Source organism: Monodelphis domestica, chromosome 1 (genome assembly GCF_027887165.1).
Source record: "Monodelphis domestica isolate mMonDom1 chromosome 1, mMonDom1.pri, whole genome shotgun sequence".
Taxonomy (NCBI): Eukaryota; Metazoa; Chordata; class Mammalia; order Didelphimorphia; family Didelphidae; genus Monodelphis; species Monodelphis domestica.
The window spans coordinates 107,462,997-107,535,085 of record NC_077227.1 but is presented as its reverse complement, the minus strand read 5'-3'; positions in this window follow the sequence as shown (position 1 = coordinate 107,535,085).

Below are 72,089 nucleotides of genomic sequence, written 5' to 3'. Positions count from 1 at the left end.
CAGCTAATATCATCTGCAATGGGGATAAACTAAATCCATTCCCATTAAGATCAGGAGTGAAACAAGGATGCCCATTATCACCTCTATTATTTGACATTGTATTAGAAACACTAGCAGTAGCATTTAGAGAAGAAAAAGAAATTGAAGGCATCAAAATAGGCAAGGAGGAGACCAAATTATCGCTCTTTGCAGATGACATGATGGTCTACTCAAAGAATCCTAGAGACTCAACCAAAAAGCTAATTGAAATAATCAACAACTTTAGCAAAGTTGCAGGATACAAAATAAACCCACATAAGTCATCAGCATTTCTATATAATTCCAACACAGCTCAGCAGCAAGAACTAGAAAGAGAAATCCCATTCAAAATTACCCAAGACAAAATAAAATACTTAGGAATCTATCTCCCGAGGCAAACACAGGATCTATATGAACACAACTACATAACACTCTCCACACAACTAAAACTAGACTTGAACAATTGGAAGAACATTAACTGCTCATGGGTAGGATGAGCCAATATAATAAAAATGACCATCCTACCCAAACTCATCTATCTATTTAGTGCCATACCCATGGAACTTCCAAAAAATTTTTTTACTGATTTAGAAAAAAACATAACAAAGTTCATTTGGAAGAACAAAAGTTCAAGGATATCCAGGGAATTAATGAAAAAAAAAAATACAATGGAAGGGGGTCTTGCAGTCCCAGATCTCAGACTATATTACAAAGCAGCGGTCATCAAAACAATTTGGTACTGGCTAAGAGACAGAAAGGAGGATCAGTGGAATAGACTGGGGGCAAGCAACCTCACCAAGACAGTATATGACAAACCCAGAGATCCCAGCTTTTGGGACAAAAATCCACTATTTCATAAAAACTGTTGGGAAAATTGGAGGACAGTATGGGAAAGATTAGGCTTAGATCAACACCTCACACCCTACACCAAGATAAATTCAAAATGGATGAATGACTTGAACATAAAGAAGGAAACTATAAGAAAATTAGGTGAACACAGAATAGTATACATGTCAGACCTTTGGGAAGGGAAATACTTCAAAACCAAGCAAGAATTAGAAAGAGTTACAAAATGCAAAATAAATAATCTGGATTACATCAAATTAAAAAGTTTTTGTACAAACAAAACCAATGTAACTAAAATCAGAGGGGTAGCAACAAATTGGGAAACAATCTTCATAAAAACCTCTGACAAAGGTTTAATTACTAAAATTTATAAAGAACTAAATCAATTGTACAAAAAATCAAGCCATTCTCCAATTGACAAATGGGCAAGGGACATGAACAGGCAATTCTCAGCCAAAGAAATCAAAACTATTAATAAGCACATGAAAAAGTGCTCTACATCTCTTATAATCAGAGAGATGCAAATCAAAACAACTCTGAGGTATCATCTAACACCTAGCAGATTGGCTAACATGACAGCTATGCAAAGTAATGAATGCTGGAGGGGATGTGGCAAAGTGGGGACATTAATTCATTGCTGGTGGAGTTGTGAATTGATCCAACCATTCTGGAGGGCAATTTGGAACTATGTCCAAAGGGCGATAAAAGACTGTCTGCCCTTTGATCCAGCCATAGCACTGCTGGGCTTGTACCCCAAAGAGATAATGGACAAAAAGGCTTGTACAAAAATATTCATAGCTGCGCTCTTTGTGGTGGCCAAAAATTGGAAAATGAGGGGATGCTCTTCAATTGGGGAATGGCTGAACAAATTGTGGTATATGTTGGTGATGGAATACTATTGTGCTAAAAGGAATAATAAAGTGGAGGAATTCCATGTGAACTGGAACAACCTCCAGGAAGTGATGCAGAGCGAAAGGAGCAGAACCAGGAAAACATTATACACAGAGACTGATACATTGTGGTACAATCGAAGGTGATGGACTTCTCCATTAGTATCAATGCAATTTCCCTGAACAATCTGCAGGGATCTAAAAAAAATACTACCCACAAGCAGAGGATAAACTGTGGGAGTAAAAACACCGCTGAAAAGCAACTGCTTGACTACAGGGTTGGAGGAGATAAGACTGAGGAGAGACTCTAAATGAACACTATAATGCAAACTCCAACAACAGGGAAATGGGTTCGAGTCAAGAACACATGTGATAACCAGTGGTATCATGCGTCGGCTATGGGAGAGGGAAAGGCGGGGGGGGGGGTGGGAAGGGGAGGGGAGGAAAAGAAAACGATCTTTGTTTCCAGTGAATAATGTATGAAAATGACCAAATAAAATAATATTAAAAAAATTAAAAAAAAAAGAAATCTAGATATCATTACAAGAACAGTGTCAGAGGAGTCTAGGAAAAACTCAAATCTCTGTAAAGTGAGCTGAAGTTATAAATGAGAGATGCTCCCTTTTTATTGGGGGGGGGGGTCTTCTAGGGGCACAATGCCCTGGGATTAACTTCCCAACTTCCATTCACATTTTTATAAATGTGGGAGTTGGGATGATAATTTTATTTCACTTTAGCTACTAAAATGGTCCTTACCTCATGTTAGAGATTGTTAAGAATAATTCTAAAAATCATGTCAAAAGAACCCTTAAAATCAATTTGAGATATTTAGCTTATGACATTTTCCAAAGGTTGTTACAGCAATTTTCTGATGTAGTCCATCTATCCTCTATGTGACAATTTACAAAGTCAAAAATAGAAAAATTGTTTTTATATGGGCCTACTCAATAATGTTTGTTCAGTATGGTTAAAGGTGAAAAGCAACAGAATATAACAGTAGTTAAAACCCAGTACATTAAACTGATTCAGTGTAACAGAATAGTATTGTATGCAGTAATATATGAACATAAAATCACAAAGTTAAACCTTAAACAAAACAATCAGCAAATGCAATAGAATACAGAGATTTTTATAAAACATGGAGTCTGAAATGCCTTAAAAATATAACCTCTAGTCTCTTTAAAGTTCCTTGGTTTTTTATCCATTTAGATGCCTATTGTCAGAAGGCAGAAGAGTGGTAAGGGGTAGGCAATGAGGGTTAAAAGACCTGCCCAGGGCCACACCTCCAGGAAGTGTCTGAGGCCAGATTTTAACCAAGGATCTCCCATCTCTAGGCCTGGCTCTCAATTCACAGAGCCACTGAGTTGCCTACCCATAGCAAGGGTGGATTTTGGGAATGTCAAAGTTTTTCAAAGAATTTCAGGGAGTTGATTTTTTTCACTGACCCTCAGGTAAAAATAAATCAAAGTATCAGTACAGTCAAAAGATATATTCTTAATGTAGTCATGCTTATCACATCAAAAATCTCTTCCTTCTCCTCTTTCTCCACCTCTGCTATCCCCTGGCCTTTGCCACATGGAGGCTAATCATAGCCTAAGGAGAATCACCCCCGTTTTTTACCAACTGGTGGAAGTGAGTCCTGGGCCTAGGGCGATAAGCTATCTGCTCCAAGGCTAGAGTTTGCTGGGGCTGGGCGGGCAGGTCACCAGGTGATCGAGATCTGGTTCAAACAGGTCCGTATGCTGGGACTAGGTGAGTTAGAGAGCCCAGGAGTAGCAGCCAGAGCAGGAGCAATTTGAATAATTATTAAGGGTACATGGAGAGGTAAATAAAAAATTAATTGGTAATTAAAAAATATGATTCTCCAAAAACACTTAGTTAAAAAACAAATCTTAGATACAATGATTTACTTCATTGAAGAAAATGACAATGATGAGACATCATTTCAAAATGATTACAGCCAAAATGGGTTGCAGCTAAAGCAGTACTCAGGGGGAAATTTATATCCTTGAGTTCATATGTTAACAGATTAAGAAGGGCAGAGGGCAATGAATTGGGTATGTAAATTAAAAAACTAGAAAGTGAACAAATTAAAAATCCTCATATGAAGACTAAATTAGAGATCCTAAAAATCAAAGGAGAAATTAATAAAATTGAAAGTCAAAGAACCATTGATTTAATAAATAAGACTAGAAGCTGGTACTTTGAAAAAACAAACAAAATAGACAAAGTACTAGTCAGTCTCATTTAAAAAAGGAAGGAAGAAAATCAAATTGAGAGTATCCAAGATGAAATGGGAGAACTCACCTCTAATGAAGAGGAAATTAAGGCAATCATTAAAAACTAGTATGCCTAATTATATGGCAATAAATATAGCAATATAGGTGATATGGATGAATACTTACAAAAATATAAACTAACTAGACCAACAGAAAAGAAATAAATTACCTAAACAACCCCATATCAGAAAAAGAAATTGAACAAGCCATCAAAGAACTCCCTAAGAAAAAATCCCCAGGTCCAGATGGATTCACAAATGAATTCTATCAAAAACTCAAAGAACAACTAATCCCAATATTATACAAATTATTTGACAGAATAAGCCAAGAAGGAGTTCTAACAAATTCCTTTTACAACAGAAATAGAATACTGATCCCAAATCCAGGCAGGTCAAAAATAGAGAAAGAAAACTATAGACCAATCTCCTTAATGAATATAGATGCAAAAATCTTAAACAGGGTACTAGCAAAAAGATTCCAGTAAGTCATCACAAGGGTTAATCACTATGACCAGGTAGGATTCATACCAGGAATGCAAGGATGGTTCAATATTAGGAAAACCATCCACATAATTGACCATATTAATAAGCAAACTGACAAAAATCCCATCATTATCTCAATAGATGCAGAAAAAGCCTTTGATGATATAGGAATAGAAGGGCCTTTCCTAAAAATAATAAACAGTATATATCTAAAACCATCAGCAAACATCATCTGCAATGGGGATAAACGAGAAGCCTTCCCAATAAGATCAGGAGTGAAACAAGGATGCCCATTATCACCCCTATTGTTTAACATTGTACTAGAAACACTAGCCCTAGCAATTAGAGAAGGAAAAGAAATTGAAAGTATTAAAATAGGCAATGAGGAGACCAAGCTATCACTCTTTGTGGATGATATGATGGTTTACTTAAAGAATCCTGGAGAATCAACCAAAAAGCAAGTTGAAACAATCAACAATCCAACCCATTTCAGCAGCAAGAATTAGAAAGAGAAATTCCATTCAAAATCTCCCTAGACAATATAAAATACTTAGGAATCTATCTGCCAAGAGAAACACAGGAACTATATGAATGCAACTACAAAACACTCTACCCAATTAAAAGTAGATCTAAACAAATGGAAAAACATTGATTGGTCATGAGTAGGATGAGCTAACATAATAAAAATGACAATCCTACCCAAATTATTTTACTTATTTAGTGCCATACCCATTGAACTACCAAAAAACTTTTTTACTGAATTAGAAAGAACTATAACAAAGTTCATTTGGAAGAACAAAAGATGAAGGATATCCAGAGAAATCATGTAAAAAAATGCAAAGGAAGGAGGATTTGCAGTCCCAGATCTCTATACTATAAAGCAGTGGTTATCAAAACAATTTGGTATTGACTAAGAGACAGAAGGGAGGATCAGTGCAATAGGCTTGGGGTAAATGATCTCAGCAAGACAGTCTATGATAAGCCCAAAGATCCCAGTTTGTGGGACCAAAACACAGTATTTGATAAAAAACGGCTGGGAAAATTGGAAGACAGTATGGGAGAGATTAGGTTTAGATCAGCACCCTACACCATGATAAACTCAGAATGGGTAAATGACCTGAATATAAAGAAGGAAACTATAAGTAAATTATGTCAATATAGAATCGTATACTTGTCAGATCTTTGGGAAAGGAAAGACTTTAAAACAAAGCAAGAGCTAGAAAATATCACAAAATGTAAAATCAATAATTTTGATTACATCAAATTAAAAGGTTTTATTACAAATAAAATTAATGCATTCAAAATTAGAATGAAAGCAACAAATTGGGAAACAATCTTCATTACCAAAACCTCTGACACAAATCTAATTACTCAAATTTATAAAGAGCTAAACCAATTGTACAAAAAATCAAGCCATTCTCCAATTGATAAATGGGCAAGGGACATGAATAGGCAATTTTCAGTTAAAGAAATCAAAACTATTAATAAGCACATGAAAAAGTGTTCTAAATCTCTTATAATCAGAGAAATTCAAATCAAAACAACTCTGAGGTATCACCTCACCTAGCAGATTGGCTACCATGACAGCAAAGGAAAGTAATGAATGTTGGAGGGGATATGGCAATAGTTGGTACATTAATGCATTGCTGGTGGAGTTGTGAATTGATCCAACAATTCTGGAGGGCAATTTGGAACTATGCCCAAAGGGCACTAAAAGACTGTCTGCCTTTTGATCCAGCTATAGCACTGCTGGGTTTGTACCCCAAAGAGATAATGAGGAAAAATACATGTACAAGAATATTCATAGCTGCACTCTTTGTGGTGGCCAAAAATTGGAAAATGAGGGGATGCCTTTCAATTGGGGAATGTCTGAACAAATTATGGTATATGTTGGTGATGGAATACTATTGTGCTCAAAGGAATAATAAAGTGAAGAAATGCCATGGGGACTGGAGCAACCTCCAGGAATTGATGCAGAGTGAGAGGAGCAGGCCTAGGAAAACGTTGTACACAGAGACTGATACACTATGATACAATCGAATGTAATGGACTTCTCCATTAGTGGTAATGCAATGACCCTGAACAACCTGGAGGAATATATGAGAAAAACCTCTATCCACATCCAGAGGAAACACTGTGGGAATAAAAACACCAAAGAAAAACAACTACTTGAATACATGGGTCGAAGGGATGTGTTTGAGGATGAACTTCTAGTTTCTAGTTTCTCTAAATGAACATCCTAGTGCAAACAACATAGAAATAGGTTCTGATCAAGGACACAGGTAATACCCGATGCAATTGCATGTTGGCTGTGCGAGGAGAGAGAGGGAAACAATGTGATTATTGTAACCAAGGAATAATGTTCTAAATTGACTAAATAAACTAATTCAAATGGGGAAAATAACTCATTCCACAATGCTACATAATTATAAGTCAGAGATAATGATATTAGAAAATCAATTATTCTCCTTGGAGAAGGGCTTACAATCAAAATTTTTTTTAAATTTGATAACTAATTTTTTAAATCCGTAAAATCCATATATTTTTCTTTTCATACTATCTTCTCAGTTGAAAATTAAGGCATGGGGATGACCAGGGTAACTATATTATGTTGGGAATGAAGGTGGCAGTGAGTTACTTATATGAGGAAGCATTTTTAATATTATACCTTTATGAATCAAGTATTATAGCATCCATATTTTTAAAAGGAAAATTAAATGAAATACACGTGTAAATAGATAACAAAGGAAGTCTTTGATTTTTTTTTCCCTCTCAGAATTAGATAAATCTAACCAAAAAATAAAGAAGAAGTTAAGGAGATGAGTAAAAATTTAGATAAGATAAATATCTGGAGAACCCCCAAATATCTGCAGGAGGCTAGGAGTAGATCTAAGTCTGAGAAGACATAAAACCCAAAAATAACAGCTTAGAGAATATAAATATTCTGTGAACGCCTTAGCTTAATAATCATCATACTATGGAGGCAATCCCACTTCAGGTTATAGCACTTGAACAAAAGTTCCACTAGTTATAATCAATATGGAAAGGCTCATTTTGGAAAGGGTATGGTCATGGCAATAGATCATGTATTGAGTTGTAAAGCTGTTCATGCTCATTGACCTAAAGATGCCATTAGTAGGGGTAAGCGCTCTCAACATTATTGAGAAGTTAAAAATCTTTTTAAGTATGAAAATATAAATGGAAATTTTCTTTATTATGGCAAAATAACTGGAAATAACAAAAATGCAATGAATGAGAGAAATGGCTGAATAGATTGCGGTATTTGAATGTAATAGATTATATTATGTTATTGAAAGGGCATATATAACAAATATTAAGAAAATAATGGAATTATATAGAGAGATGAAAAGAATAGTATATACTATGATTACATTAAAAAATAATAGCCACAGAATTAGGAGAAAAAATGTATCCAAGTAAAGCAAATCCAAAGGGAACTTGAGCAGAGGTTATTTATCTTAGCACACATATGTAATTTATATTTTTTAACAAATTGTAAACAATGTGGAGTTTGTGGTCTTGTATATAGTCTTTTTATGCATTTGCTTAGTCAAATGTTTTGTGCTGCTGCTGCTGCTTAATTAAAAAAGAAAAAAAAAACACAACAAAACCCTTGTTATATACATAGTCTAGCCAAATTTTAACATTAGCTTTATCCAAAGGAATTCCCACACACACATACAAACATTTAATGTACGTATTATGTGCATTTCTATTTTTATGTTTCTCTTAACTCCTCTCATTGAAATTAAAAGATTTTACATATGGATGCTTGGAAGTCTTCTATTTCATTAACGTTCATCCTCCATTTCCAGCCCAATACAATTATACTTATCTTTTCTGGTTAAGATATTCTTGAATGTAAGCCTATATATTCTTTGTCTTTTGGCATATCATATTCTAAGTCCTATTATCCTTTATAATGGTAGTTTGTAAATCATGTTAATCTTGACAGTAGATCCTCACTACTTGAATTCTTCCTTTCTGGATGCTTGTAATATTTCTTTTGTGATCTAGAAATGTGATCTAGAAAATCATGATTTTGATTACAACATTCCTAAGAGTTATCACTTTCTGATTTCTTTCAGGATTCTTACTATGTCTACTTTGCCCTCTAATTCTGAGTCCTGATATGTTTTAGGATTTCTTGAAATATAATGTCTAGATTCCTTTTGCTTATGGCTTTACAGTAGTCTTGTGGTTCTTAAGATTTAAAAAAAAATAGAGAGATATTTTATTTTACCAATTATACATAATAAATTTCCAAATAAGTTTCTGGATTTATATGATCCAAGTTGCCTACCTCTTTCCTTTCCTTCTCCCCTCCGAGAGACAGTAAGCAATTTGATCTGGGTTTTTATCATGCAAAACATACTTCCATAGTATTCATTTTTGTAAGAGGATAATCACATAAAACCCAAACCTCAAAATAAAAACTCAAATAAGCCTATGTAAAAAATAGTAAGTAAAGTTTGATCTTCATTCTGATTCCAACAATTCTTTGACTATAAAGGGTATGAATTTTAGATTTACTCCATCCTGCTTAGTCTTTAGAATTCTAGCAACCAGGAATGTATACACCCCCACCTAAGGATTAACTGTGAGCGGACATGTGCTAGCAAGTGACAAATCCATAAAAATTGACAGACCCTCTAGGCCAATCTTAAGCTACCATTGGTACATGTGAGTTGCAGGAAGTGATGTAAAGAACTGCCTGTTTTTTTCACGTCACTTCCTCTCTCTCTCTCTCTCTCTCTCTCTCTCTCTCTCTCTCTCTCTCTCTCTCTCTCTCTCTCTCTTTTAGACACTGGGCTCTTGCAGAGACATTGGGAGCTCGCTTGACGTTTTGGGGTGCTTGCGGATTTTGGTCCTGTACCATGGTTTAGGTGAGGCATCTTCCCTGAGTGACCTTGGTGAGTGGTTAGGCTGATTCCTCCTTTCCTTGACCTCCTGAAAGGCACTATCCTCTGAGGAAGCCCCTCCTCTTTGATGAGGTATTGTGGCTAGAAGCTGAGCTAGATTTAATCCTTTGAGAATGCCCCTTGGCTGAGGCCTCTGAACTTCCCTTGGCTTAGGCTAGGTTGGAGAAATCTTATACTCTTTCCTCTCTCTCTTCTTTTTAATTTCTTCCTACTATTTTAATTAAACCACCATAAAATCCCAAACTGACGTGAGTATTTTATTGGGATTGAATTTAAATCCCTGGCAACCACTAACATAATATATTCGGTCTCAACCCTATAATTTACCCATAACAGTCAACAGCATTCTTTGTGATAAGTCCTTCAGAAATGTCCTGGATTATTGTACTACTAAGAGTAGCTGTCTTTCACAGTTGATCATTTCACAATATTGCTTACAGTGTAATGTTCTCTTAGTTCTGCTTATTTCACTTTGCCATCAGTTCATGTAGGACCTTCTAACTCTTTCTGAAATCATCTTGTTCATCATTTTCTTACAGTACAATGGTATTTAATCACTATCATATACCACAATTTATTCCTTCATTTCACAATTTATGGACAGTCTCTTAATTTCTAATTCTTTGCCACCAGAAAAAAAAAATTAGTACAAGTAGATCCTTTCCCCTTCTTTTAAAACAATCTTTTTGGGATACAGAACTAATAGTAGTATTAAAGCATCAAAGGGTAGTCATTGTTTTATAGCCCTTATAGTTCCAAAATGTCCCCCAGAATGGTTCGATCATTGCACAATACTACGAACCATAGTGTCCCAATTGTTCCACATCTTCTCTGACAATTATCAGTTTCTTTACTGTCATTTTGACTAATCTGATGGATGTAAGGTGGTACCTCAAAAATGTTTTAGTTTGCATTTCTCTAATCAAGAGTGATTTGGAACATTTTTTTCATATGATTATTGATTAGGCTAGTGATTCTTATTTTTTTCCTCCTTGATGCAATTTCTAGATCAATACTTTTGTGAAAATGTACCTTATATCAGTCTTATACTTTTTTCTAATATGTCTTGGTTTCTCATGGAGTCATTGGCTTCTATTTGGACCATTCCAATTTTCACATTTTTTTCCTCATTAGGTATTTTTTATCCTTTGTGAAAAACTTTAATTCCACTTGCACATCTTTTTTTTTTAAATCCTTACCTTCTCTCTTGAAACCAATACTATTGGTTTCAAGGCAGATGAGTGGTAAGGGCTAGGCAATGGTGGTTAAGTGACTTGCCCATGGTCACACAACTAGGAAGTCTCTGAGGCCACTTTTGAACCTAGGACCTCCCATCTCTAGGCCTTGCTCTCAATCCACTGAGCCACTCAGCTGCCCCCTCTACTTCCTTTTTCAATAAATTTCATTTATTTTATTTTCTTGTTTTCAAAAACTCTTACATTCCATATTAGAATCAATACTGTGTATTGCTTCCAAGGGAATACAGTAGCATGGGTGAGGCAATGGGGGTTAAGTGACTTGCTCAGGATCACATAGTTAGGAAGCAGCTAAGGCCAGATTTGGCTCATTTGTTTTCTCATTCCTCTAGTGCTATTGTATTACTTATAAAAATATTTTTAAAGTCTTTTAAAAACTCTTGCTTAATTTATTTAAGGAATTTTAATTGAATTTATGTCCAAGATGTGTTTTTCTTTGTGTCTTTTCTCACAGATGTTTTAGAATCATTTCTCTGAGTTTGTCTTGAGGGTTACTGTCACCATGATAAAAATTTAATAGTAGGATCCTTTTTTGTTTGTTGTTTGCTTATTCTTCAGCCTGCTTCCTGACTTGTGATTTGATCTTAGAACCATGACCTATATGCTTCTTGAGGGAAAGTTCAATCTGGTTTTATTGCTCCTTCCTTGGAGTAATGAGTTTTTTAAAAAATTCTAATATTTTAAAGACAGCTCATCCTGGGGACCTATGTTCAGTCACACACACACACACACACACACACACACACACACACACACACACACACACACACACACAAACCCCTCCCAGTATGAAAGTTTCTGATCTGAGTTTGACTCTTAGCAATAATAGTTAGTAGTAGTCTCTCGGTAACTGAGGATGATGATTGTCTTTGTGTGTTTTCATCTATGATAGATGAGTGTGCACAAAAAACACTTATGCGTGAAGGAGATTTAAGTGGAAAAGTCAATGCACAGAGACAGTCCCCCTCTCTCGGCATTGGAAGCCTGGGTCCAGTGGCACGAAAGATCGTTACACCTGGAGACTTCCTCAGCTGCATTGGATGGCCGTGTTGTCCTTTGTGCTCCAACACGCCCTAAGCACTCCACAGTGCCTTGCTGCGTCGCCATCTCAGCCGTTGAACCTTCTTAGTGGTTTCTTCCATCTGTTCAGCCGAAGCAGTCTTCACATGCTGGGTGAGCAAAGCCCTGGTTCACCAGGGGTCGATGACCCAATGGCTACCCTCACAAGGTTTAGTTGGCCTATTGAAGCCATTGCCCGGGGTGTGGCCACTGCCGCATGCTAGCAGCTACTGGGAACCACAAGTGAGAGCTGGGTGTCAGGTGGGGGTCAGAGGCTGGAGAACTGCCCTAGGAGGGTGCGACAAGCCCTCCATACCAGAGATACTACCCCTCCCTGAATACCCCATACACCCCTTAGCAATAATATGATTTTGCTAAACTTACACACTATCAGTCAACTGAAAAGCTGTGCTGGTTTTAAGTAACTAAACTACAAAATATGGTAATTCCTCTGCTAGCTTCAGAGTGGGATAGAAATTGGATTTGAGATCCTATTCTGTTCCTGGATCTTGAGCCACACCTCTGCTGAGTACTTCTTAAGTTGCTTTTCTAGGCACAAAAACTAAAGCTTGTGATTACTCCCTATCCCAGAACAAAAGAAAAGGTGTTAGCATCCATTCCCATGCAGAACATGAGGCTGATATGCCCTGGATGTGTTTAGGACCAACTCTTTCCCTGGTGCATAGAATTGCTCTGCCTTGGGATAATCCTCTTGGAAATGGTCATTTACTTTTTTTTACTTTACTGATCTGGGATGGAAAAATGACTGTCATTTTTTTTCTTATATTTTTCCATCCAGATTCATCATGGTACTTTTTCTAGGTTTGTTTGGAAGAGTTTAAGGGGGGCTGCTTGCCATATTTCATTCTGCTACCCTGTCATCTTGACTCTACCCCAGCAGCATCTTAAAATAACTAAATTTCCCTGTGAACTTAAAATAGAATTGTATTTACTTGCTACTTTTCAACAACATATCTATTACATAAAGTGAATTAAGTCTGCTTGCAGGTGGGAAAAATAACTTAAGAGGTAGGAAATCAGATTACTTGTTTCAGTTCTGTAATTTGTGACCTGATAGTTTCTATACCTATACCACTGGGTACTTGACACCCAGTTTCTACCTTTAGTTTTAAAGTATGTATTTGGATATTACATTCACTTCCCCCTATACTAACTTCATCATTCTGGGCCTTATCTTTTTTTTCTTTTCTTTTTAAGTTTTTTCATTTTTTTCAAATACACATAAAAACAATTTTTAACAATTGTCTGATATTTTGCAGTTCAGATTCTCTCCTACATTCCCTCCATTCAACTCCCCCGCCAGGTGGTAAATAGTCATATATAAGTTATACCAGTACTGTCACGCAAAACTTATTTCCATATTCCTCATGCTGTGAAAGAAGGAACATATCACATATACAAGAAAAAATTAATGAAGGAAACAGTGAATAATGGAATATTTTGATTTGGAGTCAGACTCCAACAGTCACTTCTTTAACTGTGAATAATATTTTTCATCATGAGTTCTTTGGGGTTATCTCAGAACCTTGCATTGCTGATAATATTCAAGTCCTTCACAGTTGATCATTGTATATTGGTTACTGTATACACTCTTCTCCAGGTTCTGATCACTTCACTGTGCACTGGTTCACATGAGTCTTTTCAGGATTTTCTGTATTCATCCTGTTCATCATTTCTTATGGAACAATAGTATTCCATTATAACCATGAACCATAAATTGTTCAGCCATTCTCCAACTCATATACAAACCCTCAGTTTCCAATTCCTTGCCATCACAAAAAAGCTGCTATAAATATTTTGTACAAATATTTTTGTACAGGTTCTTTTTCCTTGTCCTTGAACTCTTTGGGATATGTATCCAATGGTGAAATTATTGGATAAAAAGGTATATATAATTTTATGGCCCTTTGGGTATAGTTCCTGATTTTTCTCCAGAATAGTGCTATTAGTCTACAATTCCAGCAAGTGTAATAGTGTCCAGTTTTCCCACATCCTTTCCAAAATTTATCACTTTCCTGTTGGGTAATATTAGCTAAATTGATAAGAATGACATGATATCCCAGAGTTCTATATTTATATTTTCCTAATAGTGATTTGCAATATTTTATATGACTATATAGTCTTAATTTTTTATCTGAGAAGTGGCTATTCATGTTATTTGACCATTTTTCATTTGGAGAATACTTTGCAATCTTATAAATTTGAGTTAGTTCTCTACATATTTAAGAAAGGAAGCCTTTATCAGAAACACATTATAAAATTGTTTTCCTGGTGTTTTGTTTCCCCTTTCTTGTTTTCCTTCTTTCTTGTTTACATTGGTTTTATTTGTAAAAAACCTTTTAAATTTAATATGATCAAAATTATCTATTTCACTGCTTTTTTTTTAGGTTTAATTAAAGAAAAAATTTAAACCCTTCCCTTTCATCTTAGAATCAGTACTGTGTATTGGTTCCAAGGCAGAAGAGTGGTAATGGCCAGGCAATGGGGATTAAGTATCTTGCCCAGGGGCACAGCTGAGAAATATCTGAGACCAGATTTTAATTTAGGACCTCTCATTTTGAATTTAGGACCTCTCATCTCTAGGCATAATTATCAATCCACTGAGCCACCAAGCTGCACCCCCATTCCACTGCTCTTAACATTCTCTATGTCATTTGTTCACAAATTCTTCCTTTATCTAACAATCTGACAGGTAAACTTATTCAATATTTCCATAATTTGTTTTTTATGGTATCACCTTCTGTATCTACATCAAGTACACATTTTGACTTTATTTTGGCATACGGTGTGAGATGTTGATCTATGCCTAGTTTTTGCCATACTCTTTTCCAGTTTTCTCAGGAGCTCTCTTTTTCTATGAATTCTATACAATTAATTTCTTTTCTTCAAAGTCGCCCAAGCCACTCACATGCTTTGGTCACATTCTCACTCCAGGGCTAGTCTTGGAAAAAATAGGCAGATGGGTTTTTCTTTGTAGAACATTTGGCCAAGGCATGAATCTAATCTCAATATTTCTCTCCAACTTCCTTCTTTTAAGCCCTGTGCCCTAGTTAACTAGGATTTCTCACTTTCTAGTGAATTTGCTCATTCTCATTTATTCATTTGTTCTTACTGTTCCTTACATCTGGAATATTCTTCTTCCATGTCAGTTGATTCTTATGACATTCTTCAAGATCTGTTCCAAAATTCTACCCCTTGATGTTTGCTCCAGTGTGTTCTATTACACAATACTGTAGCACTGCTGCCTTTTACCATATTTCTAGTATAGTTATTTATTTACATATGTTTTCACCCTTACCAGGTTTTTAATTCCTTGAGTCCAAAGACCAAGTCTTATTTAACTTTGTATCCCTAGAATGAGAGGCAGCATGTGGGAATTAACTTTTCTTCAGAAAACCCCAGGTGGAAATCTTGCCTCTTTTTTATAATAGTTGTATGATTCTACTCTTGTCACTTGTGCTCTGTTTATTTATTTATGTATGCCTTTACTATTTATTTACATTTCTCACCCCACTCCTTCCACAGTCATATAATTGTTAACTGGTAACTGTTGTTTATTCTCTATATTAAAATAGGATCAATGACATCACACAATGATATATATATTTTTAAAACCCTACCTTCCAGTTTAGAATTGATACATTATTGATTCCAAGACAGAAGAGTGATAAAGTCTAGTCAATGGGGATTGAATGACTTGCCCCTGGTCACACAGATAGTAAATATCAAAGGCCTGATTTGAACCCAGGACCTCCCATGTCTGGGCCTTGCTCTCAATCCACTGAGCCACCCAGTGGCCCCAGGTCCCACTTCCACAAGGTGATATCTTGACAAGCACATGAATTGGATTTAAGTGAGCCAAAGTTGTACAAAGTTGTCAACTTCACTCATTGAAGTCCAGTGGCAAGACAAAAGTCAAGGCAACTCATAATTAAGATGTCATTGAATAGTGGCTAATGGAGGTATTTGTGTTTTAAAGGGGAATCCTGAAAATATAACTTCATTAAGATTCAAAGAAGCTATAATAATAATAGAGCAAAAGTTATGAAGAGAAACATTTTGGAGGTTTGGGAGATCCTATTTGACATCTCCTCCAATTTTACTTTAATAATAATGGCTCATATTCATATAGTATAAAGTTTGTAATATAGCTTTACCATAATAATCCTATGAAATATAAGTAGTTTCCCTATTTTTTTCTTTGTATAGGACTTATGATTTCATTTGTTATGGGGGGAGGGGGACTTCCAAGGAGGAAATTCTCTCCATGTAAAACATATCCATGTATGTAAAACAGTCCATGCTCTGCAATTTATAGTCTAAGAGAACTGCCTGGGGCACCGAGAGGTTAAGCAATCTGCCCAGAGACACACAGACAGTATGTGTCAGAAATGTAACTTGAAGTCAAATCTCACTGATTCTAAGAGCAATTCTTTAATGACTGTGATTCTTATAAGTGATATAAGAATCAAGAAAAATATGATTATTTCCATTTAACAGATGAGAAAATTAGAGCTCAGGAAGGTCAAGTGAAATTCTCAAGATCATGGAACTATAGTCAGTACCAAAGACAGGGCTCATAATTAAACCTTGTAATGTTGGACTCATTGCTCCTCTACAAGCTGCCTCCATTGCAGCAGCCTACTAAGACTAAGGCAAGATTGATGGGTATTTGTTTGTTTGTTTTTCTGTAACATTGCCCAGCCCCTACCTAAATTCCTTTTTCTAGAAAAGACACAACCCCATTCTCATCAGAGAGTATGTTAAGTAGTCCTCTTAGGCAACATGTCATTTATGCCTTTATTCAAGTCTGATAAAAACGTTGAACATCATAGGGTATAGTGCAGATGCCTGGAGAACTTCACTGAAATCATCATTCCAAGTTGGCATGAATAATGGCCATTCTTTCAGTCTGGTCATTCAAACAGTTCTAAGCCCACTTATTTGTACATCATTTAGCAGAAGTTCTGAATTTCAATCCCTCACTTATTCCTTGTGTGACTTGGAGCAAGTCAGTTAACTTCTCTTGTTCTGAGTTTCCTGATCTATAAAATAAAGATATTGAACAGTTTTCTAACATCCCTTCTGGTTCTAAAGTTAGGTTACTATAATAGTATATGTTAGTCAGGTACTAATCCCTCTAATTGCATTACTATTTACTCTACATTTCTCCATCTTTTCCAAAAGAAGAGTATGAGACATTTTAACCAAACATCTTGTTAAAATCTATAGTAAACTGTATTTATAGCATTTCATTGATCTACTAGCTTAGTAGTCATGTCAAAAAATAAATAGTTAGTCTGGTATGATCTGTTCTTTATGAAGCCATGCTAATGTATTATATGCTGCTTTCCTTTTGAGATGTTTACCAACTATAGTTTTCAAACTGACTGGCTTACAGTTAGAAAACTATACTCTGTCTCATCAGCCCATTTTGAAAATCAGGACAATCTCTGTCCTTATCAAATGCTAAAGTAGTTCTTCCATTGTCCATGTCTTTCAAATATTATCAAGAGTACCTTAGCTATCATGGATATAAATTATTTCAGTACTTGAGGATGTAGTTCAGGGCAACAAAGTGATCACTTATTGTCCTCTTACTTCTCTTGGGCATCAATTCCCTGTTAGCCATTTTTATTCTATCATTTTCAGTGTAAAAGTCATTTGCCTTGAAAGAGAAAACAGAAATTAAAAAAAAGATTTAAGCAGCACTACCTTCTTTCTTTGTCATTAATTATGATGCTACTCTTTTCCTCCATATGGTTAATAAAAAACAAACAATAAAACTATTTTTGGTGTCCTTATGTTTCCTTGAAAGGCTTGGCATATTCTGAGCTTTAGCAATCCGGATATAATTACTATAGGACTATACTATCCTTCTTATGTTTATTCTTATGTCACCTCTCCTTATTTCCATTTTCCAGACTAATCTTAAAAAAAAATCCAAGTTGGTTAGTGAGTCCCCTGTGCAGCCCCATCATTCTTTTCAGATCATTCTATTTTTCTTTTTGTCAAGGTGGTTTGTTTCCTATTACATCTTCAGAATTTAATTCTTTAGAATCTTGGGTTGATTTCCCATATGGAATTGGGATCCTATCTAAATATATTTCCCTTCTAAATATTCCTCTGAATTCTTTGAAACCTGCTTTTTCAAAATCTATGTCATTGGTCTAAGCCTAGCTTTCTTCTTTTACTCTCTTTTGGCTCAAGTCAGAATTTGTTCCCTCAATTGATGGTATCATTTTGACCTCAAACTTTCATGTCAGAGAGAATCAAAGCCAATGCAGAATTTGGTCCTTGCATGTTCCTCCCTCAATTAAATGAGGATTAAAACAAGTCATTAATTTGTAGCTACTCTTTTTTTGGCAAATATCTTCAGCATATGTCTGTATAACTAAATTGTAAAATGTCTGGATAACTAAATCATTACTAAATCACAACCTATACACTACATCGAAAATATTTTTATTTCTTCTGCCTCTGATCCCCATCCTAATGCCCTCTACCAAAATAGAAGAGGAATAAAGGATGTTAATAAGGAATTCTATGACAAGAGAAAATGGACTAGTCATATGGAAAAAGCAATAGATGGGATGTGGATAGCTAAAATGCTCCACTGCTGTTAAAAGAAAGGCAGTGGCAATTTGGAACTATGCCCAAAGGGCAATAAAAGACTGTCTGCCCTTTGATCCAGCTATAGCACTGCTGGGTTTGTACCCCAAAGAGATAATAAGGAAAAAGACTTGTACAAGAATATTCATAGCTGCACTTTTTGTGGTGGCCAAAAATTGGAAAATGAAGGGATGCCCATCAATTGGGGAATGGCTGAACAAATTGTGGTATATGGTGGTGATGGAATACTATTGTGCTAAAAGGAATAATAAAGTGGAGGAATTCCATGGAGACTGGAACAACCTCCAGGAAGTGATGCAGAGCGAAAGGAGCAGAACCAGGAAAACATTATACACAGAGACTGATACATTGTGGTACAATCGAAGGTAATGGACTTCTCCACTAGGGTCAATGCAATGTCCCTGAACAACTTGCAGGGATCTAAAAAACACTATCCACTGGCAGAGGATAAACTGTGGGAGTAAAAACACCTAGGAAAAGCAACTGCTTGACTACAGGGGTTGAGGGGATATGACTGAGGAGAGACTCTAAATGAACACTCTAGTGCATATACCAACAACATGGAAATGGGTTCAAATCAAGAACACATGTGATACCCAATGGAACCATGCACTGGCTATGGGAGAGGTGGTGGGAGGGGGGCGGGGGGAGAAAAAGATGATGATCATTGTTTCCAATGAATAATATTTGTAAATGACCAAATAAAATAATGTTTAAAAAAAAGAAAAAAAAAGAAAGCCAGAAAGGCCTGTAGCATATTGGGTATCTCTCTCTCTATGGTGAACTTTGCAAAAACATAGATAGGAGTTTCATTTAATGGCATGCATGAATGGGCTAGAGTTGTCATAATTGGAAGGAATTGCCAAAACGATGAGATCATAAATCTATTTTAGATAATATATGAAAAGCTCTAGGTATTTGGTGTAGTAGGTGTGCTGGTGGATATAAATAGAGAAGGGAAAAATGTCATTAAGGAGTTTATATTTCATTGGGGAGGGGGGGAGGAAATAAGAATAAAACATTATATAAATGAATACAGATAAACACATACATGATAATTTGAGGAAGAGGGATCCTGTACAAAGTAATAAAGGGATTCACAATATCCTCCAGAAGAGATGACATAAGTTCAAACTTGAAGGAAACTGGGAATTCTAAGAGGAGGCATTGAAGAAGCATATTTCAGGCATATGGAGATTGTTTTGCAAAGACATAGAGGTGAGAGATGGAACCCCCTCTTCAGAAACCATTAACTAATTTGAGTCTCACAACTTGATGAGCTATATATAGGGTAGGTGGGTAGTGGTTATCTTTTTATAAGCAGCTTGATGTCATGGAAAGAAAACATTATTCACACCCAGAAGATCTCTGTTTGATTCATATTCTATTATGTAAACTTGAGCAATTGGCTTAACCTCTTTGGGTTTCACTTGTAAATAAAAATCACTCTATTACATAAGAGATTATTTCACATGGTCTCTAATGTCCCTTCCTGTTTTAAAACTATGATTCTATTATTTCTAAATTCTGTATTATTCGAAGAGAAATTAGGTGACTTCCCCAAAGTATTTATTCCCGAAGTTTCAGAAAATAGGTCTTGATCCATGTAACAGTACTTTCAGAGATCCAAATCAGAGTCCAGTAATGAGAGAGAACATTTGCCACCACAATGAAGGAGTTGAACTTCATGGAAGCAGAATATACACAACTTTGAATAGTTCATCTCCTGATTTTTATGCAGGTTTTAATGAATTAAAGCTTTCATTTTCATCCCTAATTTCCCTCTCCCAAATAAGTGTTTTGAATTAAAAGTCTTAGGAAACTCTGGATGCTGATCTCACCAACTTCTGATTTAGGTTTTAAGGTAAGGACTCCATCAATTTATCCCTAAAAGGGAAATTTTACCTCAGAGTTAGTGAATCTCTGAGCAACCAACTCTTCACGCCACCCTCCCACCCCCAACACCCAGAGTAAGACACTATACAAGATCACAAAGCCAAAAATGACAAGACTGAAAAGAGAACTCCAGTTTTCTGAATCCAACTCTAACACTTTTAACATCGCACTAGAATGACACTTAAGAAACAAATTTACCTTTTCACTGATGTTTTCCAGGCAATAATTATTGCTTAAAATTGTGTAACATGAGAATTCAGCCTTAATGATCACTTACTTCTCTGATATGTTTAATTTAATTCAACAAACATTAAGAACACAGAAAGGTAAAAGGTCAGAAGCAACATCTCTTTAGTGGATTGATAGATCTGGCCACAAGGTCAGAAATATTTAGATTCTAGATGAGATTCTGATGCATTCTGACCCTGGGCAAATCATTTAACCTCTTAGTGCCTCAAAAGACTCTCTAAGTGTATAATAGTTTTCAGAACATTTGTTTACATGTATTGATAGAGGCACAACATCCTGGCACTTCCTCCTGCTGATTAAATCATATTTCCAGCTTTTAAAAATGGATAAATCACTTTCCAAACACTCTGGACACAAAGGCAAATAAAACATAGTCCTTGCCCCCAAGAGGTTCATGCTCTATGAAAGGGTAGAGGTATAATATTTACACAGACATATATGTACATGATAATTTGAAGAGGAAAATAGCACTAATTATTAGAGGGATGAATCAAGATTTCCAAAAAAAAAAAATGTGACATGAATGGAGTCTTGAAAGAAGGTAAAGGATTTCAAGAGATAAAGGTGTAGAGGCAAAGATTTCCAGACCTGAGATTTAGATGATGCAACAGTTCAGAAGGAGAATATAGAAGAGTTTGATGAAATGTATCTTAACAAGATGTTTGACTTGATGGTCTCTAAGGTATCTTGTTTGACTCATATTCTATGATTCGTAGAAGTTAGGGCTCCCTGGTAGGATGAGAGTAGATAGGGAAAATGGAAAGGAATCTTTTGGGGCAGATGGTTTCTTTCCCTTAAGTTCCAAATATAGGATTCTCTCTCACTGATCAAGCCATCTTGAGAAGTTCCTTTGACAATTAAAATGGAAAACTTGAAAAGGTGGGGGCTAAACCCATTCAGTATATTCTACACCTCACATATGGCAACCCTCCTCCCCCCCCCCCAAATCTATAGCTTCTCTGGAGTGGAGAAAGCTGAGGATGGCTGGGTGATCAAGAGAAGCTAGAATTGCCTTTAACAAACTCACTGTCTGTATTACTGTCACAAATGACAAGTCAATTTTACACTGGAAAGAAGAAATGCATTTGGTTTTCAGGAATGAAAGTGAGAGAGATTAAAGCTTGAAGAGCCACTGGGGCCTGCTAGGGTACTTTGAAGACTAGTCTATCCTGAGACAATTCTGCTGATAAATCATAGATTTCTGGGGGGATCTCTTTGGCCTATTTTCTTGGCTTAATCTTTTCTGGTATTTATGAAAGGACTCTGTTTAGAGGGTATCACGAGGAAAGGATCACAATGAAATAAGGATTTAGAGACTTCAGTTCCTACTTATAATTAAAGGCCACAGAAGATCAAGGTTATAGGCAGCTTCTAGCTCATCTCAAACAAAAAAATTAAGAGGTGGTTGGTGACAAAATAGGTAAGAACACTAGACTTAGAGTGAGGAAGATTTGATTTCAAATACTGTCTCATACACCAACTGTGTGACCCTGAGAAAATCTCTTAAATTTTCTCAGCCTCAGTTTCTTCATCTGTAAAATGAAGAAAATATTATGACAGTTACTGTGAGCAGCCAATGAGATAGCATGTACAGCTCTTCACAGCCTTTAAAATGCTATATAATAGTGATTATCATTATTATCATTATTATTATATGCTAGTTATTATTATCACACATAGACTATCTGAGGAGATAACACACCAGCACAAAGAGTTTTGAAAAGGATCCTAGCCTGAGAGTTAGGAGGGCCTTTAGAGGTCTTCTTACTCCCCCTTTATTTTTCAGGTGAGAAAGCTGACATCACACAGACATCAAACAATCTGGCACAGGACAGCTAAGATGGAACTTGAACCCAGAAAGTGTCTCCAAATTCAGCACGTTCTACTACATCATATTATTGCTGCTAATGACATCAGAATATTACCAAAAAAAGTAGTGTGTGGCCTTAATTAGAAGGTTGTTACATACTAGGAATATTCTGGAAGGGAATCCCTTCATTTTCATATAGGACAGCTTAGAGGCCTAGAAAAATTGAATGACTTTCTCAAAGTCACACAGTGACTTGGCAACCAACTCATGACTTAAAGCAGCACTCCAGGGCTCTCTCCATAACAATGTAAAAAGACTATATCAAATACATTTCTAATCTCCATGTTTCATTGTTGGAATACAAGCCCTTTTCATTTTCTTCTGAGATGTCCAATTTTATTCCTTTGCCCTCTCCCAAATGCCAGTTCTCTGTGATGTTCCTATCACTGTGATTCTGAACCCTAGCATTCTGGAATGATTACTTCTTTCCAATGGGCTTGGATAGGTTGTAAGAATGTAATTCCTAGCTTGTCCTTGTTTTGTGACCTTGGACAAGTGGGTTAACCTCTCTGTGCCAACGTTTTTATCCATTAAACAGAGGCAAGTACATCGACTTGTCCCTCTGGGTGATTTTAAGGCTTAATTAATTAATACAAGTAAAGAACTATGACATCCTGGATCGAAGGAAATCAAGGAAATGCAATGCATTTTAAAATAGCAACATCAGTTGAGAATAAACCACGATTGCAGATAAACTTCCAAGTGATAAAAAAAATAATATCCTGATTTAGTACCCAGGGGTCTAGAAACCAAAGAATTCCCAGAGATAAAACATTAGTAAGGAGGGAGAGAAAAGCACCATGCATTCTAAAAGCAGAATTCACCCTAAATAGCATGTTTCTCAAATTTTCCCATGAAGCATCAACCAGCCTTTAAAGTAGGGCTGTGAGCTCTGTCTCCTGCTGCTTGAGAGGATAATAGGACAAACGGCTTTTCCATTACAGATAAGAAATATGTGTTTTAAGCATGCTCTGGGGAAATTTACCAGCTGGCCAATTATGGCTAGGAGGGAAGTGCCACTGAAAATGACATCCCACTCAGGCCGTCTGGGCACTGAGCATGTTTAGCAGGGAACCAGTGTGTATAATTATTGAGGGGGACTTTTGGTCAGAGCAGGGGGTGGGACAAGTTTGAAAAAAATGCATTTTTAAAAATGAGCCAACAGATGGCTGGGAGCCCGTTTCTAATTATCAGAAGAGTCTCTAGTGATTCCTTCTACCCTCTGCCGTTCCCTGGTAGATTTGATGGAATTTAAATGGGGCTATTTAAATGGCGAGAAGATCTGGAGAAGACAGAGATCCTTAGAATGTTTGACCAGAATAGTTTCTGATTCATATCTCAGTATTTCATCATTGCAACTTTCAAGTGAATATTAAGGACCTGGGTGCAAGGTGTCCTTCAGAGCCAAATATTCACGATCCCATTCTCTGGCATGTACTGGTGGTATGACCCCTAGACAAGTCATTGAACCTCTCAATGGTCTAGACAACTCTCTAAGATAATAAGTTTCAGAGAAGTGTTGGCTTATCTCATTAGAGGAAGTTTCTTACTCCAAAAGTTCTCAATTTTGATAAAATCACAAGTCTAATCCCCTTTTCTATATAGAGGCATAGGTATATATTTGTTGTTCACTCATTTTTTTTCAGTCTTCTCTGACTCTTCATGACCTCATTTGGGGTTTTCCTGCAAAGATATTGGGGTAGTTTACCATTGCCATCTCCAGCTCATTTTATAGATGAGGAAATTGAGGCAAATGGGGTTAAATGATTTGCCCAAGGCCACACAGTATCTAAAACCTTATTTGAACTCAGAAAGTTGAGTTTTCGCTACTCTTGGCCTAGCATTCTATCCATGGCTGCACCATCTGGCTGCTCTCTCTCTCTCTCTCTCTCTCTCTCGCTCTCTCTCTCTCTCTCTCTCTCTCTCTGTCTCTCTCTCAATATATGTATATACATATATATGTCTCTCTTTCTTCCTTTCTTCCTTCCTTTCTTCCTTCCTTTCTTCCTTCCTTCCTCCCTTCCTCCCTTCCTTCCTTCCTTCCTTCCTTCCTTCCTTCCTTCCATTCTTTCTTTCTTTCTTTCTTTCTTTCTTTCTTTCTTTCTTTCTTTCTTTCTTTCTTTCTTTCTTTCTTTCTTTCTTTCTTTCTTTCTTTCTTTCTTTCTTTCTTTCTTTCTTTCTTTCTTTCTTTCTTTCTTTCTTTCTTTCTTTCTTTCTTTCTTTCTCTTTTTTCCTTCTCTCTCTCTTTCTTTCTTTCTTTCTTTCTTTCTTTCTTTCTTTCTTTCTTTCTTTCTTTCTTTCTTTCTTTCTTTCTTTCTTTCTTTCTTTCTTTCTTTCTTTCTTTCTTTTTTCCTTCTCTCTTTCTCTCTGCCTCTTTATCTCTCCATATACACACACACACATACACACACACACACACACACACACACACACATAGATGAAGCCACATTTAATTTAGGACATGGTGGTGGGTACTAGAAATGAAAGGTAACTAAGACAGCTCCCTCTCCTTAAGGAGTTTACAAACTATTTGAGAAGATAAAAGAAAAGATATATAAAAAAATTAAGTAATAGTCAAAGAAAAGTATAAGACAGTTCTTGATGAGTGGTTAAATGGTGGTTAGAATGGCTCTCAAAAATTCAGAAGTAAAAAAGTTCACAATGCATAGGAGTGTACAGATAGAACTTCCTATATATAAAATGATGTGAGAAGGAAGGAAGGAAGGAAGGAAGGAAGGAAGGAAGGAAGGAAGGAAGGAAGGAAGGAAGGAAGGAAGGAAGGAAGGAAGGAAGGAAGGAAGGAAGGAAGAAGATATGGAGGGAGAGAAAGAAAGAAAGAGACAGAGAAGGAAAGAAAGAAGAGACAACTCTATCTCTTACTAAGCTATATGACCTTGGGCAAAGTCATTTGCTTTTCTGACTCATAGTTTCCATATTTGTAAAATGGGAATCACAAATGACAAGCCTTCCACTCATGTTTGTTTCAACATTTAAAAATGAAGATACTTTAAGAAGTATAAAGCAAAATATATGTTCAATATTATTCTTAGCAGCTAGGTCATACAGCAGTTAGAACACCAGTCCTATAGACTGAAACACATGAGCTCAAATCCAGATACAAACATTCATTAGTTGTATGACCTTGAGTAATCATTTAGCCTTTGTTTTCCTCAGTTTTCTCATCTGTAAAATGGGGATAATTATACCACTTACCTACCAGTTTTTTTTTTGAGGATCTTAAGAGATAATAATTATGAATATATGTATATACACTTACATACATGTATACATTTTTGAATTGAACATTTTTATTTAGAATATTTTTTCTATGGTTACATGATTCATGTTCTTTCCTTCCCCTTCCCCTAACCCCCTTCCCATAGTTGACATGCAATTCCCCTGGGTTTCACATGTGTCATTCATCAAGCCCTATTTCCATATTATTGATAATTGCACTAGGGTGATCATTTAGAGTCTACATCTTCAGTCATATCCCCATTGACTCATTTGCTCAAGCAGTTGATTTTCTTCTATTCCCACAATTCTTTCTCTGGATGTGGACAGTGTTTTTTCTCATAAGTCCCTCAGAATCATCCTGGGTTATTGCATTGCTGCTAGTAGAGAAGTCCATTACCTTCGATTGTACCACAGTGTATCAGTCTCTGTGTACAATGTTCTCCTGGTTCTGCTCCTTTCATTCTGCATCAATTCCTGGAGGTCATCCCAGTTCACATGGAATTCCTCCACTTTATTTTTCCTTTGAGCACAATAGTATTCCATCACCAACATATACCACAATTTGTCCAGCCATTCCCCAATTGAAGGGCATCCCCTCATTTTCCAAATTTTTGCCACCACAAAGAGCACAGCTCTGAATATTTTTGTACAAGTCTTTTTCCCTATGATAGGAGATAATTTTATAAAGTGTTTAGCACAGTGCCTGGCACATAATAAACAGTATGTTAATGTTAGTTATTATTATCATTGTTGTTGAAACTACTAGTACCCTAAGGTTAAAAAAGAGATGGGGGGGGGCAGAAGATACTTTGAACTTCCATCCTCTCTAAATTAAAGCATAGACACTTTTAGTTTACTCTGAAATGTGATAAAATTATCTGATTGAATTCTCTCTGGATATAGACTAAGGGCCTTCCTACTTATGAAATTAGAGTATTCTAACCTCTCAGCAGTGAAAAGGTTAACATGACTTTGTAGACAGAAAATGAAAAGACAAGGATGACAATAATAATAACTTCACCATTAATGTGCCTTGGGTCTGTGCTTCTCCAATTCCTGCTGTTCCCATCGGGGTAGAGAGAGCAAAGGACCGGAAAGTCTTGCCTTCATCGCTCATAGTCTATTCCCTTCATACTTGATGTAGCAGCTGTAGCAGCTTCATGCTGGGATTGATGGGAGTGGTCAGTATTGCTGGGCAAGGTCACAGGCCTTCTTGCCACCCCTGGAGTTCTTTCCCTTGATCTTTGGACAGCAAAAGGGCTTGCTCAGCATCTTTGACCCCAAACCCTGCAGGATGGCAAAAGGAGAAAGGAAGCTGGTTGGAATGGAAGAAAAGGTGAGGTCTTATATTCCTTCACTTGGTCCTAGACAGAGATTCCTGATATAATGATGGAGTGAACTGCTCTGCTCCAAGTGCTAAGGAGCAAAATTAGACATTAGGCAGTGAAGTCAGGATGATGTGCAAGGCTTGGCTTTCTTCTTTGTGGAGAACCAAGAGAGAAGCTCAACCCCAAAGCAGGTCCCTAGTGAATAGTCTTAAGTACCTAGTCCCTTGCTGGACTCTGTCGTGGATTCAAAGAAAATGTAAGATGCAAAGAATTACCTCAAGAAGCTCATTGTTCACAGTGGTTGGGGAGATAGGTAGTGGATACATTTGATAAAAACCTTGACATAAATATCAAATAAAGGCAGAAGTACTATGGCACTATACCAAGGAAGAAGTTACTTTTAGCAGGTTAGAGCAAATGGAAGAAGCGAGGCATAGAAAAGGTGGAAGATGAAGAAGCTTTTAAAATATTGACTGAAATTTGATGGATTGGGACAGCTGGTTGGCTCAGTGGATTGAGAGTAAAGCCTAGAGATGGGGGGGGGGGGCGGTTCTGGATTCAAATTTGTCCTCAAACACTTCCTAGCTGTGTGACTGTGGGCAAGTCACTTAACCTCTAGTGCCTAGTCCTTATTGTTCTTCTGCCTTGGAACAAATACAAAGTATTGATTCTAAGATGGAAAGTAAGGGTTTTTTTAAAAAAAGGAAAGAAAGAAAATAAATATGATGGGCAATAAAGAAGGACAGTATTTCAGGAATGGACAGGGTTAAAGGGGATTCCAGAGGCAACTCTGGAGAATGAATGCTTCTTAAAATCATGAACTATATGACATGTTTTGTGGCTTAAGTGCCGAACTCTGCACATAACAGGAATCTGAAGTTTCTTAAGCTCAATTGAAAAGAGAAAAGTTTCAGATTTCTAAATTAGAACCTGGTTTAACTTTCTACTGTTGTCTTTTGTCTGTTTCTTTGTCGGAGTGGCATGATACTCTCTAGTCTTTAATTACTTGAAGCTTTATTTTATCAAGTTCGTATGAACTGAACAATTTCAAATTTCTGAACTGTATGCCTGAATAAAATGGGTCCCATATCACTAATAAAGAATGATTGTTTAATGCTATGGTTTCACTTAGAAGTCTGTGAATGAGTAGAAATAAAGCTTTAAAGGAAATTGTAAATGTTGGAAGAATTTTGGAAAGAAAAGTAAATGAAAACACTGCAGATAGTGATGTGAATGTATTCAACCATTCTGGATGTCAATACAAAATTGTACAAGAAATATGACTTAACTGTCCATTCTCTTTGACAGAGTATTCCTACTATTGGACATAGAGCTCAAAGAAGAAAAAATGGAAATAAAGGCTTAATATAGGTACATGAATACACAATGCCTGAACCCATGTGCATTTTATACATATGAAAAGATGTATACCTATATTATAGATGTTTATATGCAAATTTATATTCACTGTACATATAAAGGTACAATATATAATATGCATAAACACAAGTATGTATATCTACAATATGTATATGTGCATATATACACATCTATGCATATGCATATATGCAGGTCTTTGTTCATACATTTATAGTTGTGCACTTATATGTGTGGTTGTGTATTATATACACAAACACACAAAAATATCAGAATATTCATGGTAGATAGCTTGCTTGTGGTAGCAAGGACCAGGAAGTCTAGAAACAAAATACGTACTCATATATTTGGGAAATGACTGAAAAAATATGGTATTTGGATGTAATGGAATATTATTATTCAGATAAAAGTTGCAAATACAGGGAATTAAAGAAAACATCTGGAAAATGTGTATGGACTGGTTAAGAGTGAAATAAATCGAAACCAAAGAAGACTACAAAAATTACAAGATCACACAGAATAGTTGAACTCTGAGCAGCTAACAAACCATTGATGTTTCAGAGAAGAGATTAAGAAAAAAATCTCCCTCCTTAGGACAGAGAGTAAGGGACTACCAGTGGGAAATGCTGTTTATCTTGTTAGATATAGTCACCATATCAAAAATCTTTGCCCGATTGTTTTTCTTTGACACAATTAAGAATGTTTCAATCTGGAAATAGGGAATTCCCCAGAAATAACTACTGGCATCAAGACAAAAATCATCAATAAAATATATGAGAACAAAACTTTATACCAGAATCCCATTTGATCTTCAATCAAATGTCTTTTCAAAGGATAGACAAAAAATTAAGTACATACTATGATACAAAGAATTGTCCTTATGAAGTAATGAGACATTATTCAAGTTTAAAAATACTATTGCTCTGAGATAATATATGTAAATGATAAAAATATGTAAATGAGATATTACAATATAATAAACCTTAAAGTGCTATGTAAATACTATTATTATTATAACACAGTGCTTTGTGCAAGGGAGATTGCCTAATAAATGATTGTTGAATGTTGAATAGCCAGAGTTAATCAATGTTTTTTGAACTTAATTGAATACATTGTATGAAATATTAGATTGAACTTAGCTAAAATCCTTTATTTTTTTTCATGTCTGATCCCCAAAACCAGATTCTGTGTTCGTTGAGGACAGACACCTTGCCTGAGTCATGTAGGAATTTCTTTTAATTATGAACAGAAAGAACTGAGCTGAAAGAGATTTTTTTCCTCATCTGATCTTTATAAGACTCAGTGCTTTATAAACTGTAGGGAACATATTTAAAGATAAATTACTATTATATTAATTCCTTTTCTAATGGAAAATCAACTACAAATTTAAAAGAATATAATTTAGAGTCTGTTCATAAGTTGGTGACTTTCTGGCATTCCAATGAATCCGAATTCCTCAGGTTCCACTCATTCATATTCCATTTTTTTTTTTAACTCTTAAGTTCCATCTTGGAATCTATACTGTATATTGGTTCTAAGGCAAAAGAGTGGTAAAGACTGGGCAATTGGGGTTGGTGATTAAGTGACTTGCCCAAGGTCAGCAAGGAAATGTCTCTAGGCCAGACTTTCAAACCACTAAGTTACCCAACTGCCCCTATCTTCCTTTTGGGGGTTGGGGGGAAGGGGAGAGAGAGAAAGAGGGACAGAGAGAGAGAGAAACATAGAGAGACAGAGACAGAGAGACAGAGATAGACAGAAACAGAGAAGGAAAGAGAGAGACAGAGAGACAGAGAGAAAGGAGAGAGATGCTTTTAAGCAACTATCAGCATTGATGTGATATAGTTATTTAGAATATAATCATAGTATAATTTGTTTCATAGGTGTTTAGACTTGGATCTGGAGGGACCCTAGAAAAAATGTTGTCTATCACCTTACTTTTTATAGTGAAGAAATGAAGACGCAGAATAGGGAAATATTTTATCAACAGTTCACTAGATACTGACAGGGTCTAATCTGTAGCCATGAAGAACAGTGCATTAGGAAAACCTTATAGGGAAATAATTTTAAGAACAAATGAAAAGGTCCTTACTGAGTACTTAGTGAGGCCTTACTAGTTCAAAGTACTAGGGTAAGTGTTGGGTACATAAACATAAAAATTGGGTAAAAAGTTGATCTCAAGAAACTTATTCTACTGGGGGAGGCAACATATAAAGAAAGTTTTGACATGTTATATCAGTGGTTCTTGGGATTTAGCAGCAAAATAGATAGTGATGCCCCCTTTCTGATTAAACCATATACATTTATAATGTCATATCATTCAATGATATCAAGAAATTTGATTGCAAGAACTTTTTCTATGGGTCGCAGTTGCTAAAGAGATGAGGTTATAACAACAGAAGAAGCTATAATTAGGTGGGATTTCCAAAAGGGTCACTTCCTTGAATGTTGGCTGAAGGGGTCAGGCTGGAAGTAAGGGCAGTGGTCTAGTAGCCACTAGTATTCTAGGGGCTGTTAGCTGCCTGTTGATGGCACTCTATCAGTGGCAGCGGTTGTTCCTCACCTTAATGGTAAGGAGTCACTGGGACTGTAAGCAAATTAAGATTAGTGGTCCAGGGGTGAGAAGGGAGTGAAATTTGTCTAGTACCAGTATTCTTGGGCTCAATACTAGTATATTTTACTGGGACCAAAGAGTAAGTGGTAGGTCATGATGATGACGGCAACTGCTTTGACCCACCAATATATATCATCTTCTGTTTCTTCCTCAGAGTACCTTGCTGCTTCATCTACCTGGCTTGATTGTCCTATAAGTGACAGATATTTAACAGCTGGTATTGAGAGTGCCTGAACTCCACCAGAGTGGTTAGCATTTTCTTCTATTGAAGACATTTCTTCTATATAGATAGCTGTATCAGGATGTAGAACATGCCCAGATCATTAGTGAACTTTTCCCTGGCCAAGAATTCTGGTGGCTGATGAAGTATTTCTCAGTTTTTCTTCTTTACATGCAAAAGGACAGCTATTTAAACCCACAATTCTCTGTTATTTTAAGCTACTTATTTGGTGGTTTCATTAGTACTTTAAAAGCTGACTTTCTCAAAATAAAGATAAGATCTATCTTAATTGTTTCTAAGTATGTCTTATTTGCATATAGAGAGTGTAAGCTGGTGGACAACCAAGGGCTATACTGAAAACACAAAAGTTAAATAGAATAGAAGGCTACACTCAAGGGCACTCTGGAGTCAATTCTTAAATTTTGAATGTGAGCATGTATAGCAAATAATACAAGTTAGGGCTTGATTTATTTAAGACAATGGTAGAGAAAAATGTAGATTTTTCTACCTTAAATGTAGATGGAAAATAGTGCAGATTAAATTTAAAAGTGTGTCATGAATACATCTTTTCCAAAAAGTCAGTTTTAAACATTTACCAGCACATTTCTGACTATACCTCAGTCAAGAATAGTTTTAAATTCTCCATAACATAGGAACCGTGAGCTGTTAAAATCATATGGACTAGGACCATCATACCTCAGCAAAAATTATGAATTCATTTTTTTCTGTAGCTAGATTCAGTTAAAGCAATTACCTATGATAGAAATCTCCAACCTCCAATTCAGAAGTGGGGAGGGGGGCCACAGGTGGAGGACATAGAGGAGAGTAGGGGAAGAAAGGGAAGATCATGTCTATAAACTCCCCAATGGGAAAAATAAGACATGATTTTGGAGGCACCAGCTCTTCTACTTTCCAAGTGACAGGAGAGAAACTATTCATTAGATAAAATTTATCTTCCACAACCATCCTTGTTAGTTACAAAAATAAATTTAAAGTGAAAAAAAAAGAAGTCTATATTTAAGAGGAAGATTGTTTTTTGTCTGTATATCTAGCACCTGGTACAATGTCTTGTACATAGTAACTTCTTAATTGTAGAATTGAAATAAATGATATTAGATGGAAAATAAATCAATTCCAGAATGAAAGCCTTGTCCTAGGCACTGAAGAAAATAGAAATATGAGCAAGACATGATCCTTGACTACAAAAAACTTGAGTCAAGTATTGGGACAATAAGTGCCCAAATCATGTTATTTCTGTTTGGTTTTGACACAGATATAGTATTCCTTTGGTCTAGGGAACTCCCTGTCATGGAAATTCCCTCTGCTAATATGGAGCAGCAGCTAATATGTGATTTATGGTTTCAGATAGCTTTCAGGGGTGGGGGTGCAAAAAGAGATAAAGCAACTTGCCCCCTGGTCACACAAATGATTATTTTTAAAATGCATTAAGTACATAAGAGAGATATAGACACAAGTACTGTAAGACATCTAGATAGGGAAAGAGTACTTCTGCTTTAGGAGATAAGAGAAAAATATTCAGAGATGGCATTTGAATTAGGCCAAGGCCAAGAATGGGGAAGAATTCAACAGGTGAACATGATGGGAGGAGGGTATTTGTGGCATGGTATAATACATATGATATAAATAAATGTGTATACTTGTGCATTAAATATCATTAGTTTAATAAATTTTAATTTAAAACAAAATTTAACAAATATTAATTGGGTGTCTAATAAATTCATGATGCTCAGTTCTACAGGAAGAAGGGATTATATTACTTTTCCTTTCTAGTCATGTAGTCATTCTCCAGGCCCCCTTGCCTGCTGATCCCAATGGCTCCAGTACTTGGATATTGTTTACTAACTTTGTTTTACTGCAAGATGCTCTAAACATTAACTTTCCCATGTTCAGCAATTCTTATGGCAACATCCCCAGCGCAGCTTTAGTTAACAGTCTGTCAACCCCTCGATAATAATCCCAATTTATCACTCAGCTGTAAAAAATTTCTTCAGGCAAAAGCTTGGCCTACATGGTCTGAGCCCTGAAGCGCTTTTATTTTTATTCACTTCCCAAATAAAACTGGAGGAACTTAGAGGGTGGGTAAACTAGACAGAGATTGGGATCTTATGACATGTAGTATGAGAGAAAGAAGCTGTGTGAAAAGGGGGATGGGAAAACAGATGGGGGGAAGGAGGAAGGGAAGGAATAGATCTGAGAAACTTAGGGAAAAGAAAATGAGACAGGACAGAAATCCAGTGATGTAAGGAGATATCATAGGGAAGGAAGAGTAAAGGGGAAGAGCAGAGAAAGAATTAGGGAAGAGAAGATGGAATGAGAGGAAAAATAGAAATTGGACTTTGTTCAGATGTATAAATGATCTATCATTTTTTTCTCATCAAAAATCAATTAACAAATACTTACTAAGCATCTCAAAAATGCAGGACACTATAGAAGAGAATCATGTAATACCACGCATCTGTCTCTAAGGAGTTTCCATTCTAGCTGCACTAAATCATATACAACAAATAATAAATGCCAGGTAGTTTGAACAACATAAGTGATAAGTACTCAAGGAGTTCAGAGGAAATAAAGATCACTGTAAGCTGGGGTAGTCAGGAAAGGTTTCATTTAGTTAAAAGCATGTATAATGGGTCTTGAAGGATTGGTAGGATTTAGAGAAATAGAGAAGATGGAGAGGAGAACAAAAGTCAGGAATGCACAAGATGTGTTTAGGAGATAGTTATTTAACCAGTCTGGCTGGAACGGATGAACAAGAGAAAGAATGAGTAGGGTACAGACAATGGTACATCACTGAATTGAGAAGAAAGGAAAATAGAAGAATGATTGAAAAGGAAAGAATGAAGAAGAGAACAAAGAATTAGGAGGGAGGTTAGAAGACTTGGAAGGGATGAGGGGAAAAAAAGAAATTCTGATGTTTATGAATGACTCTGCTGCAGGGCTTTTAGTATTGGCAAAGTGTCCAGCTTGGGACCTTGATTGAAAACGTTGATGCAAGTAACAGGTGTGCTGTGGGCAGAGGAATTCCCATGCTGATGTTGGAGCTTCATGCTCTGAAACACAGATCTAGACATAGCAGAGCCTTTTCACTCTGGAGGCTGCTAACCAGAGTGCTAACTGCAAAAGTTTCTATTTGCAAGGAGAAACAAGCTGCATATGGAACCAAGCTGAAATGAGTACAGGCTATTTGAAAAGTTGTTAAGCAATTCAGAGGCTGTGTCAAGATAAGAGGCTGGGGGAGGGAGGCAGGTATGTGATAGCATCCTAAAATGCCTTGCTTAACAGAGAAGGACACTGAAGTCCAGAATAATAAAAGGACTTTCTCAGTGTCACATATCTAGTTAGTGGCAGAACAGAGACTAGAATTCAAGACTTTTAACTCCTACTTTTTCATTCTTTCTTAATCTTTCTTTTCCCATAGTTGACTGTATGTCCTTTTAGGTAAATTTATTCCTACTTTTGTTTGCTTTAAAAAAAAGTAATATATTCACAGACATATGGGGAATGATTTAAATACATTCCCTAGAACAAATGGAGAAAAAAAATTGAAAGATAAAGTAGTTGTTCCTCTGTTACATATTTTGGTAGTTGGAATGCCCCAGCTATGAAAAAGCAGTACATTTTAAATGGAACTATATGATAAATTGCAGGCACATATGTTCTACCATTTGTGGGATACTGGAACAGTTAGAAACCACAAGACTTGAGACAAATAATGACTTTTAGAAATCATCTAATTCAAGATCTTTATTTTTTCAGGTAACCAAACTGAGCCTCAAAGAATGGTAAAGCAAAAAAAAAAAGGTCAGAGGGTCAGATTAATAATTGTAGCAGAGATAAGACTAGAACTCAGATCTTGAATCTCAATTCACTATTTCAGACTATCTAGAACTTATAAATATGGCTTTCCAAGGCAGAATTATTTCCTAAGTTGTTAGAAAAGTCTGCTATTTTATCTTAGTAACATTCATATATGGATGTATGAATAAGCTATGTGTGCATTATTAAAAAGTATAAAAGAACTATTAAATCAAAGACACTTAGAGCTGAAAAAAAGCTCAGAAGCCACCCAAAATAAACTCTATCTATATCATCAGCCCTTCTATAAGCTCCCTAATAAGTGACAAACTAACCTATCCTAGAAGATCTCTAGAGAGAGGGAATCCATTTAAATCACTATGTCAAATAATTTTCTGACCTGTTTTTTTCCCCAGTATATATTCATTATTTACATGTGGAAATGTTCTTAAAGATAATATAGTCCAACCTCCTCATCTGTAAACTGAGGAAGCTGAATCCCAAAGAGTAGCAGTGTATCTCCAAAAGAGAACATGAACCCCAAACCATTGACTCCAAATCTAGTGATCTTTCTACTAAACCAGGAGTTGGCAAATTACCACAGATGAATCAAGTATGACTTTTCACCTATTTTTATATAAGTTTAGCCTACAGGTTGTACAAAAACAGATGGGCAGACTGGACTTGGCTCTCGAGACCTAGTTTCCAAGTAATAGACCATGCTATATTTAAACTCTTTTGAGAGGTGAGTTAAAAGCAATTTCACTTGGATTCTAATTGTTCACATTGAACCCAACATTGCTAACACAATCTTCTCAAACTAGGACTCTTCCTAAAGAGAAAAAGAGGAATATGTAGAAGGAAGGCATCAGAGAAACTGATCAATCAACCAGTCAATTCACATTTATTAAAGTCTCAGTGTATGTCAGACTCTGTGCTAAGTCCTAGGGATTCAAAGACAAATATGAAATTCCCTACCTTCAAGAAGTTTAAATTCTACTGGAGAAGATAATGTATGTATACACACACATATATATTTTCATATATGTAGATATATGTAGATATACAACAAATACAAAGTTATCTTTTCAGGGATAGGCATTAAGATCAAAGGGAAAAGGAAAGGACTCAACCAACAATCCATAAATGTAACCACTGAGCATGGGGGAAAAATATTCCCAACTCCTATAGGCATCCTTGCGAATATTTTTTCATGATTTTTTATTGCAAGATACCTAGGTCTGCTTACTTTATATTGGTGAATTTGTCAAGACAGCTTCCTCTGTCTTCCAAAGTATAAAATCATCCAAGTCCCAGTGTGCAGGAGCCATTCTCATTGGTCAGAAAGGATAAGAATTTATTTTATGCTTTTGATTTTATATGCATATTTTCTTACAACAATGAACAATATGGAAATATGTTTTGCATGATAATATATGTTTAACCCAGATCGATTTGTTTAACCATCTCTGAGAGGAGGGAGGGAAGGAGATGATTTGGATCTTATCATTTCAGAAAATTTATGTGGAAAATTATTACATGTAATTGATAAAATAAAATAACTTTTAAAAAAAGAAAGGATAACAGATTTGATCAGCTTTTTTAAAAATAAAAAACCTTTACCTTCCATCTTAGAATCAATACTGAGTATTGGTTCCAAGGCAGGAGAGTGGTAAGGACTAGGCAATGGAAGTTAAATGACTGCCCAGGGTCACACAGTTGATCAGTTTTTAGTTAGAACTCAAATATGTTCTGCCATAATCAGGACAAAAAGGAGATGGATACCTAGGTCATAAACCAGAACATATTACAAAACCACAGAATTTCTGAATTGAAAGGTGAGGCATCCAGTCAATATCTACCTGTACAAGAACCTCTCTACATCAAAAGTAGTGAATGCTCATCCAAGTAGGCTCTGTTAGAAAACCTTAAGAAAGAGAGGAAGTATAACCTCTTGAAGCAGCCCGTTTTCCTGGAGTATAGATTCATATCATAGATGTTATCTTTGAATCCCTCTTTCCTCTCACTGCCTATATCCATTCCTAGTACAGGATGACTCTATGCTGAGATTGTTAAAAATAACACATTGGTTCATCTCATTGTCTCAAGTCTCTTCCCAGTCTAGTACATCCTTTACTGGGTTGTCAAAGTGATCTTCTTAAAGTTTGACCATGATCATGTCATTCCACTATTCAATAAAATATTATTTCATGGATCAGAAAAATAAAATACCTTGGTTTTTAAAGTCCTTCATAAACCAACCACTGGCTACCTTTCCAATATTCTTATGCTTTATACCCCTCCACATACTCAAAATCTAGTGACTCGGGCCCCCTTGCCAATACCCATTTCAAGATGCCATATGTCCCACTTCTTTGTATATTTTCTGACTATTCCTTATGCCTAGAATTCTTTTTCTTCATCACTACCTTCTGGTTTCCATGGCTTCCTTTACATCTCAGATTAAATTTTACCTTCTACAAGAAGTCTTCCTTAAGGAGGATCAGTGGAATAGACTCGGGTAAGTGACCTCAGCAGAACAGTATACGACAAACCCAGAGAGCCCAGCTTTTGGGATAAAAATCCACTATTTCATAAAAACTGCTGGGAAAATTGGAGGACAGTGTGGGAAAGATTAGGTTTAGATCAACACCTCACACCCTACACCAAGATAAATTCAAAATGGGTGAATGACTTGAACATAAAGAAGGAAACTATAAGAAAATTAGGTGAACACAGAATAGTATACATGTCAGACCTTTGGGAAGGGAAAGATTTTAAAACCAAGCAAGACTTAGAAAGAGTCACAAAATGCAAAATAAATAATTTGGAATACATCAAATGAAAAAGTTTTTATACAAACAAAACCAATGTAACTAAAATCAGAAGGAAAGCAACAAATTGGGAAGCAATCTTCATAAAAACCTCTGACAAAGGTTTAATTACTCAAATTTGCAAAGAGCTAAATCAATTGTACAAAAAATCAAGCCATTCTCCAATTGATAAATAGTCAAGGGACATAAACAGGCAGTTCTCAGCCAAAGAAATCAAAACTATTAATAAGCACATGAAAAAGTGCTCTCCATCTCTTATAATCAGAGAGATGCAAATCAAAACAACTCTGAGGTATCACCTCACACCTAGCAGATTGGCTAACATGACAGCTATGGAAAGTAATGAATGCTGGAGGGGATGCAGCAAGGTAGGGACCCTAATCCATTGTTGGTGGAGTTGTAAATTGATCTAACCATTCTGGAGGGCAATTTGGAACTATGCCCAAAGGGCGATAAAAGACTGTCTGCCCTTTGATCCAGCTATAGCACTGCTGGGTTTGTACCCCAAAGAGATAATAAGGAAAAAGACATGTACAAGAATATTCATAGCTGCGCTCTTTGTGGTGGCCAAAAATTGGAAAATGAGGGGATGCCCTTCAATTGGGAATGGCTGAACAAATTGTGGTATATGTTGGTAATGATATACTATTGTGCTAAAAGGAATAAAGTGGAGGAATTCCATGGAGACTGGAACAACCTCCAGGAAGTGATGCAGAGCGAAAAGGAGCAGAACCAGGAAATCATTATACACAGAGACTGATACACTGTGGTACAATTGAAGATAATGAACTTCTCCATTAGGAGCAATTCAATGTCCCTGAACAATTTGTAGGGATCTAAAAAACTATCCACAAGCAGAGGATAAACTGTGGGAGTAAAAACACCGAGGAAAAGCAACTGTTTGACTACAGGGGTGGAGGGGATATGACTAAGGAGAGACTCTAAATGAACACTCTAATGCAAATACCAACAACATGGAAATGGGTTCAAGTCAAGAACACATGTGATACCCAATGGAATCATGCATCGGCTATGGGAGAGGTGGTGGGAGGGGGGAAGGAAAAGAAAATGATTTTTGTTTCCAATTAATAATGTTTGTAAATGACCAAATAAAATAATGTTAAAAAAAAAAAGAAGTCTTCCTTAAGGTTAACACCTTCCTTTTCAGATTACTTCCCATTTACCATGTATATATCTTGTTTACAAATAGTTGTTTGCATGTTGTATCCCCAATTGGGTCATAAAATCCTTGCAGACAGAGCCCATTTTTGCCTTTGTCCCCATCATTTAGAAAAATGCCTGACACATAGTAGGAGCTTGTAAAATTCTTTCTTGACTTGATTTGACTTTGAGTCCTATTGAACAGGGCAAGCTATTTATTTTCAAACTCCTTGTCCAGAAGGGAAACCACTGACTACCTGTACAAAAGAAACATAAAAGAAAATAGGCATTAGTTCCACCTACCCCCTCCCCCATTTCTTCTCCTTCTATTCTTCCTGGATGAGTATTTGAGAATTAATTTGAGCCTAGGTGAAAGCTGCCCTTATTTTGTCATAGCACACCTCAAGCAGTAAGATCTGGCAACTTTTGGTCACTTGGCTTTAATAGGATCAACATTTTCTGTGTACCCATAAGGGAAATACAAAATGAATTTAAAATGTTAAAAAGTATATTTTCAGTCATACTCAAAAGCTTCATTATGACATCAAAGTTAAGAATGAGTTCTCAAAGATTATGCCAATAGAATGCAAACTCCGGCAGGTACAATATAGCTGGAATTGCTTTAAGGCAGCGGTTCTCAACCTGTGGGTTGTGATCCCAGCGTAGATCGAACAACCAAAACACAGGGGTCACCTAAAGCCATTGGAAAATATATATTTTCCAATGGCTTTAGCTGCTAAGAAATTACGCTACTTTAAGCAAGATCTCAGAAAGAACGGGGACCCTGCTGCCCGCACATTGTACTAATATTAGTTACTTATCAGCAACCCTTCCCCTATGAGGGGTGATGGATTTACCCTGCTGCCTGGAGACCAGACTCAAACAGAGACCCAGAAAGAGCACCCAGTCACTGGCTCCGGAGGGGTTAATAACGAGTCTTGGAGCAAATAACTCCTGTAGAGGATAACGGAGCCAAGTAACCCCAGCAAAGTGAAGCCTCAGCTGGAGCTGGAGGGAGATGACAGGAAGAAGAAGGCAGCGTCTGTGGACTCCCTCCCCAGGCAGGACTTACCTCCCACCCCAGTGCTCAGGCTGCCTCCTGCTGGATTAATATTTCTCAACATATAATTAAATATTGTTTTTGTGATTAATCACTATGTGTAAATTATGTTTGAATTGTAGCAATGAGAATACATAATGCATATCAGGTATTTACATTCCAAATCATAACTGTAGCAAAATTACAGTTTTGAAGTAGCCACCAAAATAAATTTTTGGTTTGGTGTCACCGCAACATGAGGAACTGTATTGCGGGGTCACGGCATAGGAAGGTTGAGAACCACTGCTTTAAGGGATGTTCTATTGTCTTAGGACCAGGCCAAGCTAAGCATAGAAAAGCACATTGTCAGCATGGCCTCAATGAAATGAATTTGGGGGTCATATCTCCTCTTGAAGACCATCTACTAAATTACAATCTGCACTGGTGGAGGGAGTACCTATAGTTTTGACACATTGGGCCCTTGAAGTATTAAAGCATAGATCTTATAAAGTCTCCTAAACCTGGACCCCATTGAATTTTAACCTATGTTATACCCTACATTAAACAGAGGTTAAGTTGAAATTTGCCTTCCTACACTCTGTAAAGAATGGATATGCTAACTAGTCAAATTATAAAGTGCAACAGAGAGGGCAAGGGGTAGTATTTAAACTATCTTTTAAAAAAAATTATATCCAAGTATCTGAAAGCATTTCGGAAGCACTCAGTCACTTTGAACAATTGAAATGCAAATTATAATTCTACTGACATATTCATTGGAGCAAATCCCCTAAAGGGCTTCAGGAATTCTACTTGGCAACATTTTGCTCCAGTTATATGTATTAGAAAGTCATACAATTTCCATTTCTGTAAACATATTCAATAATTCTGACTTCTAACAAATTCAGACTGGCTTTTCCTCCCTCTGAGGCAGCATTAATAAGGTTCTACTGTATAAATGGTACATGTAACATGCACATAATGCAATATGAATGTCTCCTGTACATGAAGATTATACTCCTAACTCACAGCCCGTCTGAGCTTTGATTGTCTTTTCCAAAGGAAGGGAAGTGTTAGATCTGATCCAGCACAACTTTCTTGTCAATGTTAGAAGGATTCTCTCCATAGAATAGAATAATACACATAAAATGGGTCAAGGCATTTATGGGTCGAATTACTTGTATGCATTAGACAAGGTTTGAAAAATGTGTCCTGTGTGTTTTAAAATTTTACTACCTTTGAATTTTTACTGGCCTATGTGACCGGATTGATCACAAAATAAATGTCATTAAGAATGGGATTCTCTTGGCATCAATTATACATGTTTTTTTTTTAAATGTAATATTAAGTAGCATCCCTAATGAAGTTTCTTGGAATTTGCACCCAGATGGATGCCTACTTGACCTGTTCCTGGTCTCAGATCTTCACACTATAGTTATTATCATCATTGACTCATCATCATCATTAGTAGCTATGGCAGCAGTATGGCAGCCAAGTGGCACCATATATATGGAGCACTGACCCTGGAATGAGGAAAACCTAAATGCAAATTTGACCACAGATATCTAGCTATATGATCCTGGACAAATGACCTGACTTCTACCTGCCTTGGTTTCTTCAGCTTTAAATTGGAGGCAGGGGCTGGTGTGAGGTGGAATATAGGCCTTACCTCTCACAGTTGTTATGAGTATACAATGAAATAAAGTTGATATAGTGCTTAGTACAAGATTTGGCACATAGTAGACACTGAATAAATGTCTCTTCTTTTCCTTTGTTCCCTTTCCCTTCTAAAGCATTAGCCAACGTTAAATTGCTAGCTTTAAATATAAATAAATAAATAAATGCTAGCTTTTATTATTAAGAGTATGCAGAAGATTAACCTAAAAGAATATATTAGGTTGATAGCAACTTATCTTCTGACCATTTCTATCTGAACTCCCCCCAAAATGAGAAGACAATGATGAATCATGGAATAGTGATAGAAATCTAGCCTCATAACCAGGATATATGGAATCATAATCTCAACCATAACTAATATTTACAAAGTACTCAAGTTCTAGAAGGAGATGGAACCCTTGATTGGCTTCTCCCTCACTTACTACACTATATACACAAGGCCAACCACATAATTTCTTAATGAAGACAGGCTGTCCCTTCAGTAATTTGGCAGCAACATTCTAGGAATCTTAGAATCACCGATTTAGAAGTGAAGGGATTTAGGGGTGGAGGTTGTCTTCTCTTGGTTGAACTTCCTTATTTTAAATGGTTGGTTGTCATCCTTCATACTGGAAGAGGACCAGAATGACATCACTGGGAATATCTTTTGACTTGATCATAGATTTGATTGGCCTCACTCTCTCTTCCAAAGTTATTGAAGTCTAGTTGCAAGACAAAGTACTGTTGAGTGGATATTTTAAATGCAGAAAAACTGAGGTATAGACAAGTTAAGTGACTTTATCATCCTGCAAGCCTGAATCAGCCTTGGTACTCATATCTTCGTTATCCTCTTAGAGAGTGGAGTCATGAATTTAAAAACTTCCAGTTAAGGAGGAAGTGCAGGACACATATTTCCTCTTTGCCTCCCCTCTGACTTCTCCACTTAATCCTTGTTTTGGGAATCTCCTTCCTCATTTTTAACTTCCTTCTGTGTGTTTTCTTTTCCCAATAGATTGTAACCTTCTTCATGACAGGAATTATCCTTTTTGCATTTGTATCCCCAGGGCTTAGCACAATGCCTGGCAAATAATAGGAACTTAATAAATGTTTATGGATTGACTGCTCAAAATCACACAGGGAATATCTTGGCAAAGCTGAGATTTGAACTTAGATACTGATTTCAAATCCAGTGATCCTTCACTGGGCCATAATTCTAGAAGTCTATCATATTAGATTCCTTCCATGAACCAACTCAGCTTTTTTTAAAAATTGTATGAGGCTTATGTGGTCAAAAAAAGAGTAGTTTTGAGATCCTCATTTCATGTTATCACTTTCCCTTGGGAAGACTACTTAGTGTGTGGAAATGAAAGATTCCAGGTGAAATCAATGCTTTATAGACTGTTTCCCTCTTTCTTTAGCTATCAAATGAGAACATCTACTTAAATTAGATGACTGGCTATCTGCCAGGGAAAGTATGGGACAGCTAGATGGTGCTAGATAGAATGCTGAGTGAGGAGTCAGGAAAACTTATTTTCTTGAGTTCAAATCTGACCTCAGATACTCACTAGATGTGTGACCTTGGGCAAATCACTTAACTCTGTTGCTCTCACTTTCCTCATCTGTAAAATAAGCTAAAGAAGGAAATGGCGAACCAACTCCAGTATATTTGCCTAGAAAACCCCAAAAGGGCTTATGAAGAGTTGAACACAACTTAAAAAAAAGGAAAGTACTTAAAATACTTGGTTTAATCAGCAGTGTTGGAATCAGATGAGTTTATATAATTTCATAGGTCCATCGGATAAAGAGCTGAAAGGACACCTCCATTTTACAGATGAGGATACTGAAGTTGAGTGTGGTTAAAGAACTTTCTTAAAGTTATTCATGTAATAAGTGGTAGAAACTGGATTCAAACCTGACTCCAAAACCAGCACTCCTATACAGCATTAGAAAATGCTTAGAACAGTGCCTGGTCCATCACAGAGCTTAATAAATGTTTGTTCAACTTCACTTTCCTTTATAACACTTTGCCGGTCTTTAACAATGCTTTTCCTTCTATTCCTCTTCAATCTAGAAATTAAAAACAAACAAAAATGAGTTTTTTTAAAAAAACTCAATATCTAAGAAATTGATATATCTGCATTAATATTTGTTGAAATAAGATGGAAAAACATTCACGTAAGTGTAAGATTGTGATAATCATAATGAAAACTGGCATTCTTATAATAATTTACTCCTTAGCATAGGTGCTTAATAAATATTTCTTAGTTGGCTGACAACTTATGTTTACAAATTTCATTGTCAATTAATTCATATAATTCTTTGATGTAAGCACTATAAATATCATTCCCCATTTTACAAATGAGGAATATAAGGCTGAAAGAGTTTATTTAAATTATTAATACAACAAGTGTCAGAGCTTGGTAACTAAACCAGGTCTTATTGATTCCAGGTCCTGTACTTCATCAACCATGCTTTGCCATTTGCCATTGTAGCAAGGAATGAAACAAAAATAATAGTGTGGCCTTGAGAAATGTGACAGAGGCTGGCACATAAAAAAAGTGCCAGGCTGAAGAGTGTGTGGATCTGATCTCCTCATCAGGGGAGGGGGAGAAGGGAGGCAGGAGACTGGAATCTTGGAGGGGCAGAAGATTCTGGCTGGAAGAGCAGTTGGTCTCTCAGTCTGGAGAAGCCAAAGAGAAAAAGTGTAATAAGACTTTCTCCTGAGGGTTGCCCACTTTTTCCTGGTTGTGACTGGAAATCCTTCCCCCCAACATTTCCCAATTAAAGAGACTCGCTGAAGAGAAGCTTGAGAAAAGGCATTTTGAATCACTTTCAGACTTTACCTCAGTTTCTGTTGCCCTGAGCCTGAAATGTGGCCAAGGGGCCAAACCCAGGGTGAGTCAACCTGACTTTCTCTCAGGGGGGCTTAGGCTGCCAAGGCATGAGTTTTCCCCAAACCCGAGAAGGGAGGAAAAGGGTTTAGATAGAAACAGGGATCCCATTTTTCCCACTTTCCTTTCCCATTCTTTCCCTGCAGTTATTCCTTTGTATTACCCTGATTTAATTGACATTAAAGTAGTAATTTTTTCCCCAAGCTATGAATCAAGTGTAAGAGAATAGATCAAGGAGAGAGACATCTTCCTAAGAAGAAACTCTTTGGTCTCTAGTAGTGAAGAGGGGACAAGAGGGACAAGAGCAAATCTGGGAGAGCAGCCATAGTTAAGGAGGGAAGGCAGAATGGGGGAAATTTTCAAACCCCTTCTCCTCTCTCTTAGCCAACCCTAAACATCTGCTCTCTCCCCTAAACCCCTCTTTGAGAAGGGAGGTCTCTCCTCTTCTCCTCTCTCTAATTTCAACAAAAAAATTAATTTGCTCCTCTAGAACTCAATTTCCTTATCTTACAAATGATGACATAGGGCTTAATGGTTTCTAAGATCCCTTCCAACTCTCAACGATGCTCAAGTTTTCTTGGTCAGATGAAGTCTAGGTCATATATACACAGCAAAATACAATATATGTATTCCAACATTGGCTTGAATTTATAGCATACTTCTGAAGAGTGCTAATAGTTCCAAATGTTGACCTGGTTGCCTGTGTAAGTGCCTTGGACTGGCACTGCTCAGTGATATCACTTCTATTCTTAGTATTCTCCACCTCTGCCTTAGACAGACCTCAGTGACAGAGCTGAGGGATAAGGCTTCAAATGCAGGAATCATTTCTAATGTGCATTCTCTCCCCAGAGCAGTAATTAGAGCCTCTTGGAATCCTAATATTAGGGGCCAGGAATATATTTCATACCAAAATGGTTGTCATCAGCTACTAAATCCAAGTGGTAGAGGTTTCGATATGGCCACTCTGAGATACAAATCCTGTCTGGAATCTGCTAGGAAAAGATTCCAGCTTGGAGCAACTAACTCTTATTTCTGAATAGGAAGCATTCATAAAAAGAAGGTTTAGCAAAAAGATTATTTTTCCCTCTCTTTATATTGGTGGCTCAACATAAATCTAATAATAGCTATGTTATTATATAATTAATCCAGTTTTAAATAGAAATATAGTAATTATAATTATAAATAAAATTTACAAATATATAAATCCAATTAATTAGTAAGATGGGGAGACTTTCCTTGACATGCTATTCAGAAGACAACAATGCTTTTGCTTCTATTGATGGATATCATTAGGATAGGGTAACACAAGGGCTTAGATCCAGACCCCTAAAATTTAGAGCTGGGAGAAATTTAGCTCATAGACTACAATAGAAGGTAGAAGTCAGTATTATAATGAATTCTCTCTTTTTCTCAAGTGAATGTCTTAATTATTAATTGTATTATTTTGACATTATTAATTACAAAGTTCTTATGAGAGCCTATTTGTACTGCTTACCTGGGTGCCAAAATTACTAATTAAATCTCTGCAAGCAACATCAGTCAAACCATGCATTAGAAGGTAGGGAGAGTATATGTGGTAGATTAATTTACTTAAGTTATTCAACAATAAACATTTATCAAAGGCTAACTATGCACAGAATACTGTTCTAGGTGCTGGGGCATAAACAAAATTTAGATAAGATATTGCCCCATCCTGCTAGAATTCAGAATCTAGTAAACTGATAAAAGACATGAGTACTGATAATTGTAAAATCCATTAAAATATGATCATTGGTACAATGGAAAACCCACTCACATTAGAGCTGAAGGATGTGAGTTTGAATCTTACCTCTGAAACTTATATCCTGTTTGACTTTGGAAAAGTATTTTTACCTTCCTGGGTCTCAGTTTCTTAATCTGTAAAATGAAGGGGATGGACTTGAAGATCTCTAATGTCCTATCCAACTCTAGATATAAGATCTCATTCTGTGGTATACTATCACTTACTTTCTCTTAGGAAAAGATCTACTCCTTCCTAGAGTGAACTGATGGTAATGCACACAAGTACTATTACCTGTTTTTAGGAACATTTACATCTATGATACTAATTCGATTGTTCTTCAGTCCTTTTTCAGTCATGTTTGACTTTTTGTGATCCCATTTGAGATTCTCTTGGCACACATACTGGAAAGGTTTACCATTTCCTCCCCCAGATCATTTTATAGATAAGGGGCCTGAGACAAACAGGGTTAAGTGACTTGCCCAGGGTCACACAACTAATAAGTGTTTGAAGTCAGATTTGAATTCAGGAAATGAAGCTCCCTGACTCCCATCTTGGCACTCTATCCACTATGACATCTAGCTGCCAAAGTGAAAACAAAGTATTTTTTAAAACCTAGTGAGAGAAGGCAAATTGTTTTCATGAATTCAATGATTGATTAAGGATTTATTCAGAGTTTACTATGTGACAACCAAACTTGTAGGGAAACTATAGGTATACCATAATTATAACACAAATCAGTTGGTGATAAATAGCAGATTAGTAATATTAATTTAATGCTTTGGGCATTCAGAGGAGGACAGATCACCCCAACCTGAGGTTATGGGAAAACTTTTACGGGTGGGTGCAATTGGGTTGGACCTAGAAGAATGGATAAGATTTCTTTTTTTTCCTTTTCCATTGTGATTTTCTGTTATTACATCTTCTATACTTCCAAATCTATCCATGCCCACTCCTCCTTCCAGAGAACCTTTCAAACTTTCTAACAAAGAAATTTTCTAAAAACTTCAGCAAAACTAACCAACACAACTACCAAGTACAATATATTCAATGTTTCATAGCCATTCTATGCAGTGTTCCTTCTTTTTCTGCAAAGAAGTTGGAGGAGGTGCATTCTTCTCTATTTTGAGGTCAAGCTTGGTCATTATAATTTCACAGCATTCAAATCAATTGCTTTGTTCTTCTTTCCATTTACATTTTTTTTGTAATTATCATACATGTTGTTTTCCTGATTTGGCTTACTTCTTTTTCTATCAATACATATACAGTTCCAGGTACTCTCTACCACATTCATTTTTTTTTAATTTGAAAAATTTTATTTAATTAATTGATTTAGAATATTTTTCCATGGTTACATAATTCACATACTTTCCCTTGCCTCCTCCCACCCCCTTTCCATAGCCTACAAGCAGTTTCACTGGGTTTTACATGTATCATTGGTCAAGATCCATTTCCATATTATTGATAATTGCACAAGGGTGATCCTTTAGAGTCTACATCCCCAACCATATCTCCATCAAACCATGTGATCAAGCAGTTGTTTTTCTTTTGTGTTTCTACTCCCACAGTTCTTCCTCTGGATGTGGATAGTATTCTTTCTCAGAAGTCCCTCAGAATTATCCTGGATCATTGCCTTGCTGCCAGTAGAGAAGTCCATTCCATTTGATTGTGCCACAGTATATCCATCTCTGTGTATAAGGTTCTCCTGGTTCTGCTCCTTTACATTCATTATTTCTTAAGGCACATTAATATGGCATTCCATCCATGTACCATAGCTCATTTAGCCATCTGGAGGCACCTACTTTGTTTACTTTGCTACTACTGCTATCAATAAGTTGGTTTTGGGGGGACCTCCCTACTCACAGGGCTCCTTGAATAATGTCCAGCAGAAAGATTTCTAAGTCAAAGGATTGAGACATTTAAGGTATTTCCTTAGTGTAAATTCTTTCCAGAATGGTTGGACCAATTAAACAAAGCAAAATAAGATTTCAGTATAAAGTATGCAGTCTAGAGGCATTCCAGGCACAAAGAACAATGTGAAGAAGGGTACAGAAACAAGACAGTTGAGTGCTCCAGGAACAATACAGAGAGAAAATAGTCTGCCTAGAGCTCAGAGCTTTTATTAGGAATGTGAAAAAGATGTAAATGTAGTATCAGTATAACTCATGGAGGGCCTTGAATGCCATGCTAATGAGCTTAAATTTCATTTTACAGAAATGAAGTGACTCTGAAATGGCCATATGGGGACCCTAGATTTAAAGTCATATTACTGCTTCTGCTAGTGATTTGATCTGAGGTTGGTTTACACATTTATTAATTAACCTTGAGATTCTTAATGAGACCCAACAGATGGTATCAGCTGAGTAAGGCATTTGTTCCCTTTGGATCACAGTGAGGCCTCACACTCATCCATTGGCTCCTCCTCACATAAAAGGCAAAAACAGGATTTTGAATCACAATTTGCCTTATAATTATCCACGATACCCCAAAGGCCAGAAGATTCTCCTTATAGCTGGTAAAATGTCTCTGAGGAGACAAGACCTCCCTCCATGCAAGAAGGGCAGCATCCTTTGCTCCATGTGCCCAAGCCAGTGTAGATACTGGTAGTGGGTACTGCCTCTGTAATGGCAACCCCATGGTGGGAGCTGGAGCAGATCTTCAATGACACAAAGATGGGGGTGTCTCAGTGGACCCATACCAATATTGAGAGCTTATCTCGTTCTCATGCCTCAATACACTACTTTGTGGAAAATAACAATGATAACTCACATTTAAATGACACTTTGCAATTAAGAAAGTGTTTTCCTCACTAAAACCCCATGAAGAGACTATTAAACATATTATTACTCCCAAGTTATACATGAAATGCTCATTTATATGAGAGCAGGGAGTTTCCATAATGGGAGTTCTCTACACTATGATATCACATGTATGAGAGGGAAGAAAAAGATATTATATTATACACATGCACATATGCATATATCAGTATAATATGATATAGAACTGCATAATGTGACATAAATTATAAAATGTAATATATAAATTATACATCATAAAATATATATACATACATATATAAATTATAAAATATAATATATAAATTATACATCATATAATATATTCATCATATAAAATATATCCATACATATACTTATACATATAAATTATAAAGTATATGCATATATAAAAATTATAAAATATAATACATAAGTATATACACGTATATACTTATATATAAATTATAAAATATAATACATAAAATATACATCATATAAAATATATACATGCATATATAATCAGGGAGATATAGATAGCCCCTAGAACCTAAATAAACTCATCATCCCGACTCCCAGAGATTCAGTTTACTTCAAAGTGAGTATACTGCAAAGCCAGTAGAGATCAGCTCCCACAACAAGGGTGAAGTTCATTAACCATTTTGGCTACATAAATAGACAAGATGGTGTTCCAGGCAGCAAAATGTAACAACTAAAAAACACACAATTCTCCTTCTATTTGTAGTCTGATTCTAATAATTTAAATATAAACTTTCTTAACACTTACTAAAAGCACATGTCTAATTCATATAGCCCCACTGTCTCTCCTCTGCCTAGGCTAGACCATAATTGGTTTGAGGTGCCATATTTTAGGAAGAGAACAACCAGAGAAGGGTGAAGAATATGGTGAATAGACTAGAAACTGCATGCTACAAGGCTCAGATGAAAGAACTGAGATTTAATCCTGACAAGAAAAGATGTAGAGAGGGACTGATATCTCTCTTAGAGTATTGGGAGGGAAGCCATGTGTATAGAAGGATTAGACCTGTTTCAATACTCCCAAGAGGGCATAATTCATAGAAATAAATGGAACCTGAAGAAAGGCTGATTTAAATGTGAATAAATAAATAAAAATAGCTAGCATTTATACATAAGGTCAGTGGATAGAGTTCCTGGTCTGGAGTTAGGAAGACTCATCTTCTTGAGTTTAAATTTAAACTCAGACACTTACTGGGTGACCCTGGGCAAGTCACTTACCCTTGCTTGCCTAAGTTTCCTTTTATGTAAAATTATCTAGAGAAGGAAATGGCAAATCACTCCAGTATCTTTGCCAAGAAGACCCAAATGGGGTCACAAATGTACAGACACAACTGAAACAATGATAATGAAGGCATTTAGTGTTTTCAAGGACCTTTACAATTATTATCTTATATCCTCATAAGGACATAGGAAGGAGATGCTGTTATTATTTCTTTTTTTATAAATAAGAGAACTGAGATTCACAGAAGTTAAGTAACTTCCACAGGGTTATATAAGCTAAAAAATATCTGCTATCACATTTGAACTCAGGTCTTCCTCACTCTAAGTCCAACATCCTTACCATTGGAGTACTTAGACTTAATATAAAGAAAACCTTCATAACAAATATTGCTGCCTACCATCATCAGTGAAATGGGTTCTCCCTTGGGAAGTATTTGAATAGAGGCTGAATGACCACTTATTGACAATGCTGTAGAAGGAACTTCAATGAAAGGCTGAAGTAGATGACCCATGACATCCCTTTCAACTCTTGAGACATGATTTTATTATTCTAGCTTGTTTGTTAATTAATGACTTTAATTATTAAGATCAGTTATTAATAAATTAAATGTTCTTTGGCCTTCGCAAACCATTTCTCACAATGGGGGTCTAAACTCAGACATTTTCATAGGGCAATTCTTCTGACAAAGATATTAGAATTTAATTACAGTGATAGCTAGCTCTTTGAAGTGTAAACAAAAGGATAATTTATTATGTTTTTCATTGTTCCCCTTTTTTGTGACCATTACCCACTTTTAAGCTTTTAGCTTCAATGTCCATGTTTGTATGCTGTCAAGATCAAATAGGAAAACATTTGAAAGCATTTTGTAAACTTTATCTTGTAAATGCATGCTATTATTATTATAGATATTTTTATTATTTATTATTATATTATTATAGATACTATGTATCTAAGAATCCAATGTGAAATTTAAATTGACTTTTCATCTCTAAAATTTGTAAATTTTAAGGCATTATTTATATCTGACCTTCAGTTTTTCAATCTCCTATATACTCCCACAAAATCTGCCCTTTCTCCCAACTTACCTATTTGTGTTGATGGCACCACCATCTTCCCAGTCCACCAAATAAGGACTCTCAGTCACCTTTAATTCCCTTTTCCCCATTTCTCTGTCTCTAACTTTCTTTGCTAAATTTATTGTCAAATTTTGTCAACTTTTTCTCCATGATATCTCTTTCTGTCCCCTTCCACCCATCTCTGTAGTTCAGACCTCATCACCTTTCACTTAGACTACCGAAATAGTCTCTTACTGGGTCTTTAGTGATGCTTCCAGACTTTATTCTTCACCAATATTCCTCCACACAGCTGAATAAAAAAAAATCTATGTTAAAGATCTGATTATATCTCTAAAGGTCAAAAAACTTTCAATAGATCCCTCTTGCCTTCATTTTTAAGATAAATTAAAAAAAAAACTCTTTAGCCTTGTGTTTAAAGTCCCTTACAATTTTGCTCCAATCTACATTTTTAGTATTATGTCAGACTACCCCTTTCCAACTATTCACCATTCCCATTTGACTGGACTTCTAGTTGCTTCTCGTTCTAGACATACCACTTCCCATGTACCTGAATCCATAGACAGTACTTTATGCTTATGGCAAGTAAAAAAGTCATTGAAGTACAGTCTTCTCCAAGGCAAGATATCATTTTATGAACAGTGACACATATACTGTTAGTAAAATGCTCATCCTGTTACCTCAGCAAAATGCTAGGAACCTGTATATAATCAATTTATTAGTCTAGCAATAACTGAAAACAATGGGTCAATGGCTCTTCCCAAAGACCAGAGACCATGAATGAGGACCAACAGGGTCTTTTAAACCTTGGTGTATCTTCCTACTGATAGGCCAACAGTACCTCACTTGAACCTCTCCTGGCAAAGGTAAGAGGATCCCAACTGTTAGAAATTTTAATGAGGAAGTGAGTTAAAAGTTACCTCAGCTCTTCCCTATTACTTCCTCATTGGGAAGCAAGATTAATCTTCAGGTAATAAGATTAGTCTTCAGTAGGAGAAATTGTTTTGTTCTTACGTAGTGGCTGATTATACCCCTCTCTGCCACTGGCCATTCATTTCAGTCATGTCCAACTCTTTATAACTCCATTTGGGATTTTCTTGGCATAGATACTAGAAGGGTTTGCATTTCTTTCTCCAGCTCATTTCATAGATGAAAAACTGGAGGCAAAAATGTTAAGTAACTTGCCCAGAGTCACATGCCTACTAAGTATCTGAGGTTGGATCACCTAGCTGCCTTCTGACACTTGCTAATTGCTTTATGAGACCCAATTGCTTATATTAGTTTGGGCTAGAATAAATAAAAGAATAGAATATATATATAAAAATAGAATAAATAAAAGAATAAAATAAAAGACATCTTAACCAGTTTCTCCCCAGTGTGACCTCCCTCTTGGAAACCAAGTTTCTCCTTAACATTGAAGAAAAGTAGGGTCAAGAAAATTGTCCTGGAGAGGGATCATTCCCTTCAGGGACTGCCCAGTGAGCTAGACTGAGTAGTGGTGTCTGACAAAATGAAGAAAAGGATGGGTCACAGAGTAATATTAGTTATTAAATAAAATAGCATAATATTAATTTTCCTCATACCCCAAAGCACTCTTATATTGCAATTTTATTGTTAATAATTATTATTGTTTTGCTTCAACACATGGCTCACATGACATTTTCTCCATCCACCCATACTAAACCTCTATAGTTGAAAACATTCTTTCTCTCTTTAGATTTTTCTAGAGTACTTTGACTGCTCCCCTTCTTGGCCCTGGAAATATGCTTCTATATCAATAGATAGATAGATAGATACAGAGAGAGAGAGACATTCAGACAGAGATATGATAGATAGACAGACAGACACATAGATTAAATTGAAAGACAGACAGATTAGATAGGTAGATAGATGGACATTCAGACAGACAGGCATTCAGATGGAGATAGATTAATAGATGATAGATGCATACATGCATAGATAAAAAGATACAATAGATATATAAATAGATAGATGGATAGGTAGCAAGGTAAATAGATAGATGGATAGATGGATGGATGGATAGATAGATAGATAGATAGATAGATAGATAGATAGATAGATAGATGGATGGATGGAAAGATAGATAGTTATATATGGTACCTATCTGTACCTCTTCCTCACAGCCCAGACCCTAAGTGAAATGTAAGATGAGATCATAGATCTAGAGCTGGAAGTGACCTTAATGTTTCCCCTAACTCAATCCTTTCCATTTGACAGATGAGGAAACTGAGGCTAAGAGAAGTAAAATAATTTGCCCAAGACCATACAGGTGGTAAGAAGCAAATAATTGGGAACTGGAATTCAGGTTGTCTGATTCAAAATCCATTTTTCTTACCATTGTACAGTACTTGAAAGACAGATTAGGAATTGCATCTTTTTTTTAATCTTTCCATTCTCCCACTCCACCCTTCAGCTCCCCATAGTAACTTGAACACAATAAGTACTTAATAAATGTTTGTTGAATAACAAAGCCCATTTTTTACTGCCAGACTTGGAGTAAAGATGATGTTTAAAAATCTAATTAATGACAATAAACAAATATGTATAGTGCCTCATGCTCTAAGAGAGAATCCTGAGATCTAGAAACGTGAGCAAGCAAAATGGATTGTATTTAAAATCTGTTTGTGTATGTTTATTTCCCCCAGTTTCACTCACCCCTAGTCTCATTATGATGACAAAGTTTTCTGGCCTTGGTGCATATGCTCATGCACACTCACACCATACACTCAGGCTTGCTGTAGCAGCTCCACGCAGTCCTGGTATCTGCCTTGCAGATTTTCTCTGTGTAACTAGATGGTATTGATACTGGGTCATGTTAAAATTCAGCTTAAAGCAATTTAGAGCCCTGTCTGATAGCAGGTCAACTTCAATGATAGGGAATGTCCTGGTGGGGAGAGAATAGGGAGGGGCCACACGAACTGGCAAAGCCTTTTAGCAGAAGCCCAGTATGAGGCCTGGGAGGCACGGGGCAGAACAACAAACAGGGAACGGAAGGTCCCCACCAAAAGCAGCCCCAGTGCAAGGCCTAGGTCAGACAGATGGGACTCTGATTGATGTGGAAAAGTAAGGTGAGAGCCCTAGTCATGGGCACGGAGAGCACTGCTCCTTCTCACCAGATAATAATAGTAAGCAGAGCCAGAGCTAGCAATTAGGAGACACAGGGCAAGCATCACAGGAATTCAACTGGGGCAAGACGCATGAAAGGCACGCTTAAATAGACTTTTTTAAAAAACTAATTCAGTTGGGAGGGTGGAGACCAGGGAGCCCTCAGGCTGCAAACAACCCAGTTCATAAGGAGGGTCACTTGTCTTGGGGCCAGAGTTTGGGGAGGGGGAAGCATACTATCTGGTGGTTTCCTACTTTAATTAGTCTTGCTAACCAGGTGCTAAGGCATCTCCTGCTGATAGATTACAAGTACTCTTAGAGTCCTCTAAATTGCAAAACCCTGAAACCACGTGCTGGTCTCTCTGCCCTTATTATTCCTCTAATAACTAGTCATTTTAATTGCCAAACAGACCCCTAAACCATGCTGCTCCGGCTATAGCCTTTATCTCCTCCCTCCCCACTGAAAACTTGGGCTCTACCCCAGGACCCACCCTGGGTCCAACTAGGCACGCTTTCAGCCTCTCCTGGGGGCCTCAAATGATCTACTTCAATTCCAGGACACTAGCTATAAACCAGGATCCCTCACAAAACCTTCTCTCCCCAATACGTTCCTCCTCCCCTTCATGTAGATACTGAATTCTCCAAGAAGAATGTAAGCTCCTGGAGGGCAGTGACTAGTTTTCTTTCTTGTAGTGGTATCCCCAGGCCTTAACACAGCTTTCTGTCTACACTGTCTTCCAGTGTTGCCTCTGTGGCAACCTTTTTCTATTCCTGGTACTATATACTCCCAGACATCAGGTAGAAACTTCAGGAAGGAATTTCTTATATGAATAGCTTTTCATTCATTCATTCACTCATTCACTTTTTCATTCATACTTTCTAATAATCATAGCTATTCAAAGACAAATCAAACTTATTTGTGAAGTGGGAGCTTCTCTTACCTGAAAACATTCCAACAAAATTCCACCGCCTCTCAGAGATGGTGTATTTTACATTTTTCCTCTGGATATAATTTTGGGCTACATGACCTCTCAGGTCCCATCAAACTCTAAGAGTCCGGGAAAGAGTGAAACAGGGAGGAAACAATCATTTTTTACTACTAGGTGCCAGGCACTGTGCTAAGCACTTAATAAATATTATCTCATTTGATCCTTGCAATAAACCTGGGAGGTAGGTACTAATTGCCCATTTTTCAGTAGAGGAAAATGAGACCCGCAAAGGTTAAGTGACCTGCCCAGGGTCACAAAGCTAGGAAGTGTCTGAGGTCACATTTGAACACAGGTCTTCCCAACTCCAAGCTCAGTCTTCTATCCACTGTGCCACCTATCTGCCTCCAGTGAATCTAAAATTATTCATCTAAGATCCTAAGCTACTTTTTCTCTCTCATCTAGATGTGCTCAGCATATTTCAACATAAAATTACACGGTAATATTCTTTTTTTTAATAGATATCAGCCATGACAAACAAGATGATTACAAAAAAGACTGGAAAGACTTATATGAAGTGATAAAAAGTGAAGTGAGCAGAACCAGGAGAACATTGTACATAGTAATAGCAATAAAGGATAAATAATTAACAGTAATCAATTGTGAATGACACGGTACAAGGAGTGCAATATGAGGATTCAAGACAACTCCAAGGGTATCATGCCGAAAGAGGCTATCTACCACCATGGAAAAGAACTGACAGTCTGAATGCAGATTGAAGCAAGCCTTTCTTCACATTATTTCCTCCATTAATTTTTCCCTACTGTAAGCCTTCTTACACAACATGATGAACATGGAAATACATATTGTATACTAACACATGTACAATCTATGTCATATTATCTGCCCTCTTAGGGAGTGAGAGAGGGGGCAGAGGGAGAGAACATGGATTGCAATATGTCAGGAAACAATTATTAAAAACTATCAACCTTTAATCTGGAGGAAACAAAAATTACTTTGAAGGAAGTAGTGCAAATATGAGGGATAGACACTGGACCTGCTACTTCCTTGACATTGGGAAGTCCTGCATGAAGAGAATCCTTCTATGACTGAAAAAGGCTATTTTTTCTACAACTTGTCATCTGAAAGAGTTGCCTAGAGCACTCAACAGTGAAGGGATTTGTCTAGGGCCACAAAATCAATAGGTTTCAGAGTCAGAACCTGATCTCAATTCTTCAGGACTTCAAAGGTGCTGGCACTCTCTCTATTATTGTACCACATTGCCTTACTCCTATAAATTCCTCTCTTTGTAGATAAAATGACTGGCTAGTTTGGTCATTTAATAATGATGTCATGGGAATGAGGGGTTTCTCTAGTTTATTCAAATGTGTATTTTTGTCCTTTTTTTTCTTGTTATAAATCACTTGTCAAAATGCCATACAGTCTAAGACAAATTGAAGTTGAGGTTAACCCAAAGGGAAATGGTCAGTATAAACATGTTGTAACATACTACCAAGCTCAAAGAAGAATGTTCAAGAAAAGAGACATAAATAAGTTCTCAAGAGATATATGACTTGAGGAAAAGATGGGCTGCTCATATGATGAGCAAAATTCCTGAGTATTTGACATCCATGTAATGTCAAGAGGAATAGAGGAAGGTACCTAATATATTGGGCTGACCTCTTGGGGAGAACTTATAGACAAGAGCTATACAAGAGAAGAGAGCAAGGGTAGGTTGCAATTTATAATGAAGAAGGGAATATCCATATCCATGAGATCACAGACTCATCGAAAAACCAAAATAATACAGAACACTTGATAAGGAAGTGAGAGAGAGACAAAGAGAAAGAGACTTATAGTGCCATATATGTAGAGCTCTAAAAGACCTCATTGGGTCCAATCTCTTTATTATTAAAGACTTGTTCAAGAGAACACAGGTGGGAAGATGCAGGATTCAAACTCTAGCCCCATGACTCCAAACCTAATACTCTTTTGATTATACAATGCTGCCTTTTGAAATTAAGCCCTAGCCCTCTGGGGTTGGGCTTCATTTTGTCAGCTGGGCCAACATGGACAATGAGGAGGAAAGTTACCTGAGGTGTCTCTCCAATACTACGTTTGCCAAACTGCTAGTCTAATTCTATTATCTAGAGTTTGATTCATTTATTCTTTTCTACTATAAGGGATGTATGATAATATATACTAACAAAATTTCTCATTCAGCTCAAGCCCCTAGCTTGGAAAATCCTAATTATTAAGAAAATCTCTTTGTCTCTCTGTGTTTTGTCTTTCTCCTCTTTTTCTCCTCTCTCTCTTTCCCCCTTTCATTTGTCTCCCTCTTTCTTTCTCTCTTTTCCCTCCCTGTGTCCCCCCTTATGTATTTGATTGATCATAGCCTCCCTCTCATCTGCATTTAATCTCTTCCCCTCATACACACACAAGGAGTGATATCTTAGCAAAACCATTTTCTTTTGAAAACACATACCAAATACAGAAAGTAAGCAGTTCTTAAAGAAATAAAAACTGGAGATATAGGCTCAGTGTGAAAACTAAAGCATCATAAAGGGACAATGAAGTAGGAATTTCACCAGTTTTATTCTTGGCCTCAGAGACAGTTAAAGCCATTCTTTCTCTCTCCTTAATGATTTCTACATATTTTAGCTAGAGTCTTTTTTCCCAGTGTCCCATTCCCTATTTGACCAGCAGCAGTAACAATGGTGCTGGGTCAGTCTCCTGTCCCCCTTCATTCTTACTTGGTCATATTTCAGTTGTAGTCACTTGCACCCTAAGGCTATGACAAGAGCAAGCATTTGCCATCCTGCCTCTCCATACTAGGGCAGGTGAGATCTCTCTCTTTTGGGGTAGCATCATGATCTTACAGCTCCTGATTACCAATAATCTTGAATGTATCTCACCAGTCATAATATTTTACTTCTGCCTTCTTCTAAGTAAGAGATGATAATTTTATGAGGTACAGTCTAATATCTCCCAGGAACCAAAGGAAGAAGATATCAGAAGATTCCTTAAACCAATGTAAAGAATCAGTGTCCTGCTAGAAGTATATATGCATGAGATCCCTTTCTCCTTTAAACTGTTTGTTCTATCCTCATATTTATTTCTACTTCCTCTATCCTGGACAAAACTTAGTAAGATATTCCTGGCTAGCTCCTAACTTTAAAAAAAAAAAAAGGAGGCAGATCCACGTAGCCTAGAATGACAATGTAGTCTGTTTTCATGAAGCTTTCTATAGAAATAAAAAAAAATAGATATTATTCTTTTTGGGTTGCTCCAGTATGTAATTGCTAACATCTACTTTTTCCATTCTTTTGGTATATTCTCCTCTTTTAGATACCTTAAAGTTTTTCTACTCAATAATTTAAAAATTCTGTGGAAATGACTATGATATAGGTTTTAATTATGTAGGAAAAGAACACAGGAATACTTTCAGAGACCCAAGAAGGGAAAAATAACTGGGAATTCAAGGAAAGCTGCTTAAGGATATAGGTAATATTTGATCTGGGCTTCAAAAAATAATTGAAATTTCCAAATGGAAAGCAGAGGCTATTTTGGGGTTAGGACAAAAACATCGTTACTACATAAGCAAATGTGTAGAGGCAGGAAAGAGTAGGATGAGTTTGGAGAAAAGAAGTCCTCTATTTCTGTAGATGGACAGACTATTGTGAAATAAGGTACATTGATGCCAGGTTATAGATCATCTATAATTCTAGGGTAAGGAATCTGGATTTTATCCTGTAGGCATTGGGATGTCACTAAAGACTTATGAGCAGGAGAACAACATGACTAGAATTGGGAAGATTAAAATGGCAATTAATCAACCAACAAGTATTTTTTAAGTATCCCCACTGACTATGTGCTAAGCATTGAACAAAATACTTGTTGATTGTTCTGTTCTTGGAATATATTAGAGAGGAAATAGACTGACATGGACAGATTTATGCTGAATATGAGACCATACTTATTAGCTGTTCACTAAATGTCTGAATAAAGACTGAATTGAAGGAGCCAGGGTTGGGTTTGAAAGCAATTTGTTAGTGGACAAGGAATGGGTATAGATATAATAGCATTCAAAGATCTTAAAGAAGTATGAGTCTATAAACTATCAGTAGTCTGGTTTGAATAGTCATTTCTTTTCTTTGTTTCTAATGTATGCATTGATGGACTGTTTTCTCAGCCTTATTTCCATGTATCTGAGCTGTTTTTACAAAGAATATCCCAATTGAAGCCCACAAACTGCCCTATATCTGCTGCCAGAGTTCCCCCTTGGCCCTACATCGGGCCTTCAGAGCTTAGCTTGCTACATGCTAAATGACTGCCACCAGAAAGTGATGGGTGACAGTTTGCAACCTTTTTAGTGCTATAAAACTCACACGATAAAAACCAAAGAAGTCACAGAGAGGCAGGATTTGGAGATCATAAAAAAATAAAAACACTGTCTTTCCTGCAGTTTGTGTTTATCTGAGTGGCAGGATTAAGTGAGTTAATGCAAAGGAAATAGACAGCTTCAGTTAATGAGACAGATTATTTAGGGAAACAGAAGTGTCACTGAGGCTGGCAATGCAGGAAAATGGATTTGTTATTTCTGATTGCCTGTTGCAATGGTGGAAACATCATTTATTTTTATTGAGATGTTACCCAGTGCTGCACTTTTGTTAATAAAGATAAAGTCCTCATGTCGGAAGCAAATGTTATCTTCCCATCTTTGGAACCTTTCCAGTCAGCAGCTTCAATGCAGTGTTTGGAGATGAGTAGGGAAGAGTCTTTCCTAACCAGCTGCCCCTTATGCCCCTCACCTGACTGACAGAATAAGGACTGTATCTTTTGTGTTGAGCTCATATACTCACGGAAAGCAGTATGATATATATGAGACAAAGCCCGGGATCTGGAGTCAAAGAGCTGATTTAGAATTCCAGCTCAGGTATCTGGTACCCATATGCCCTTGGGAAAATAATATATAATATGCTAAAAATACACCTAGAACCCCTGCCTCCAGAAACTAAACCATCCATCCCAAAGCAACAAAGACAGATAAGAGTTTATTTTTTAAAGTACTGAAATAACATAGAACTTAGCCACTTGATTGGAAGTGTAGAGAGCCAAAGAGTTTATGCAGTGACCTGTAGAGAATATGCTATGTTTGTGTGTCTGCCAATGACAAGGAATTGATATTGATACAGAAAATGCACCTTGGTCTCCCTCCTAGAAGGGCAAATGAAAGGAAGAACATATCTGGTCTTCAAGCTGTCAATGAAAATGAAGCATTTCTCAAAAGAATGAGAAAGATCTATGCAAGCAGGAAAATAGAAAAAGAATGTGAACAGAGAAAAAGGAAACTTAACTTGTGCCAGTTGATTGAAAGGTTGGAGAATCTACTATAGAAGGAAGGAAAAATGAATAGGAAATAAGCATTTTTGTAGCAACAACTATATAACAAGCACTATAATAAGCATGTAAGAAATATTTTTTTCATTTGATCCTCACAGTAGGTTATTGTTATCCTCATTTTGTTATTAAGGAAGTTGAGGCAAACAGAAACTTAATGATTTGGCCAGGATCACATAGCTAGTAAAGAGCTTGGGGCCAAGTTTGAACTCAGCAGCACACTATCCATTGTACCACCAACTGCCTCTAGAATAGAAAAAAGAAAAAACTCAAGACTAAATATGGTGAGAAATCCAATGACAATAATAACAATTTATATAGCACTTTAAGTTTTATATAGCATTTTTCTGATAACTGTACTGTATAACAGGTAAATAGTCTGGTTTTCTTTTCTTTGCACATCAGGAATCTGAGTCTGAGAGTTACAAACTTGCCCCAAATGATGATATTCTTATATAGAAGGTGAGCTGAAAACTCTGAAACAGCGTACTGTTCTCTAAAGAATCATCTTGTGAATCTCACAGGTTCCACTAGAAGAGAAGTTGTTCAGTAATGATGAAATAGGCAAATAGTAGTACATAACTACTTGCTTAGAAAAAAAAGAGAGATAACCATTTATTGACCTACCATGATTAATGAAGAGATCTACTGTCTTTCCAGTACACCAATCCAATACAGGACAGTCTCCCAAGATTCATGAAAACTGAAAACTATTACTCATTCTTGGTTATGGATGAAGAGAAATTGATATTATGACAATGAATACAGAAAATATTCCAATGGAATATAAAGTCATGAGTAAGAAATGAAAACTTTATGTGGATGGATAGTATTTTCTACTGCTACTGATTAATTGTTTGAGCTTATGAAGGAAAAGAAAGATTTGGAAAGGAAACAGTTAGATGAGATAATGGGATATGAGAATGGAATGATGGACTTCTGTCTTGGCAGGGACTACACCTAATAAGGGCTGATAAAGATGTTTACCTGGAGCCTTGAGAATCTGATCAAGGAAGCTTTAAACTGAAAAATATGAGGAGATAGAGGAAACTGTCCAAACTTCTCTGCCAAGACAGATAACAAAGTGAGTAGCAAGGATAACACATGAAGAAAAATGAGATCAGCAATGAAGACTGGTTATTTTGGGGAGGCAATATCAAAGTAGAAAACTCAAAGTAAAATTTTATTTCTTAGATGTCCACATGCCATTCACAAAATACCTTTTGTGACAAAAAAAAGAGTCTAGTTTAATGGTTATTAATGCATCAAACACTGTGCTAATTACTGGAGATACAAAGACAAAGGCAAAAGGAACTTCCATTGTAATACAGAGAAATGATACAACTAAATATATGGTGGACCCAGAGAGTCATTCTGGTCCTGAAAGTTACCAAGACCGTGAGTGGAGCCATTAGGAGTAGGATGACATACTCCTTCCAGCTACAATGGCAGAATTGATTTGATCATAGTTTAGAAACCCAAGTTGAAGGGTGAATAGTAGGTATTCAAGGATGCAAAGCTGTTGGTGGCAAAATCATTAAGAAGGTGGCCAGAGAATAATGAGTGAAATGAATTATGAATGATGTCCACACATAATAGTTAAGGGACTCTGTTATCACTCATTTTATTGGGGCCCCCAGGCAGATTTTTCAGAGATGAAGGGGTTAAAAACCTCCTGGGCATTTTTCATGGTTTAGACAGCCAGGCTATTAATTAAACTGTGGAGCATATGGTCAGGGAATATGGCAAGAATAATATTTGGGTAAAGATCAATGTAAAGGGAAATAAAAGTGATACTGTCATAACTAGATTAATGTTATAATCTGAGAGAAAAAACAAACTTTTTTCTGGCTTACTCTTGTCCAACAGATAATATATTTTTACACCATGTTCCTACTTCCCTTCTGTTCATTCATCCTTTGAACCTTATATTAAAAACTTCAGGAAATTTTTATACTCAGAAAATTCTAGTCTAAAAATGTTGAGGCTCCTACCTGTTTGGTGTTTCCTTTCCCATAAAGCTCACGGGTAGGAATCTAATTAGACCTTTCTGAGTAGCATCTTTGTCATCCTCTCTCCTTAAAATATCCAAGTGATCATTACCCATGAGTTTTCATCTGCCTTTTCCCTGAAACCCCTCTAGTTGCCCCAAAATGTGAGCCCAAGATTACTAGACTACTGTGGGTTTTCTCTTCTTCCCAAAATATAAAGATAATTGTTCTCAAGGTTCCTTAGTGATATCTTTTTCTATTCCTTTCATTTCCTAGAACAATCCCAATTTAGAGGTACCAATGCTAAATTGAGTGTAAGATGGTTGTGAGGCTACCCCCATTAGTATCGGTCATTATTTCACTCAAGGGAAGGGGGGCTCATTAAGCTCTCTTAATAGTCTTCTCTTATTGTCTCATCATTCTACTATTTGAGATATCTCCAGTTAAGCTCTATGGCCTAAAGAACACTCATAGAGTCACAGGACCTTAGTTTAAATTCCAGCACTGTTGCTTTTTAAATCTGCATAGTCTCTTAACTTCTCTGGACCTCATCTTCTTCCTCTATGGAATGAGGAATTTGGACTAGGTGATATCTAAAGTCTTTTCCTGCTCTAGATTTATAATCTTAAAATTCTTTGGGGCCTTCCTTTGATCATGTCAAATAAAAAGGTCTATTGCTTTCAACACTGACTGGCTCATCTAATTCTTCTGTGAAGTTCAGCAATGTGCTCTGAAGACCATAGATTACCTAGACAGAAGTAGGATATATAAAAAAGAATTCTATTCTCCTCAGACCATTATGTGCAATTCTGGGTACCATATTTTAGGAATAATAAGCTAGAATGCATCCAGATGAGGGTAAATGGGATTGTGACAGACTTGATTTCATATCTTGTGAGAATTAGTTCAAAACACTTGGGATGTTTCACTGGAGAAGAGAAGAATTGCTGGAGGAAGAAAGGGGAGAGAGAAGCACAGTATATGTTTACTACATTCATATTTCTGAAGAGCTTTTATATAGAATAGAGGTTAAGCTTGTTTTGCTTAATCTCAGATTTTTAAAAATGACAGTAGTGGATTAGAGTTGTATAAAGAGATTTATGGTCCATGTAAAGAAATACTTCCAAACAATTAGGACAGTCCAAAAGTGAAATGGGCTCCCCTCAGGAAGTAGGTGACCTCCCTTAATTAAGGACCTCAAGCAAAGACTGGATAATGACTCATTGGTTCATGTGTAGAGGAGATCCTTAGTCAGACATAGGTAAGGATATGATGGTAAATACTTATTAACCATCTCTCAAAAAAAATTGAAACACTTCAAAGTTTAATCTGCATAATTAACATTTTCTCCATCATTTTCTTGAGTCTAGAAATAAATAAAACAAGAAATCAAGACTTGATTTGTGGCAGCTGCTAATTTCTGAAGCATAAATGTTCACCCTGAAAATTTAACAATTGACACTTTTAAGTCATTTTGGTCAGTTTAAGCATACGACTGGAATATGTTAGGCTAGATGGTACCAAGTTTATTTCCAACTTGAGGATTCTGTAATACTGCTTTTAAAAATCACAAACCTTGCATGGATGATAGGGAATTTTATATAAATGTTTGCCCAGCTAAACCTTTTAAATGTGTAAGAATAAAAATTTTATTGTTTGAAAGGAAGACTCAGAAAGAAGAATCACTATTTTGGACTTGATTTGACAAACAAGGAGAAACACTGAAAAAGAAATGATGAGAATCTTAGGAAGAAGTTCCCCATTCCAGCCCCCCAAGATAAACTGAGCACCTGAAATCTCATCATCATGAAGCTTGAATCACATTTTGATACTCAACATCTTAACTAATCTTAAGTTGCCTCTCTCCTATGATTTGAGGGCTGAAGAACAGATCACTAAACTTCCCTCAAAGCCTTCTTTTATAGAAGGTGTACAACCTTTCTATTTACTCCATTTTCCTACAGCACCACAGAGCTCTAACCTCCTGATAAGTCTCCCTCCCCAACTTTTTCTGCTTCATTTCATGTGTTGTTTTCCTCCTCCACTAGATTGTAAACTCCCTGAGGGCAGAGATTACTCTTTTTCTTATCCCCCATACATAAGCACAGCACCTGGCAAAAAGTGGCATTTAATAAATATTTATTGAATTGAATTGAACAATGTGACATATTTTGGGGGTTGAGAATAGAGAAGTACAGTGGGTAAAGATATATAGGCTAAAACATTGCCTCACATAATTATTTCTACTATTACTAATGCTAATCCTGCTGCATTTATATAGGGTTTGTAAAGCATTTTACCTATATTATCCAATTTATTCTCACAGCAACCCTGAGAGGACAAAGCTATTATCATACCCACTTTATAAATAAACAAACTGAGGCTTAGAGAACTGAATTCAAAGCCTTTCTCAGATACTTTTTAGCTGTGTGATCTGGGACAACCTAAAGTAACATAGCAAGGAAGTAGCCAAGAAAGGTTTAAATTAGCTTGTCTCAGGTCACACAGATAGGTAGTGTCAGAGGAAGGTTTTGAACTCAGATCTTCCTGACTCTAAGACCAGAACTCTATTTACTATGTTGCTTACCTGCTTCTAAAACGTTTTTCTGAGTTGAGTGATTACAAACAAGTATTTTAACCTCAGAAAAACCTCAGTTTCCTTATACGTAAAAAAGAGATGATAATATTTACACAACTATCTCATAAGGTTTTTGTTAGGAAAAGTACTTAGCCAACCTTAAAAATGTGTTATAATCAACCCATGGCCTAAAATTCTGAGTAGAAATTAGTTCAAGAGCAATAGAAGGCATAAAATAAAATTCTAGAGACACAAAAAGAAACAATTCCAATCAAAAATAAAAAAGGCTAAAGCTGTGTGGAAGTACTTAAAGAGACAAATATGGTTACCAAAAAAACACATCAAACAATGTAGATTTGGGGGGAAAAAAAGACAACTAAGAAGAGAGTAACAATGACACTCATCAAAGGATAAATACAGGACTGGCATGTTTCTATAAAAATAGTGGCAGAGGCCCTCAGGCTCAGAATCAGCCAAGACTGGTGATAAATGTTAAGGCCAAACCTAAGTGCTTTTTGTTAGCTAAGCTGAGGTCTCAGGAAGATAAAAGGAAGATAAGGCTAATACTTGGAATGAGAGGGGAGATGAAAACAGATGATGGAGAGGATGATGAACTTCTATTTTGTTTCTGTTTTCTTTGCCATGGGGGAATGGGCAGAATAGTTTTCTGTTTCATTTTGTTTTTAATGGATAACAGGGAATTCAGTGACTTTTTAATTAAATTGACAATGTTTATGGGGCTAGACAATGGAGTTGCAAAGACAAGTAAAATAATTCCTTCCCCTCAAGGACCTCATATTTCAGTGAAGTATAGAATAAGTGAGAAGATATTTAAATGATAGGTAACAGAAGAAAAGGGAAGACAGTAATTTGAGGAAGAGAACATAAAGAACTAGGATTGATCAGTGAAGGCTTCATTGAGGAGGTGACATGTGAGTGGAGCTGAACTGAGCAGTGATGAGCCTCAAAGGGCTTGAAGGAGGCTGAGGTGAGGAGGAATATGATTGAAGGTATTCAGGACAACTGTGGAATAGCATAGAAAAACTAGATAAAATGTTGAGTTCAACAAATAAGAGTTTGGTCAATTTGGCTAGAATATGAAGTGAAATAAGATAATATGAAATAAAAAGTGTGTAAAGGTATTTGGGAGCCAGAAGGCAGAGAACTTTAAATTCCATATGAGAGTGTATATTTTATCCTAGTATCATAAGGGCATAGTTGTGAGACTTCCTCTAGCAATATGCCTGAGAAGATGCAGAGAAGGCAAATGTGAGAAATCAAGGGTTTGGACTTGGCAAAGATATGGATGATAAAAGGGCAAAGGGAAAAGTGATTCAAAGCTAAACCATACCAAAGAATTAAACTAGTTAATTACAGATTCAAGAATGTAAAAGAAGGGAAGAAATCAAAACCAGAAAAGAGATGATTGATGAGCTGGGCTGGTGAGGTCTTCCTTTTCATTCTTGATAATGTTAATTTGGTTTTCTTCTTTCCTTTTTTTATTCAATTAACCAGTACTTTGTCTATTTTATTTGTTTTTTCAAAGTGCCAGCTTCTAGTTTTATTTATCTATTCAGTAGTTCTTTCACTTTCAGTTTTATTAATTTCTCCTTTAATTTTGGGATTTCTAATTTAGCTTTTATCTGAGGGTTTTTAATTTGGTCTCTTTCTAGTTGTTTTTTTTTTTTAATTTGCATGTCCAATTCATTGACCTTTGCCCTCCCTAATTTGGTTAAGATATGCACTCACGCATATAAATTTCTCCCTGAGTACTGCTTTGGATGCATCCCATAGATTTTTATAAGATGTCTCATCATTGTCATTTTCTTCAATGAAATTATTATTTCTATGCTTTGTTCTTTAACTGATTTTGGAGAATCATATTATTTAATTTCTAATTAATTTTTAATTTGCCTCTCCATTTACCCATTCTAATTATTATTTTTATTGCATTTTGATCTGAAAAGTTTGCATTTATTATTTCTGCTTTTTTGCATTTGTTTGCCATGTTTTTATGCCCTAGTACATAGTCAGTCTTTGTGAATGTACCATGTGCTACTGAAAAGAAGGTATATTACTTTTTGTACCTACATACTTTTCTCCATATATCTATTAACTCTAATTTTGCTAAGATTTCATTCACATCCCTTACCTCTTTTATATTTATTTTTTTGCTTGATTTATCTAGATCAGATAGAGGAAGGTTCATGTCTCGCACTAGTACAGTTTTACTATCTATTTCCTCCTTGAGCTCCACTAGTCTCTCCTTTAGAAATTTGGATGCTATACCATTTGGTGCATATATGTTTATTACTGATATTTCCTCTTTGTCTAGACTGCCTTTTATCAGGATTTAATTACCTTTACTATATCTTTTAATCAGATCTATTTTTACTTTGGCTTTGTCAGATATCATGATTGTGACTCTTGCCTGGAGTTAAGAAGACTCATCTTCCTGAGTTCAAATCTGTCTTCAGGTACTTACTAAGTGGGTGACCCTGGGACATGTTACTCTGTTTGCTTCAATTTCCTGAACTGTAAAATGGTTTGGAGAAGGAAATGGTAAGACAGTTTAGGATCTTTGCTAAGAAAAACTCAAACAGCATCACACAAACGAAAATAACTCAATAACATGAGGAGTATTATAGTTCAGCATCATGGACAAAGCATGGTTATGGGTAAGAATTTGGAAATGGCTAGCTCTATGCCTGCCCATATAAAAATGAAAATAATTTCTTTCATATTGTTTATTTGTGTGTATGTGTGTGTGTTTGTGTGTAAAAGATGGAGAAAAGTAGGATATATAATAATACCATTAGATAGATTCATAAGTGGCTGCATAGCCAAATTCAATATTAGTCATGAATACTTCAATGGTAACTGAGAGGTTTGTCCTGTATATCTATCTTTCTTTTTATGCTATTTAATATTTTTTTAATCAGAAGGATTACCATGAAAACATTCTCAAATCCTCACTATCAACTCTGACATACAATTAGTTGCCAAATCCTATTTTTTCTGCCTTCTCAATATCTATCCTATACACTGCCTTCTCTTCCTTAACAGTGTTAACCAGTCTGGTACAGGCACTCACCATCTCATATCAGGACTACTGCAATCCTGGTTGATCTCCCTGACAGACAAATCTCTCCCCATTAAAATCTATTCTCCACTTCATTGTCAAAGTAATCATAAGGACGGTCATGACCATGTTACTTCTTTGCTTCAAAAATTTCAAAAATTATCTCCTTAATCAAATATAAAATCTCTAACATTTAAAAGTCCTTAGTAACCTAACCCCGTCCTACCTTTCTAGTCTTTTTACATCTTATACCTCCCCAGAAACTCTGCTTTCCATGGTACACCGAATAATTTCCTGGCTATTCCTCACACAAAACATTCCATCTCACAACTCAGTGCATGTTTACTAGATGCCTCACATGCCTAGAATTTTCTTCTTCCTCTTTTCTGCCTCTTAGCTTGTGAATCTTAAAACTGCTCAGACTGTACCTTAGAAGATTTGGTTAAGTTTTTCCCCATTTTTAACAATGGAGGTACTTGATCAGGAATGTATTGAGAACTTTTAAAATTACTCCACCCTACTTAGACAGTGCCTTAGGGGAAGATAAAGTTGAAAACTCCTGATTGAACAATGAAAATTCCCTAACTCATATCTTATAGTAAAGCTAGAACCTTAAGCTAGGCCTATTTTTAGAACTAATACAAAAAGGTGCTAAATACCTATAAAGGTTAAATTAATCACTAAAAGATCAAACAACTTACAAAAGGCAAGTTTAACAAAAGAGGTGTGAAGAACTCAGTAGATTTTATGTAACCAAAGAAGGTGAGAACAAAAGAAGATGAGAACTAATTATGGGCAATCCTGGAGAAAAGCATCTACTGTGATTGGTAGACATGAAAATTTAGAAGAGATGACATAAGAGAAAAGTTCTTTAAAAGGAAGGGACTTCATGAATTTGAGGGGGTTGGAGTTTAGTTTTGGATTGGAAGTTAGTTGGAGTTGGAGTTCGGAGTTGAAGTGAGAACTGGAGGTTGCTTGAAGGTGATCTTGTGGTGAGTGATAAAGACTGACTAGCTCTCCCTCAGGCTCAAGCCTAGGCCATTTTGGCCTAGGCCCTTACTATTATTTTCTCTTTCTCTCTCTATCCTTCCCTTAATTCCTTCATTTATATTAATTAAAATCTCCATAAATCCCAGCTGACTTGGAAATTTGCCATGGTGACCACTTATTTTAGATTTTAAGTCAAAGCACTAAAAATTATCTTTACCAGTTTGGCCAAAACCTTTACAGTTTGGCATTTACAGTTTTTAACATTCACAGTTTTGGCAAACCACATTTTCACAGTTACAAGCTTCCATCAAGTCTCAGCTAAATCCTTATCTTCTACAAGATTTTTTTAGTTTTAGTGCCTTTCCTCTGAGTCTATTTCCAATTTTCTTGGTATATATCTTGTTTTAACACAGTTAATTTATATGTTGTCTTCTCACAGAGACTCCTTGAGAGAAGAGAATATTTTTGTTTTGAGCTACTATTTGTTTTTTGCCTTATTTTGTCTCCCTAGCTTTTACTATAGTGCCTGACACATGCTGTTGTTCATACTTTATTTTCAAAGAGGACCAATGATATCACTGGTGATATCTTGACTTGCATGTGAATTGAATTTTTTTGCTCTATTTTATTTATATGTTTATTTGTAATACATTTATATTCCAAATTACATGTCAATATATTTTAAAATATTCATTTTCTGATACTTTGCAATCTTAATTCTCTCTCCCTGCCTCTCTTCCCTAAGAAGGCAGGTAATGTAACATAGGTTATACATATATTATCATATAAAATATATAACATTTACAACCACTTGTTCATCTACTCCCCAAGTGACAGACAGCCCCTAAGTTTCCAATTTTTTGCCACTACAAAAAGAGCTGCTAAAAATATTTTGTTACACATGAGTCATTTCCTTTTATCTCTAATGTCTTTGGCATACAAAGCTAGTAGAAGTATTGCTAGGTTAATGGGCATGCATAGTTTTGTGGCCCTCTGAATATGGTTCCATATTGCTCTCCAGAATAGTTATAACATTTCCACTACAGTGTATTTCTCACATCCTTTCCAAAATTTATCATTTTCCTTTTGGATCATATTAGCCAATCTCATAGATGTGAAATGATATATAAATGCGACTTGACTGGCATATATGACTTGACTACTCATTCAGTTTTCAGATGGCACAAATTTGCAAAGGAAAGTTAACACAATGAATGAAAGTCAGGACTCAGTTTTCTCTTGTCAATCTTGACTTTTGTGGCCAAATCTGATAAGATGAAGTTTAATACAAAATAGAAGCAAAATCTCATACTTAAGAACAAAGAAATCATCTATATGAGCATGATATAGAGAATGCATGGTTAGACAGCAGTTCAACTAAAAAAGATCTGGGAATTTTGGAGGGCTGCAAATGAAGTATTAATCATCAACATAACAGCAGCCAATAGAACTAATGCCATCTCATGCTTCATTAAGAGAGATTGATTCCTTCCAAGCATAAAGAAGCAATAGTCCCATTGTATTTTGGTCACATCATCTAGACCAAAAGAGTAGTTCTGTGTGCTACAATTTTAGGAACAGGATTAGCAAGAACATGGCCAGATAACAGCAAGTAAAATGATGCAAAACTTTGAATGGAAACTATATCAGGATCAGGTGAAGGAAGTTGGTATGTTTATTAGGGGAAAAGAAGACTTAAGGATGGGTTAGAGACAGAAAGCTACCTTTAAGTATTTAAAAGGTCATGCTTTTAAGGAGGGAAGAATTCTTTTTTTTTTTTTGTCCCAGAGGGCAGAACCAGAAACACTAGGGGCAAGGTAAAAAAAGGTATATTTAAGTTTGATGTGGGGAGAAAATTCTTAATAGACCTATGGTGGGCATTCATTAGAGGAACTCAATCAAAGTGAGATGATCACTTACAAAAGTTGTAATAATTATTGTTTTGTGGGGTTTGGATTAGATTACATGGTCTCAGAGATTCTGTCCAACTGAAATTCTGTGATTCTGGAAAGCAGAGATTCGCAAACTTAAAACTCCTTCACTCTTAAAAATTATCATGGATGCTAAAAAGTTTTTATTTTTAAATGTAGATTATATGCATTGATATTTACTACATTATAAATTAAAACTCATTTTTAAAAAATATCCATGTTCTAGACTTCTGGGTTAAGATTGCCCTTGACTAGAAGCAAGGCTCTTCCTCTCCTCTCTACCAACTGATGTAAAGTGCCTCAGAAGGACGAAATCAAAATCAGATGAGTGAAGGGCCTTCCCCGTAGAGCACAGTATTGAAGGTAGGCAGAGTTTGGGGTATTTCCACAGTAAAAAGTAGACAAAATTATTCCCACCAAAATGTGAGCTCATCACCCCATCCCCACTACACCTATGGCACCAGAGTCAGAGTGAGTATGGGGCAACCTCTAGGTTCTCAGGGTTATGGGAACAGAAAGTTGGAAGCCTTCTGGAAAATGTGAATCTTAAAAATTCTCAGACCCTACTTCAGAACACTAGGTTAAGACC